This window comes from Rattus norvegicus, chromosome 16, assembly GCF_021556685.1.
Source record: "Rattus norvegicus strain SHRSP/BbbUtx chromosome 16, alternate assembly SHRSP_T2T, whole genome shotgun sequence".
NCBI lineage: Eukaryota > Metazoa > Chordata > Mammalia > Rodentia > Muridae > Rattus > Rattus norvegicus.
The window spans coordinates 7,168,935-7,241,023 of NC_141549.1; the positions used below are offsets into that span (position 1 = coordinate 7,168,935).

Sequence of the window (72,089 nt, forward strand, 5' to 3'; positions counted from 1 at the left end):
CTGGAAAAATATCCAAGGACATCAAAGGAGGAAGGGTTGGTTTGGGCCCATGGTTTCTGAGGTTTCACTTCCTAGCTGGCTGGTTCCTAGCTGGCTATGATGTTGCTGAGCATCGTGGAGGGAGACTGTGGTAGGACGGCTCGCTTCATGACGGCAATGAAGCAGAGAGGAGGGGCAGATGGGGAGGAGCCAGGGTAAGATACAGCCAGGAAGAATACACCAGAATAGCCTACGTTCTCCAGCTAGTCCGGACATCTGAAACTGCCCAGCACCTCCCAACGGTCTAGTTAAATTTTCACTCATCTGTGGAGTCATCCACCGAGGAAGCCAGAGTCGCCAGGATTCAAGTCCTTCCCTGCTGTCTGACAGCCAAGCACCCAACATATGACCCTATCAGTTTCATTTTGCCTTCTAACCATCGCAGCCCTGACTCTTCAGAGCTTACGTTCTGGTGGTCTTGATAAGATAACGCACGGCAAAAACACAATAATGACTGTTGCAAAAAATCTCAGGGGCTGAGATAGGCCTGGTTGCAGAGGGTCTCGGAAAAAAACGTCTCACAGAAGGTGTCTTGTAAGCTGAGAGGCCAATAGAATGGGAAGAAAGCCTGCTTGGAAGTGGAGAGAGTGTGCCGGCGAGGGCACGGTGTGAGCAAAGGCTCTGCAAAGACCAAGTTTGGTGTGTTGAAGGAACTAAGAGAGCCAGGATGGCTGAGGCACGGTGACACCCAGGAGGGAAGGATCTAGAACGGGGCTACAAACCAGGCAGGTAAGTCATGAAACACAGGAAGGCATTAGGTTCCATTCCAGGGGCTGTAGGACTCAGCAGGGACTCTCAGCAGGGAGTTTGACTTGCCTCAAGGCGTAGTGGAAGTTTAGAGAAGGCTCTGAAGGACCACCAGGTGGGGGGTGGTCTTTAGTCTGGCTTCCTAGACATGCTTTGGAAATTCACAACATCAGCAACATTTTCCAAGGGGCACTCTGGGCCAACAGCCTCCAGAGTCAGAGTTTTGGCTTCTCCTGTGTCCAGTGAGCTGTCTGCTGGGTATGTCCTTGGTATCTGTTGTTAAACAGTAAGTCTTGGCAAATTTTAGTGACTTCTGGAAACAGAAATTGCCCAGGAAACTGGGATTTGTCCAGAGCCCAGTGAGATGCCCTGCCCCACACCATCTCTGAGGTCTTGGCCGAAGTCACTGGGTTGGATGCCTGGACTGAAGAGCGAGGGTTGGCTGGGCCTCTCACTCTTTCCTCATGTAGACCCAGTGCTTAGCAGTGAGATTTCTCATGGTGATCTCAAGATAGCTGGTCATCCCCTCCAGCAGGTAGCTGTACCAGGAGAGCAGAGAGGGAATCCCAAGGCTGCCCTGCACTCTCTCCAGACATCACAGTTGACTTTCCTCAGTCTATTGCTCAGGGCCAGCTCTAAATCTTCTCGTGGGGGGACTGTGTACAAAGACAACTATTACCCAGAGGGGAAGGGATGCTGGGGGAAGTCCTAAAGGAACTTGATTAGCCGCTCACCACCATGGCCACGTTAAAGGGTGGGTTTCCATTGTACAGGGAGGAGGACCCATCTGATAACTCTGAGATGGGAGGAAGTACTGACTGCAACTTTGAAGACTGTTCATCTAGTGCATCTAGGCGGCTGACCACAGTGGAAGCCAAGATGCTTTGTGAAAGCTGTTAGAACAAAGTGGAGTCAAACAGAACAAGAATAAGGAAAGGCACAAAGCCAAGAGTTTGTGACAGATAGGAACTCGTATGCATCTGCCCTGCAAACTGCAACAAAAGCCTTCCAGGGCCACAGCCTTGCACAAAGACCACTACAAACAACGAGAATACCTCTGCCAGGGCACACGCCCAGTAAGTTCCCATCTGGCCTTGGCTCACAGCCACCTTGCTATTGATCTTTGAGGCCCAAGATAATTGTTTCAAAAAAAGAATCTTATGTAACGTTTTCCACTTTTACCTTTAAAAGCTTTTGTCTTCCTTCCCTTCATTGGATATACCCATGTGTATTCCCACCACAGTGTTCATTTCTGAGTAAATCCATCATCTTCGGGAAACCTCTCTCTGTTGGAGTTTGAGTCTGAAATGTCTCCCACTGGCTCGCGTTTCCCAGAGTGGGATAATATTTTAGGAGGCTATGGGATCCTTAGAAGGTGGAGTGTGTCTGTCAGAAGACCCTCACAAGGAACTGGACGAGCTCCCTCTGCTTCATGGCCCCTGCCAGATGCAGACAGACCCTCTGCCACACGCTCTTGCTGTCATGGTGTGAGAGCCACTGTGCTTGGTCTCCCCTTGCCTAAATGGGCTGGGATCATCTGACATGATAAGCCAAAATTTCCTTTCCATGCGTTTTTTTTTTTCTTTTTTTTTTCCTGTGAGATATTTTGCCGTAGCAACACTAAAAGTAGTAACTCTCCATTTCAGGCTGTCAGTCTAGGGAGGAATTTGGTAAGTTTGTTGTGTCTTCTCTGCTAAAAAAAAAAAAAAAAAAAAAATCAATAACAAAACAAAACAACAAAAAGCCATCTCCGGTAAGTGATTTCTTTTGTTAACACGTTATGAATGTTTTCTGAGGGAGGAATCTGTATCAGATGCCAAGTTTCATTTCAAGGAGGATTTGAGATACAGCCCAAGGGAACCTGCTGGCATGTAGGATACTTGAGAAATAAAGGAAAATGAAACAAATGACTAAATCCAGAAATTTCTATGATCCTTACTAGCTGATTATGATCCCAGCAAACCTGTAATTACATCCAAGCCTGTTATAGCTGAACTCTGGAACTGCTTGTCTCTGTTTCCGATTTCCTCCCATCCACCTTTCTCTCTGCCCCAGCCTCCTTTTCACACTGTGAGTTTGGAGACTTAAATGCTTTTCATAGAATAGACTCTGACTTAGGAATAACTCTTTAGAATTAAAGAATTGTTTAATTATCTGATGTGTGTTGAATACTGCATGCAATTGAAAATTCTGGGGAAAGATAGAGCTCAAAATCAGCCGAGGATGTAAGCCCAGAATATCCTGTGAGGTGGTAAGGAGTGCCTCAGACGCAGTGAGACCGAAACCCAATTGTTTGAATTCAGAGCGCGCTATTTTTACGGTGAGAACTACTCCCCATAGACTCATTTGAACACTTGATCTCCTGTTTTGGGGAAGCTGTGGAAACTTCAGAAGGCTAAACCTTACTGGAGGAAGTCTATCCCTGGGGACGGGCTTTGAGGGGTTATAGCCCGGCCCCACCTCCAGTTCTCCCTCTTTCTGCTTCCGGTGTGCAGTTACGATGTGATCACTCGGCTTCCATTTCCTGACCACGTGGCTTCTCCGCCATTACGGATATGTAGCCCTTTGGAACCATAAGCCAAAATAAGCTCTTTCTTTTGGTATGCTGTCACAGCAACTAACACGGGGTATTTGTTGGAATTGTGGGGGGCGTGGGTTGAGGAGAAATGCTTTACGGAATTGGTAGCATTAAAGGTGACATTTATAAAGATCTGACATCAAGCGTACAAACTGCGGCTCTCCCATCCTGGTATCTCCTGCACAGAGCCCAGCACAGTGCAGGTGCTTCTTCTCTCTCTCTCTCTTTTTTTTTTTTTTTCAGAGCTGGGGACCGAACCCAGGGCCTTGAGCTTGCTAGGCAAGCGCTCTACCACTGAGCTAAATCCCCAACCCCCCCCCCCACAGTGCAGGTGCTTAAAGCAAGGTATTACGTTGAGTGGGGCTCATGCCTTTAGTCCCAGCACTTGGGAGACAGAAGGCGGGCAGATCTCTACAAGTTCGAGGCCAGCCTGATCTACAGGTCGAGTTCCAGGACAGCCAAGGTTACAGAGAGACACCCAATCTTGAAAAACAAAACAAAAAAACCAACTAACCAAAACAAACAAACAAATAAACAAACAAACAAATCAAGCAAGGTACTAAACTAGCACCCTAGGGTTTAGGACAGAGATGCACAGGCTCAGTGTATCTAGAACTTTGGGATCTTGTTAGAGAGGCAAATTCTTGGGGGTTTTCCCCAGACCCGCTGAGGCAGAAATTATAGAGGTCCAGTCTGTGTTTTAGTAAGTCCCTCAGGAACTTTTGGCAAAGGTTAAAGTTTAAGAACCGTTGTTGTTGGATATTTTAGCCTAGAGAAAACTTGCTAGTGTCTTTGGGACAGCAAGGACTCAAACACTTTTTATCTTTACCTTTTATTCTTCATCCAGAGAGGGGGGGGGCGGGAAACACTGTCTATGAAAATCTATTCAATGATTTAATTTTTTTGAATTGGTTTTATTTTATGTGTATGGGTGTTTTCACCCACATGTGTGTATGTGCACCATGTGTATATCTGGTGTCCGTGGAATCCAGAAGTGGACCCTGGATCTTCTAGAACTGGAGTTACAGATAGCTTCAAGCTGTCATGTGGGTGCTGGGAGTAAAACCTGGTCTTCTGAAAGAGCAGATAGTGCTCTTAACTTCTGAGCCATTTCTCCAGCTCATATTCAATAGGTTTTGAAACAGACTTTGTATAGAATAGTTAAAAAAAAATCAAATGTCAAAAACCTGAGCTGTGGTTTTATTCGAAACCATTCTCTCCAGCCAGAACTACTCGCCCGTCCTCTTTGTCAATCTCCACCGTCACCCCTGGTGATTCCATCAGTAGCCACCTTCCTGTGGTTCAGTAGTTGCTCCGTTCTGTGGAAACGTCAGATGAGCATCCAGGCATGGGTGTGCCTTCATGGCTACCCGCCCAGTAACACACACAACAGACAAATACATGCAGAATATAGAACTTTATCTTTAGATTATGACTTTTATGATTAGAAACTATTTCACGTGTAGAACTTTATCTGATATTTATAAGAAGGTCCTGGGGCAGCCCAGGGTGATGGATACAAGGCAAATCCCTTACCTCAACAGAACACGCCTGGGATAAACCTAGAAGGAAGTCTCTCTGATTCACAGTCATTTGCTGGGTGCCTAAAGAGGTGGGTAGAGTCTCAGGAAGGCAAAACAGAATTGTAATTATAGGAAATCTGTCTGTCTGTCTGTCTGTCTGTCTGTCTGTCTGTCTGTGGGCCAGGCCGGCCTCTGAGATGATGAGTTGCTGAGAATGACCTTGAATTCTCTATCTTCCTGCCTCCCTCTACCCCCGGATGTTCTGATTCTAGGTTTGACTTCTCACACCCAGTAAGCAGTACAGCCACGGAACCCAGAGAATCCTGCATCTGAGGCAAGCAGTCTACTAAAGCATGAGAGCAGGAGGACAGTCCTCGCCCCTCACAGACTGCAGCACTTGGGAGAGTTGCACCTTTCCTGAACAGCACAGCAGAGACGACCCTGGTGGCAGGGGCGTGGGTGAGTTGGCCTCAAGGGCATGAGAGCAGGAAAGCAGGACCTGTCCCTTGCCACCTTCAACTGGGTGAGCTAGCCAGGGTAGTGCTGGAGAGCTCTCCCTGGTGGTGGGGGTGGAGGAGAGCTGGTGGGCTGACCAAATCATCTACCAACCCAGGTAGCTGATCCAGGGTTATGAGTTGACTCACCCCAACATCCACAGAATCTCCATGACACAGGGCAACAACAGGATATCCAAGAGGAGTCCTGGTGAGGATCCAGTATTGACAGTGTAGCAGGAGCCAGAGGCCTGCAAACAGACCAATGACTCATTGCAATGAATGTTTGCAAGTAAGATGTGTGGTTTACATCAGTTTCCACAGCCTCTTTCTTTCCTGAGGAGGAGATTGCAAGGGCAGAGGGCAGGTGCAAGGGCATGGGGGGATGGGTGGGATGGGGTGCATGATGGGAAATTCACGAAAAAAATCAATAAAATGCTAGGTTAAAAATACTAATAGTTGGAATAATACTTTTAGATAGATAGTTTAGAATAAAGATTTTAAGTTAAATATGGTGGACACATGCCTATAATCTCAGCACTCAGAGAGCAAAAGCAGCTTCCCGAGTTTAAGGTCTACCTGGGGCTACACAGTAGAATGCTGTGCAAAATAATTACCTAATATTTAATCGAGTGATTTGATATCATTAGAAATCGGATAAGTTCTTCTTGGATTTCATGTCATTCTTCTGGCTAGATTGATAGTGGAATTTTCTACCCTGTAGAACATCATCGTTATTAAGCACAATGTCCTGGAGCTCCTCAGAGTTAGAGAATTTTCTCCGGGTTCGGGTATCACAATGATTATTGGTGCATATTCAGTTAAAGTAATACAAAGCAGCTGGAGGGATGGTTCCGCAGTTAAGAGCACTGGCAGCTGTGTTAGAGCACCTGAGTGTCATTCCCAGCACCCGTTGGAGGTGCACAACCATCTGTAACTCCAGCTCTAAAGGATACAATGCCCTCTTCTGGGCTCCCAGGGCTTCACACACACACACACACACACACACACACATACACACACACACATACACACACACGCATGCACACACACACACACACGCATGCACACACACACATACACACACACGCATGCACACACACTCATATACACACACGCATGCACACACTCATATACACACATGCATGCACACACACTCATATACACACACATACACACACATACACACACAGGCGCACACACACACACACACACTCACATACACAGAGTACACTGGCAAAGGCTCACACATATGCATGTAAAAGAAAATAAAGAAATAAAGCCAAGAAAACAAAACAAATAACAAAAGAAAATAATGTGGCTGGGAGGTGGTGGCGCATGCCTTTAATTCCCGAATTTCGGAGGCACAGGCAGGTGGATCTCTGTGAGTTCAAGGCAGCCTGGTCTATAAAGGGAGTTCCAAGACAGCCAGGGCTACACAGAGAGAGACACTGTCTCAGAAAACAAGAACCAAAACCAAACCAAGAAACCAGAATATGTTTGATAATTATGAAACATGACTTTCATCGGAAATTGGTTCTTTAATGAGAAGTACTTTTCTCTGTTTTGCTGTCTTGTTATATTTATAGTTACTGGAATCAGAAAAATCCAGCACCAATATCCCCTTCTTTTTTTCTTTTCTTTTTGTAGATAGAAATGCTGAGATTCTCTATTCCTGTCTAAGGGGCAGGATTGGAAACTTTATTGTAGAAATGTCATTTAACTTTTTTGAATTCTCTCTGAGTTAAATAGTAAAAAGAATGTCGTGACTTTTTTTCTTAGGATTAGTCTTAAACAGAGGATACCTCTTTTTGCAAGCTTGAGAGCAGTGAATCAATGCCGTTTGATTTGTGGGAATATTTGTCACTGGTTTACAGTGTCAGCCACTTTCTCAACAATGACACCAATGTTTCAGAGTGTGACTTTATTTAAAACCTGAGTTTTTACATCCTGAGGCAAAGAGCCGGTTGCTAGATTTGGGGTGGGTGAGAGTGCCCCCTCCCTCTTTCTGTCTCTGTCTCTCTGTCTCTCTGCCCCCCACCCCCTAGGTCTTTAGGGAACAGCACAAATGAACATGGAGAATTTAGGAAATCACCCTCCTGAAACCAGCCAGGATTCTGTGTGGAAAGGTTTACTCTTGGTCCTTGCAGTAGGCTCTCTGGACAGGTGACTCTAGAAATGCAGAATTGAAGCTCCAGCCCAGACTCACTGAGGCAGAATGGGCAATGAGTGAAAGTTGAAGAAAGCCCTGGTCCAGATCCCCTCTTCCCTAGCCTTGACCATGTGCACAGGTTCCTCCCAGTGAAGCAACAGTTTGCATTTTCCCTTCCCTCCCCTTCCTCATTTCTCTGAATCTCCAGGGATTTGCCTGGTGTAGTTGCCAGCAGCCAGCGAGGCTGCCTGCAGTGGCATTTTTGTCTTGGTACAGCATTCCAAAAACTGCCTATGACAAGCCGTGGGACCCTGGGAACTGGTGGCTGATGGTATCATGTCCCTGGTATTAGTGCTTAGATTTGGGCAAGAGATCCTTATCCCTCGAATGTCACTAGAACACGGGATTGTGAATTAGTGGAGGTTAAGATTGGACAGAGCCACCTGTGTCACAGAGAGACTTCCTCTGGTCACCTTGTGAGCATTGTGACCTTATCATTAGGAGGGCTAGAAACAGAATATTCCACCCCCACCCCTACCCATACACACCAAAGAAATCCTATTCAAACAGAAGATCAGAGGTCGCTATTCCTAACAAAGAGAATGTGACTGATTATAGTCTAGAAACGCTGTTGCCTTTCTCTGTATTTCTGCTGTGCTGGCACCCGTGCTCTCCCAGCTTGGCCTAGCCTTCTGCCTACCCTCTTGGCCTTGAGTTTGCTTTTCCTGTGTGTGGGATTCCAAATCAGAAACAAGGGTGCCTGGAGCCAAAGCCTCCCTTTTGGATGTAGACACATAGGAGTGTTGGTGAAGTTTGGGTGCCCATGGGCAGTCTGTGGGAGGAGGTGTTTCTCTGACATTCTTACTTTGTCCCTACACCAAGAACAATCATACTGCATTTAACAAGGAGAGATCAGAGTTCAAACCCCGCCTCTGCACCCACTCTCCGGACTTCTATGTGTCTCTCATTGGCCTGCAACTTTGCCAAGTAGGTTAGGTTAGGTTAGCTGGCTGGCAAGCTTATTGGAATCTCCCGTCTCTGCCTCCCGTTTCTCTGTCACTGGGATTACAAACATATGCCAACTTGACCTGCTTCCTGATAGGTGTTCCTGGATTTGAATTTGTGAGACAAATGCTTTACTGACTGAGCTGTCTCTATACTCACCAGACACGTACACACATCTGCTCTTTGTAAGTACTCCTCTGCCAGAGTGGTATCACAGGTTCCGGACACCACTGGGTTTACTCTTCTTCACTTCACACTCCCATCTTCAGAAGGCCCACATTGTCTGGGTTGTGGTGACATCCATGATGATGCAGGAGAAACCTGGGCATCATCATAGTCTGATGGTTAAATCAAGGAGAGAGGCCGGTGAGATGGCTTAGTGGGTAAAGGCTCTCCGCGCCAGACTTGACAACGTGAGTTTGATACTTGGGACCCAGGTGGTTGAAAGAAAAAACAGACTCCCAGAAGTTGACCTCTGAACTCCACCGTGGCATGTGTACACCATGTGCACGTGCACAAAATAAATAAGTCAATAAATGCCATAATTTTTTTTTAAGTCAGGGAGAAAGCTAGTTGAAAATCTGGGCTCTGACCCTTGCTCATATACTCATTTTTTCTTTGTTTCTGGGTCTGTCAGTTCTCCAGACCCGGGATCCTTACACTCAAATTGTCTGTTTTCCTTAGGCAGAGGTTCGGTGCTATGGCTAGGAGCAAAGCCTGTGAGGCTGGGAGATGTGCTCACCGCCGTGGAACTCTTAAATGCACTCCTCTTCCATAGCATTTCTGTTATAAGCTAAGTGTTCCTTACGTTCTTTATTTTTATGTGACATGTTTTAGAGATTTTTATATGGGCTGTGTTTATCCCTCAAACCCTGCAGAAATCAGGCTTTGTAAAGACAGCAGGAGAGAGGGAGGGAAGGGGAGAGGAAAGAGGGGAGGGAGGGAAGGTGGGAGGGAGGGAGAGAGGGAGAGAGAGAGAGAGAGAGAGAGAGAGAGAGAGAGATTTACAGCTAACAGCTTCCTAATGAGAAAACCATGAACATTGTATTTTCAACATCCAACTCCCCCGTCTAAATAATTCATGGGGGAAAAAATCTGTTGAACTAGAAGTGACTGGGCTATTTTAATGAAAGTAGAGGTTGGGGATGTTTCAGAGCTGTAGATCAACATCACTGGTTTTCACTGGTGGCTGTGGTGGGGACTGAGACCCTGAGAGAAGTTAGGCCAGCACACAGCAGATCCAGGGACTTGGGCTCCTTGGTCTTGAGTGTTCAAGGTCACAGAGTGACCATAGACCTGACTCACACTAGAACCCAGTGCTTTGCGCTGACCCTCAGAACTTGCCACAGAGACACCAGAGGACAGTCAGACCCAATGCCCCTCTCGACTGTAGTGGCAGAACATAGAAGTCGCAGGGAGGTTATACCTTCTCCATCTCTTTTCCCAGTCTTTAGGGATGCAACCCTGTGGGTTCCTACTCCAGCATATATTGGCGTTCCACTAGCGTGCTTAAGCAAATCTGGAGTCATAGAACCCACCCATCCCAACTAAATCAGCCTCTGCTGGGGCCCAGGACCTGTCACAACACTCCCTGGGTGGTACCTACTACCCCTGCCTCCGAGTTTGAGAAACTCTGGGCCTTTGTTCCCTTCTCTCCCTTCATGCTGCCGTACTCTCTCTATCCTTCCTTTTTTAAACAGACAAACAATCTGTTTTTGCTCCCATCACTTCAGCCTCCTCTGTTTCCTTCCCGCTAACCCTTGGGTCTGAGCACTGTAGCCACACAGTTTACAGCGGGATGCTTCCTCAAGCCTTTGAAGACGTTAGCTAAACACAGCCTAGAGATTGCTCTCTCCTCTGCTTGCCACGCCTAGCCGCGCAGCTGGGCGGAGTCTCTGACGCCTCCTCCAGTGTCTTCAGGGTCTCTCCCCTGACATCCTCAGTGCCACCTCTCCCTCAGGCCGCTGTTTGCAGTCCCTCTCCTCCTGCCTTCCTCCAGCCTCCCTCACGCAGGAGACTGGACTAGAAGACCCAGGCTGATAGGGGAGCTTCCGGCGGCTGCTTCTGTGATTCATGCTCCCACAGCCTTTCTTCTTCCCTCGCTGGCTAAGTGTGTGGGTGTGCAGCAGGCTCTTCCTAGGGAAAGCTGGCAAAAAATAAAACTTCTCGAGCTCCGATTCGGTAGACAGATTGAGAGGCTGCACAGCAGTTCAGAATTGCTGCATTGGGCTCGGTCCACCCACCTACACCCATCCCCCCGGACCCCCAGAGAGTGGTGGGTCAGAATCTCAGAGTTGTGATTTGTTCCACGCTGCCTAACTTAGGAGAGTAGCGATCACAAAGGGGGCACTTTAAGATTAAACCAATGCACAACAGTCCAGTCGAGAGTAAAATTCAAACGGGAGGTCACCTCTGCTAAGGATGCATTGTGGGCAATGGAGAGAGCTGGAGAGAGCAGACAAGAAATAAAAAGCTATAAAAGGGTGTGGGGAGGGGTAGAAGAGGCAAGATGACAGCTGTGTGTTTAACTTCCCAGGATTTAAAGCTCTGAACTATTTGTCCAGCCCTCTCTGGGCCGCCCTGTTGTAGAGCCCATATTGTTTTAAGTGTGCCCTTTGACCCCCAAGGCATTTGGTCCTGGGAGCTTAGCAAACAGGATCTTCACAGCTGTAACTTCTTCCTGGGTCTGTTTCCGTGGTCCTTGTGTGTGTCCACCCCCCTCCTGCCCCATCGCTCTTAGACACATACATAACATTTTGGGGTTTTTTTTTCCCCCTCATGGCTATGTAATGAAGTAAATCCAAGTTTTCGGTCTTTTGTCAAAGTAATAATGTTACTGGTAAAAATAGCACCAAAAAAAAAAAAAAAAAAAAAAAAAGATTAACAGCAGCTAAAACTGTCTAGGGAAGAATGGTTATCGGTGGAAATTGCATGAAGAACACAAGACGTGGACAGCTGAATCCTATCAGGAAGCCTTGACTGACAAGGAAGGCCAGAGAGTCAAAGTTTTAAGAGCTGATAAAATTGGGGATGAGGGCAAGTCGAAATTTGTGGGAAAAGAATTGGTAGCGATGACAGCGACTTCTCTAAATTAATGAACAAAAATGGTGGAGCTGGCGCTGGTCCATCAACGAATCCCATTCAATCCCACGGGTTCCAGAGACTTCCGTCCTGGTAGTCTACCCTGCTGAGGTGATCACCATGCTACACTGTCAGTTTTCTGCGGGGTATATCGTGGCCCTCAAAGAGCTGCAGCACCAAGAGGTAGGGCTAGGAATCTGTGTTTCTCTTTCTCTTTAAAGTTATTTTATTTATGGGTCTGGAGGATGACACAATGGTTAAGGACCTGTGCAGCTCCTGAGGGACCTTGAGTTTTGTCCCCATCACCTGTATCAGATAGCCTGAAAATACCCCTAATTCCAGCAGTTGCCTCCATTCATATGCGCATACCCATACACAGATATACATAAAAATACATGTTACAAAGTATTGTTATTATTGTTATTATTGTGTATTAGAGGCTGTTAACATTGTGGCCGACTAGGAAATTGAGCAGTGGCCGGTTGTGGTGGCGCACCCCGGTAGGATTTGCTGAAGGAAATTGAGCAGTGGAAACCAGGGTCCTGAGATAACCTTATAGGCTTGCCTCTGTGCTTACCTGAGTAGTCTCTTCTTCCCAAGGGTTCCACAGCATCCCCAAAATAGTTGCTCCAGCTTGGAAGCAGTGCTCACACAGCCTGTAAGGGATATTTCCTACCGAAATCATAACACTAACCCTGATAGCACTTTGATCTGGATTTCTGGCTTCCAGATCTACAAGAAAAACAACCGTCTGTTGTGTAAGTCTGTGCTGTTTGTCATGAAAACACTGGCACTCTCAGTCCTTACAGTAAGGACGCCCACAGGATCACCTGTGGGTAAAACAGTGTGATCTCTAAGGCGTGCTTTAAAATACCCCAGAGGTAAAAGCTAAGAGTAGGAAATAGACAAACAGGACTGGCTTGAGACGGTGGTATAGAAGCTGGTTAGACATTACCAGAGAGCCATAGCTATTCCTTTCTGCTGTCCAGCGTTTGAATAAAATGCCAAGCCAACTCTCTTATTTATTTACTTAAAATCAAGACCTTATGGGGTGAGGCAAGTGTCCTACCACTGAGCCACATTCTCAGCCATATATATGTATATATTTGTGTGTATATATATGTATATATGTATATATGTATATATGTGTATATATATGTGTATATGTATATATGTATATATATGTGTATATGTATATATGTATATATGTGTGTATATATATAATTAGCACTACAATATAAGTTCATGTGTGTCCAACCTGCAACCCATGGGACTTGTACATCTCAGCACAGCTATAAATGCAGCCCAACACATTTATTATAGAACACAGTGCCATGTCACCATGCCAAAAGGTTGGCACTCCTGGAAGTGAGTTTGATGCACATTCAAGTCTATGATTACCACGGAAATTGTCCATAACCTTGTATTCTAACTTGTCTGGTGTGGTCTCATATATTGTTATTATTATTACCACTGATGATAAGTGTGTTTAAATATGTGTTTAGAAGTAAAAATTTATCAAAATATGGCAAGGCAGAAAAAAATCAAAACTGCAGTTAGTGGAACTCTAGACATGGTGTAGCAGACAGGGAAGGAGGAAGTGTGTCTTTGTAGCCACGGGCTTTGAATGCTCACCCAGCTCTGTGAAGTAAAACCTAACATTCTTTTTTTTTTTTTTTTTTTGGTTCTTTTTTTCGGAGCTGGGGACCGAACCCAGGGCCTTGTGCTTCCTAGGTAAGCGCTCTACCACTGAGCTAAATCCCCAGCCCCAAAACCTAACATTCTTAATTCTTTGGTATGAATGAACTCGCAAGATCACACAGTAGAACATGGAGGGACTGGGATTTGAACTTGTAGTATTTTCCTTTTTCCATCATCTCCCACCTTATACTGAACCATAAAGGGCAGAGGAACTCTGAACAGGACAAGGTTACGGAGAAGGAGGTAGGATCAGTTAACGATTGATGCATGAAGATTCACAGGTTCGTATGAGCCTGTTATCCCAGTGAACAGAAGGCTGGGGCAAAAAGGTTGTGAACTCCAGGCTAACCTGGGCTACTTAGTAAGATGGGGACTTAAGGGGGAATAACGAGACACAAGCTTGACAAATGGGCTGGGCTCGAAGGAAGACGCTGGAGGTAGAGAAAAGGTGCTGTGAGTATCCCCTGGACAGAAGATGACGAGATACAAAGTCGGTAGGAACCAGGGATCGGCACAGAACAGAATGCTGGGAGCACAGACCGGGATGTGGGCCTGAAATGAAAGGAGATGCTTTAAGACACCGGCCTGGGCCACACGGGAAAAGATGGCAAAGTGCTGCTTCCCACCCACAGGCAAGGAAGCTGAGAGAGTAGGTTCAGATGGAAGGCTGAAATACACGAACTGTTTTCAACAAGCAGAATGGGAGACCGTGGCGGAATGGCCTAGGGGAGAAGGCTGACGGGACAGAATTTTAGATTTGAAAGATGATCTTGTCTGACTTTCGAGAGCTGTAACCAGTTGGTGTCCTGAAACACAAAGAACACCGTGTCCCTTGGGTCCCACCTACACTGCAGTGGAAATCCATAGCCAGCCATCCTCTGTGAGCCGACCGGGCACCCAGCACTATCCTCATGTTGAGCACAGTGGTCCAGGGATTATTACAAAGACCTTCTCGTGGGCCTTCCTGCTTCTACCTTGGCCTCTCCTCCGTTGTTTCTCTCTAGCCATATGCTTTAAGATGGCTGCGTTCCGTGTACAGTCTGGGAGTAGGAGACCCTCCCCCTGACCGCCCACATTCCAGAACCAGGTGCTTCCCCAGCCTACCCTCAGTGACTCAGCCACCAGATGTGACACATTTCACTGTTGCCAAGAGTCTCCTATTTTCCCTACGTGCATGTACTATGTAGCCTTTATAAAGCCCAAGCCATAATGGCCTGCCCCTTTCCTTTTCCATCCCAGCTCACAGGTAGCCAGTTGGGGTTTGATCTTTGGGGCTCCAAGGCGTAGTTGCTCCCAGGAATGAGAGAATCTGCAAGCACAATGTTTCCTTGGGCTTAATCTAAAACTGTTGGTCAAGTAAAGATGCTGGCAGCCAATAGATGGGCAGAAGAGACATAGGTGAGGCTCGGGGTTCCTGGATTTGGGGGTCTGAAGAGACCACAGGAGAGAAAGGAAAATAGAGGGAGGAGAAGACACCATGGGGTAAGAGTCTAAGAATAATGGCCGTGAGGCTGGCTAATGGAGTTCAGAGCAGCCAGACGACACACAGCAAATCATTCCCCCCTCACTCTCGTAAGTCTCTCCGGTGAGGTCTGTTGAATGCTGTGGCTTCGTGGCATTCCTTGGCCCTCTGATATCACACACACATGTACATACGCACACACGCACACACGCACTAAATAAATGAGAGCGAAAAATTTGAAGTAAATACGCTAAATAAGCAAAAAGAGGATGCACTCCAGGAGACCTGTCACTCCACCTGTTTCATCCAATAAGAATAACAAGAACGTCTTCTTCCCATTGATCTCTTCTTTCCCTCAGTAGCATCCCTTCTCTTCATGTCATCTATAGATAGCTTTAGTCTAGATTCTGCTATGAGAGCAAGCATGTGACGTGTGACATTTGTCTTTTCAGGCCTGGTTCATTTCACTTTGCCGGGATGGCCTTCTTTCCTATTTCTTTAAGGTTGGGGAACCCTGAACCCACGCTTCATATAGGGACACACTTTTTACAATGAGTTCAATTGGGCCTCAGTTCAAACATAGTGAGTGATTTCTCATACATCTAACCGTTTCCTTTCAGAACCCAGAGGAAGAAGCTCCCTGGTGTGGGGTTGGGGGAGGAACTGCCTGTCCTGAGGTGGAAATCCACTCACTTGACTTCAGTGCATGGTAACTTTCTGCACACCATCAAGGCACGGGTGGGAGAGAAAGGAAAACTGTCAATTCAGTAACGCAGAGGAAGCTGCTGACTCTGGAAGGATGGTGTGTGTGGTTTCTTTCCCAATAAGAATGCTGCTACCTGGAGGATGGATCTTGTGCAAACTATGATGCGGGCAGTACCATGCTGGCAAATGTTTAATGGCGGGCTCTGGGGAGTGGGGGGCCCTTGATCTACAGAAGTTTCTCATCTGCAGAGTGTGAATCCTCTCCCATGGCCGGTTTCCCGCTGTCCGTGGCATGACTTTCCTGAGCGTGGTTCTGGGAGTCACGAACCGGTGTGCACCACTACACTGGTCCCCGATACCCGGATTTGGTATCAATAAAAGCCACATGAGACTGGTGATCATTGCTAACCTCAGTAAAATGATCAGGAATCAATAATAATCTTTCTGATGGGGGGAGGTGGTATCCCACATATTCCAGGGTGGCTTGAACTCACTTTGTAGCTAAGGGTGACCTTGAATTCCCGATCTCTGCCTTCACTTCCTCACTTCTGGATTAACAGTAAACAATGCTACATCTGGTGTACGCTGTACTGAACCCAGGGCTCGGTGTGGCCCAGGCGAGTGCTCTACCCACTGAGCTGCATCCCTGGTGCCTTTCTGTTAATTTTTAATATGATTTCTAGGTGTAAGCTAAGATCATTTGGATTTTAATTATGACTCCATTCAACAGCAAATTGGCAGAGCTCCTGGAATTTTAATTATCATGTAGTTCACTTGAGCCAAGACAAGTGGCTCCAGGCTGTCATTAACTCCCGAGGCACTTAAGAGACAAACAGCCCGCGTTTTCTCCGGCTGTAGGTGCGAAGGACGTTGAAACTTCCGTGCGGCTCAACGCACTCAACCTACCCGTTCATCTTTATTCCGGTTTTGTCTCTTTAATCAAGCACCCCTTAGGATCTGGAAACACTGAAAAGAACAGGAAACCCTGAGGCTAGACAAAGGGAACTGAAGACTGCATAGGCCCCCTGTGTCACGCCGGTGTCTGGCAAATGGAAAATAAGTAATTTTTGTTAACTATTATCAACACAATAAATACAACACAATAAAAGTAACACGACCTTTGTTTATATTGGTGTGAAGGGCATTCAGGCGCCATGGAGGGCCCGGGGAGAATAAACTGCCTGAGTCTGTTCTTTTCCACTATGTGCTCTCCTAAGTATCAAACTCAAGCCTTGGCGGCCCTCTGAGCCCACTTGCCAGCTTGCCCCACAGGTTTAACGGGTATCTATTCTCCTATGTGAGTTCTATTACTGGTTTTATGTTATTGTTTGGTTTTTTTTTTTTGTTTTTGTTTTTGTTTTTTGGTTCTCAAAGATGAATATTTTGTGCCAAGAACGCAGAGCCCATGGCTATGCTGCTCTCCAGCTTTATCGAGGCTGGGTCGAAATGTCTGCAGAAGAGCTCTTACGACTGAGACTAATTTTGTTGTTTTGTTTAGACCTCGAAGTTTGTGATTTAGCAAAATGAAAAGGAAGTCCCCCTGGCCTTTTGTCTCCTCGGCAAGCATCCATGTAATGCCCGTGTCCACCCTTACGTTCACTCTCTAAAACGGTGAGGTATGAGTTAGAGTAGGTGCGAGCTGTCTCCTTACGGTTCAGATCTGTGACTCTCGATGAGTGCATCCGGTCAGGTGCCCCACTGCAAGCCCGTGAAACTTACATTGCTCTTAAGGGACATTGGATTGCTAGGTCTGCTTGTGTTATGGGGGGAAAAAACTATGTTCCAGAGTATTCTCAGATAAATTCATGCAAAACACTTATCCGTGATGTGATAGTTAATTTTAGGTATCCATTTGATTGGACTGTGATAAAACTTTATATCCAAATATGTCTGTGAAGGTGTTTACAGACGAGATTAGCATCTGGATTGGTGGAATGCCTAGAGCAGGTGGTCTCCCTCAGGCTGGGTAAGCCTTTCTCCTTCCACCGAGGACTCAAGTACTGTGAAACCTGAATTGGGTGGGGCTTGCACTGCCTTTGGGGACTGAATAGCATCTTGCCCGTGGATAGTGGTACCCTTGGGTATCCAGCCTGTGGACAGCAGATACCTCAGCCTCTGTAATTACAGGAGCCACTTCCTACAATCTCCATCCACAGCATACATAGTCCATGTGTATTTTCTGTTGGTTCTGCCTCTCTAATGGACTCAATATCTACAGCAAACATTGATGCCAGGCACAAACTCATCCAGTGTCTTGGTGTTTCAATCAATAGGAGGTACAATTTGTGGACTAGCAAAGTCAACATTTGTTCACAATGCCTTATTAAAAATTGTTATAGGTACTTAATTTGTTGACTTTCCTTCTTAAGGAAGATAAGCATTCCTCTGCGCGCGCGCGCGCGCGCACACACACACACACACACACACACACACACACACACACACACACACAGAGCTGCCCAGTGTACATTTTCCCACTGCAAGTATGAGAGACTGGCTTGACTGGGCACCGGGGTTTCCGTGCAGTTTGGAAGAACATGCTGTGTTTTCTGGGTCACTGTGTTGTGGCTAAATTGGGCTCAGGGTTTCAATCCAGGGCGAGGAGCTCCCTGCTCATTTCCCTTTCCTTTTCCTCAGATAATGTTTCTTCACAGAGGCAGGCATCCAGTTAACAAGAACAATGGGCACAGGTTCCCTTTCGATGCCTCGCACAGTTAAAGCCGCCACTTCACGCATTCGTTCACTAACGCAGTTCACTAACGCAGTTCACTTTTTTGTACCACTTCAAAATTTTTAATTTTTAATTTTATTTATTTATTAATTAAGTGGAGCCGAGCCTTGGTGGTGTAATCTCTAACTGGCTTCTAACTTGTAATCTTTCCGCCTCAGCCTTCCGAGAGCTAGGGTTACAAGCGTGCACCCCGTGTCTGAAAATGTTATTATTGTTGTTATTCTTTTGATGCATATAATAATTACACTCAACTCTGACTGCATATAATAATTACAAAGGACCTGGGAAAAGAGAGGAACAAAAAAAAAAACACTCCAGTGTTTGTTCTAGAACATTCAGGTAAAACCACCAGAGAGAAGAATCAAACATTTAAAAAACAAAAACAAAAAAACCCTCCTAGATGTTCTAATGTCCAGATTCCAGAGCACTGCCCCGGCTGTGCATGGGAGCTCTTGCTTCATTTTGGACGTCTTTCTCCGGCACAGTGGTCAAATATGGTGAGGGGAGGATCCCCGAGCAGAAGCCTGAAGGTTTGAAGTAGTTGCGGTTCTGTCGCCAAGCAGCCACGTGAATTTGGCCTTTGTAGTTAGAATCAGAAGCAGAGCAGGGGTGAGGTTAAGGGCACAGCAGGTGATCCCAGTGCAGAATTGGAGAAGACACTGCTAAGGCAGCCCTTGCTAACCTTGTTGGGAAATCAGTGTCTCTTGAGGCTGGGAAGATGGGTCAGTGGTTATAGCACTTGTCTCGTCTGAGGACCAGAACCCACACAAATCCAGGCTATGGTGACTCTAGAGGCCCACTCTATAATCCAGCTTCAGAAGGTGGGGCAGGGATTCTGAAAGTAAAATGCATATCAACACCAACCATGTTGGGGCAATCTGGGTTCTACTGATAGACCCTGCTTCCAGTGACTGTGACTAAGAGTGGTGACATCGGCCTCCATGCCTACCACCATGGGCACGCACTACACAGGTGTGCTTACATGCAGGCAAACATGCGCGCACACACACACACACACACACAGAGAGAGAGAGAGAGAGAGAGAGAGAGAGAGAGAGAGAGAGAGAGAGAATGTCTCCTTCTATTCTGTACCCTCAATGTCTTGTTTGTCTTCTTGTGACCCCAAGTCTGTTCTCTGTGAAGCAAGACAGAAATGCCCTCTCCACAGCCTTCCCTGGTGCTGATGCTTTATGTCCCATACCTAAAGCTTAGGCCAACAGAGAGCCAAGCAAAGCAAGACTCCTAACCATCCAGGTGAATCTGGTCAGTGGCAAAGATGAACAGTTCGAATCAGAAAAAGTCCCCCTTCTTTGCAATAAAAAGGTGCTTTTTATGGTTGTTGCTGTTGTTGTTATTGGTTTTTTGTTTCCCTCTGTGATTCAGGAAAGTTGTGAAACAATGCCCAGCCACCCACACCTAACCCCGACACAGCATCCGCCCCGAAGGTTCCAGTAATTTTCTTTGACTTTTACCCCAGACAGGTTGTGATGCCATCTCTACCCTATGACGAAATTTTTCTTGTGTAATCCCAAAATTTTCAAAACGTGTGTTGATAAGGGCAGATAGTAAGGTATGCAGCTAACTAGCCCTCCCCCCTACCCCAGGGCACATTTACCTTACTTCATTTTAAACTTCAAATAACTCTGTAGACCTTGGATCGGCGGTGTGTAGACTTGATGCCTATGGGCTGGTGAGAACTGGTCCTTAAAATTCCAAAAATTGGGTCAGCTGCTTGTAAAATAAAGTATCACTAAAATTAAATTAGAGCCAGTCCTGGTGGCACATTCCTGGGGGTACTTGTGAGGTGGAAAAAGGATCAGGAGTTCAGGGTCATCTTCAGGCACATTTCGAGATGGGGACCAGCCTCCTGGGCTTGGTGACGCCCTGTCTCAAAAATTCAAAAACTTCCTCAAGGCCCAGGGAGCAGCAGAGGAGAGGGGATGAGAAGAATGTAAAAGCTCCAGGAGGATGAGATCTGCTGTGCAAGCTTGTCTTCTGGATGTGACTTGCTAAACCCTTGAACTTGCTGAAGCTATGATCGTATGAACAAGACCCACACAAGAACAAGCTAACAAGGGCATTCGACATTACATCATGCATCGCTAACTGGATTTAGTGAGGAGGGGGGGGGTCATGGGCATGAAAGTGGGAGGGCATTTGGGGAGTAAGAAGAATGGAAAGTTGAGAGTAGATATGGTCACAATACATTGTATCCATGTGTAACATTGGCAAAGAATAAACAAGATATATTGTTGCTTAAAATTTTTTCTTTATAAACTTACAAATTAAAACGTCATAAGCATTAAACTTTTTCATTTCTTAATTATACCAAAATTATCATTTTCTTGAGGCTATTACATCTAGTGCATCTGTATGATAGAAACCCTGAGTAGAACAGGCTACCCACAGCCCTCCCTATCTCTATGTTTAGTGTTAGCCTCTGACATCTGGAAATCAGCCACACTGGGAGTGCTTACACCATGGGCTTCACCAGTATTCACACAACAGAGCCTTTTCACTTGGAGATCCGGTGCCAAATATTTTCCAGTCCACCACTGGTGTGGACTAAAAGAAAAGCTAGAAATTGTGGTGGGTGTGGTTTTCCTTGCCCAGTACAAAGCAATTCCATGGGGAGAGAAGTCTTCACTGATGAGCTCAATACCAAGGCTGTCTTCCAAGTCACCTGCTTCCCAAGCAGAAAAGCATCACATATTCCTACGTAATCTTCGAAGATTGTTGTGAATATGTTACACTTTTAGTATGAAAATGCTAAATCATAATTCTGTGACTTATGGTTTATGATTTCTTTTTCTTTTCTTTTCTTTTCTTTTTTTTTTTCGGAGCTGGGGACCGAACCCAGGTCCTTGCGCTTGCTAGGCAAGCGCTCTACCACTGAGCTAAATCCCCAACCCCGGTTTATGATTTCTTTTTTTTTCCTCTTAATTGTTTTGAAATAGGGTCTCATGTAATGCAGGCTGGCCTTGAGCTTTTCCGTTTCCTGACTCTACCTCTTAGAATTATGGTCACGCACCACCATGTCTGGCAACATGGTTTATTGACAGTCCTTCAAAAAAGTAAGAGTCTGGTGGCTGGTGAGATGGCTCGCCAGGTGAAGGTGTTTGCTGCCTGATGAGGCAAATCCGGTGACCTGAGTTCAGTCCCTGGAGAGAGGGGAGACCTTGACACGGTTGCTCTCTGACATCTCTATGTGTACTGTGGCATACATGACCCTTCCCCAATAATCGTAAACCAAAGTTAAGCTTGAAAGCCTTATACCTACAAGCCATCGTTACCAAAGCTCAAACACTTTCCAGGGAACCATGAATAGACAGCAATATAGGAAGCTGGGAAATGGTGCCTGTAAGGTTTACTTTTGACCTTGTTTCTAGGTCAGGTGAGCGACAACATTCTTACACCGAGTCCTTGGAACCTGTACCATGGTACAACCAAGCAGCTGTCTGTGTGTTTTGGAGACAGTATCTCTCTATGTAGCCCAGGCTGGCCTCAAGTTCATGATCCTCCTGCTTCAACCTCCCAAGTACTGAGGTCACAGGTGTGGACCACAACAACCACCATAGCAATTTTTAAGGTGGCAGATTGTTGTCATTCTGGGTCACCTGAGCATCGGACTTAACTCCTGGCTAAAACTTGGGGTTATTATAATTCATAATTGTGTTAAAATTCTTCATTTATAGGCATTTTCACACTTACAAAACATGTGAACAAAATGTAAAGACTCATTTATCACTGAATCTTGTGACCTATTTGTTAGAGCACCATCTCCCCCAGTCCTCACACTCACTCCGAAGTGGAGAACTGTGCCTCTGGACTACCGTGGATAACATCCAACTCAGAATCTGAACCTCAAACCCAATCTGGAGTGGTCTGAGCCTGGCTGAGGACTATAGATCCTTGGGGAGGCTCTCGGTTATGGCCGGAGGTCTGAGTTCAATCCAGCCCCCAAAGTTCTGTCTATGGAATAAAGAATGAGTTTTCCCAGCTCACCCAGGCACCATTTCTTACGAATTACATTGTTTCACTTCAAAGTTGCACTGAACGTTCAATGTCTGCAGCTTACCAGGGCCACATTATGTGCCCAAGGAGACCTAGCTGAGAGGTTCATACAAAGGGTAAACCCCTAAAGCCCACTTCCACAGACTATTTGTATTATAGGAAGGTTGAACCAGCCCTGAGACGAAGCCGCGGGATCTTTTGATGGCCATCCACCTCAGAGGTGCACTGTTTCAGTGGATTCTGGATGTTCCTGACCAACAGACACTGGGAAACACCAGCCAGAGCTCAGGTACCTGGGTGATTTGTCTTTTAAAATAATATATTACTATTTTATGAGAGCGTCTCCTGCATGTGTGCCTGTGCATATCTGGTGCTGGAGGAGGCTAGAAGAGCCAGGAGAGGATTTGTATCCCCTGTAACTGGAGTTGAGAATGGTTGTGGGCCATCTTGTGGGTGATGGGAATCAAACCTGGGTCCTCTAGACAAGGAGCTCAGCTCTTAAGTGCCGAGCCACCTCTGTAGACCCCAGCTGATTTTTGTTATCAGAGAAGTTTCATGCCCAAAAGAGTAGAGAGACTGGGGCAGGTTTGATGGGTTATTTGGTGAAGGTGTTTCTTTCCAAGCACAATGACTTAAGTTAGGTTCCCAGAATCTACACGGTAGAAAGAAGAAACCAGCTTCTGCAAGTTATTTTCTTCCGGGCTCCACAAGGACACTGTGTGAGCATGAACGCATGCATATGCACACACATGCACCCATGCACACACATGCACACACATGCACCCATGCACAGTGAAAATTCTGCTAACACGATAGCTGCGAGTTCATCTACAGCTTAACAGCTGCCTTCGAGGCACAGCAAAACAATACACTCCGAACACATTTAAACCTTTATCGTTTCTCACGGTTTTGTTGGTCAGGTGGACCGACTGATTGGCGCTAGATGGAAGAGAACCACTTACATGGCTGCTTTTCGTCATCCATCAAATTAGCCTGTATTCATTTGCCCAGTGATTGCCTCAAATCTCCCAAGGGCTGCAAGATCACACGTGGAGTAAACAGTTTGACGGTCAGAGAGTGTACGTATGCGGCTTTCTCAGCATCGTGTGGCTGCTAAGTAGCTGAACAGGATGAGACCATCGTTACCGACGTGAAGATTGTACCCTTTCCTTCATTGGGTTGGCGATCTGACGGAATGGGGAGAACACGCTGGCTTCTGTTGGGAAATGATTCTAATGCTTTGTCTTAATTCAGCTCCCAAAAGCCGTGCTTCCAGACGCAGGGGGTCCCTGCCCCCAGCCGACTTTGATTGGTAATAAAGAACTGCTGTACAGCCAATGGCTGGTTAGGGAGACAGAGGCGGGACTTTTAGATTGCATGGACAAGGGATGGGGGGGGGGGGGGGAAGAAATGAGGAGCAGAGAGAATCGCCACGATGGGGAAGCAGAAAGTTCAGACTGAAAGGATCACTGAAATGTAAGAATCAGGGTAAGCAGCCACAGGGCTCTCTCCCCTGACTGGGTCTGGGACAGCAGACATAAAATATAGAGTTAGCAAATATTAAATCAGGAGCACCGGAGGGGAGTGTGTGCTAGCCACGGGGAGGTTTAGAAGTGCCCAACCATTGAGCTAGTTAGGCATATATTAAAAATTAAGCTGGTATGTGTGTATGTGTCTCTGATTTGAGAATCCAGAGAGCTCTGGCGGGTGGCCAGAGGCTGGATCACCCGTGGGAAGAGAGTTCAAAGCAAATTTAACTATCACATCCTGCTTTGAGATGGGGATCATTCCTTTTTTCTTTCTCCTTAGCTAAGCCAGATAGAGAACTCTGGCTTCCAGAACTTTCTACAATGTAGCCTTTACCAGATTCTCTGTTCCCTCCTTTCCCACTGTTCTCTGGTACTGCTGGGCTCTTTGGATTCTGGAAGGCGGAAGAGATGTATCATTCTCATGTCCTCTGCTCTTTAGGGCCCATTTATCAACTCCAAAGTAGATGGAATCCTCTTACGTTCCTGATGGGCTTGATTGCCAGAAAGGTTGTAAGGCTCTCAAGGCCAGAGCTAAACCAAGGATTTCTCTCTGCTTCCGGGTTCTTGTTAGCGGGAGCTCAGTCACTCAGTGACCCATTTGAACAGACACCAGAGGAAGGTCCAAGATGCTAAGAAGCAGCATCTAATGCCTCTGGGGACAGTGATCTTGAAAGCACCCTCTTCCTGTGGAAAGGAAGAAAGACAGCTGCTGACCATGTGACAGGGTCATCTTATGACAGTGAAGCCAGGAACACCAGTCACCCTCAATGGATGCTAGCAGAATGGGTCAGATGTACAGCTAAGGTTAAATCGATTTCAGCCCACAGCAAGGAAGGCTTTGACAGACTGCTCCCCTGGACCCTACCCCCCCCCCATTGGAAAAAATCGACTAAAACTACACTTACCAAAAACCTTGGTGACAGAATGAAAGAAGGAATTTAATGGTCGATGGTTAAAAACAGCAACTAGGGCTGGAGAGATGGCTCAGTGGTTAAAAGCACTGACTGCTCTTCCACAGGTCCTGAGTCCAAATCCCAGAAACCACATGGTGGCTCACAACCATGTGTAATGCGATCTGATGCCCTCTTCTGTTGTATCTGAAGACAGCTATAATGTACTTATATATAATAAATAAATAATTTTTTTAAAGCAACTAACTAACAGGGAGAGCTCTGTGAGTTCCAGGCTAGCCTGGTCTACAGAGTAAACTCTGGAGGCCGCCAGATACACACAAACAAAAAGCCAAATTAATGGATCTTTTCCAACATTACTCTTATTTTTCTATTCAAAGACAGTGTATTTTCCTACTTCTCTGTTCCTTGATACGGGGGGGGGGGGCGAGGGGAGGAGCAATTAAAGACTATTTCATTTCAGATAGACTCTTTTTTCAAATTTTATGTTTCCTTGTTTGAGGGGAGTTTATTCTTAAAGTTGTTTTCTCCCTCAGATGCCGCAGTAGAAGCTTTGGAGCTCCAGTTTCCCCCCTTCACTCATTCCGTGTGATGAGGTTAATGAGCATCCCATATGGACGGGGAACAATTGGCTTTGCCCAGTGACCTGGGAGCTGTGGTTGTTCTCTTGGCTCTCACTTCCTCCTGGAAATCCTTACACTTCCATAGATAAAGATCTGGCAGGCTCGGCTCTGGGATGGGTGCAGCCTTTGGGTTGTCCGAGGCTGCAGCACCCTGTTGGGCTGCCTCTGGTGGAGTAGTGTGCTCTATAATTGTGCACAGAGAAGCCTTTGGAGGGTAACCTCACGCTTACTGTCTTTTGCGTGCTTTAGACGGCTCTCTGATTTTGTTCAGAGATCTCTCCAGTCGTGTGTAAACCAGAGGTGGAGGGAGGATAGTCCTGCTTTTGGCTGTCATGTAGGTCCTATAGGTCTATGGGGGCGGTGGGCTTGGGGTGTCCAACTGCCTCACTGCAGAGAGGAGTTTAGGAACCCAGATCTTAGATAGAGAATGCATGATATTCTCCAGGTTGGTTCAGGAACAGACACGTGATCATTCTGGCCCAAACAGACGAGCCGACAAACAATCCAAGATGGAAATGTTTTATATGAACTTCAGGTGTGAAGAGTGCTCGTGTGTGTGTGTGTGTGTGTGTGTGTGTGTGTGTGTGTGTGTGTGTGTACCCAGAGTTCATCAATTCAGCTAGCTGACTGGCCAGAGAGCCCCAGGCATCCTCTTGTTTCCACCTCCTCAGTGCCCGGATTACAGGCACACCCTGCTGCCTCTGGCTTCTTTATGTAGGTGCTAGGAGATTAAACTCAGGTCCTCATGCTTTCTAATAGAGCAAAAGCAGACAGATGCCAAGACCCAAAGGTGCTCTAGTCATTTTGCTGCCTGCCTGAGACTGTGTCCAACCCACACAGAGAGAAGGGGAAAGTGCATCCTATGTAGGTAGAGTTAATGGCTCACAGGCCCGCGGCTGGCGGCTCGGTGAACGCCAATCAATATGAGGTTTCCTGTCAGTCAGGGTCCAGAGTATCATTGCCAATCGTCTTAGTTAGGGTTTTACTGTTGTGAATAGACACCATGACCAAGACAACTCTTATAAGGACAACATTTAATTGGGGCTGGCTTACAGGTTCAGAGGTTCAGTTCATTATCATCAAGGCAGGAGCATGGCAGCATCCAGGCAGGCATGGTGCAGGAGGAGCTGAGAGTTCTACATCTTCATCTGAAGGCTGCTAGGAGACTGTTCCCATGTGGCTAGGGGGAGGGTCACAAAGCCCTCCTTCAGTGACACACTTCCTCCCAAAAGGCCAAACCTACTCTGATAAAGCCATCCCTAATAGTGCCACTTCCTGGACTGAACATAATCAAACCATCACATCAGTGTAGACGGCTCTCGCCAAACAAATGCCAATGGCAAATCAAGAGCTCAGCCTTCAGAAATGCTATCAGCAGAAATGCGTGAGCACACACAGGAAAGAAATGCAAGCCCTCCCTCCTGCGTCTAAAACAAAGAATGAATCCCAGACACCTTTGAAAGAACTGAATGAGAGAAGCAAGGGCTTCCGCCAGCCTCCAAAACCCCAGCTTTAACAACAGCAAAGCCTTTGTTGTATTTTGACAAATTCCTTCTGAGAAGCTCTTTGGGCAACCTCACACAAGGCTTTACTGTCACTGGTCTCAGCAGTTAAAGCTGAGGTAGCCTCCTCGCCTCTCTTCTATTTCCTTCCCCTCCCCCTCCCCTCCTCCTTGCTTCCCTCCCTCCTCCCCTCCTCCCTCCTCCTCTTCCTCCCCTCCTCTCCCCTCCCCTCCTCCCTGCTTCCCTACCCCTGTCCTCCCCTCCCCTCCTCCCTGCTTCCCTACCCCTACCCCTCCCCTCCTCCCCCTTTCCCCTCCACTCTCCCTCCCTCTACCTCTTCTAAATGTCTTATACGACATCTGACCAGGACACACTTCTGTGTGACTTTTTTGTCTTGACAACCTTGCCATTTTTCCTGAAGCAGTTCTGCTTCTTTATAAACATATAGTTAAGAAGACAATCCATAAAAAGGAGGAAGAGGGGGAGGGGGAGGGGGAGGGGAGGAGGATGATGCACCAGCAGCAGCCAGGCTTGGTGGCTCGTCCCTTTGATCCCAGTACCTGAGAGACAGAAGCAGGAGGATGTCTGAGCTTGAAGTCAGCCTAGTCTGTACAGTGAGTTCCAGGACAGCCAGGGCTATGTAGAGAAACCCTGTCTCAAAAACAAACAAACAACAGAAGAAGTCAAGTGTATTGATTACTTCAGTGTCACTATGACTACATCACCTGACAGAGACAGAGTGAGGAGGAGAGTTATTTTGGCTCCTGGTCTCGGCTGTCCACATCAGTGTGGATTTGTAAGCAGATTGAGCAGAACCAAGAACCAAGTGCTTAGCTATAGCCATCAAGGGCTCATCCCCAGTACCTGCCTCCACTGGGTGGGTTTTCCCTCCTAACTGTTTCACAGCCTTGCAAAATAGCATCACCAGCTAGGACCAAATGTTCAAACCTTGCCTGTGGGGGACATTCCACACTAAATCATATCAACCAGCCCTCTGCCCCCGACATGCAAGCTTGGCACATTGGGTCAAATAATCAATCCACTTCTATCTGGCTTCCACTTACTAGTCCAAAGCAACTTGTCTGCGTGTTCTCCTAAATACAATGTAGTTGGAGCTCCCTAGAAGCACGGTTGCATTTTACCAGCTGCAAATGAATAATATCCCCACTGACAGATGACATCATACTTAAACCTCTAGAGCTGCTATAAAATAATTTTAGATCTGTTTATTTTATGGATATGGCTGTTCTGCCTACATGTATGTAAACATACACCCCGTGTGTGCTTAGTGCCCACAGAGATCAGAAGAAAGGATCAGATCTCCCGAAACTGGTCTTGTAGCTTTCTTCGAGCCACCATGTGGGTGTTGGAGACGGAACCCAGTTCCTCTGCAAGAGCAGCAAATGCTTTTAACCACTGAGCCATCTTCAGCCCCCATGGCTCTGGAGGACTCTGTCGTAGCCCTGTTTTGATAGCCACCGCCTGCTCTTAACAGGGCTCTCAACTTGCTACTGCTTCATTATTAGAGTGAAATATTCGAATGGCTCTTCTCCAGATTTAAGGATGGCATACTGCCGTCGTCGGTTGTCACACAGCCATCCTGCTGCACCTGGTGAGCCCCAGTGGTAGGATAGTTACATGTATGTGATCATTTAATTCTTAAGTCCATTTAAAAGGATAGATCATAAATTCACAAGGATAGTAAGTATGTAGGATTTCAGAAAATAAAACATCAAAGCCTGGAATAATTGAGATTTCAGCAGTGGAACATGAGTTAGCCTTGTGGGAGTCAGATGAGAAAAAGGGAAAGATGTCTCTGTTGCTCTGTTTTCTGTTGGAGAATTTGGATGTGAACTGTAAGCTGCCGCTCTGATGCCCTGCCTGATTGCCTGCTACCCTGATCCCCACCGTGATGGCCACGCACTCCTAATCCTCTCAAACTGTGAGTTCCAATTAAAGGCTTCCTTCTGTAAGGTGCCTTGGTCGTGGTGTTTTGTCACAGCGAGAGAAAAGCAACCAATTCGAATGAATAAAGACTTCACAATATATTCACAATAGACTTTTGTTCAGCTCTAAAGAGAAGGAAATCATGACATTTTTAGGAAAATGGCCAAAATTAAAGATTATTATGTTAAGTGAAACAAGTCTAAATCAGGGGAAAAAAAATCAATGGTCCATATGTTCTCTCATACAGAGAATTTAGGTTTAAAAACTCTCTCTCTTCCTCTCCCCCCTCCCTCTCTCTCTCACCTCCCTCTCTCTCTCTCTCTCTCTCTCTCTCTCTCTCTCTCTCTCTCTCTCTCTCTCTCTCTGTGTGTGTGTGTGTGTGTGTGTGTGAATGTTATGAACCTAAAAGAGAGATCGTGACACAGGAGAAAGAGTTTGAGAAGGAACATGGGGAGAGAGTGTAACAAGATATGCCTGACATAAAAGCAAAGAGAGCCTCTACTTTGAAGAAGGGTGGGAACTGGAAAGAGGAGGTTGAGGGACAGGTAAACAGGGCAATGGGAGAGGGTGACAAATATTAAGGCATATTAATTTATATTTGAAATGTCACAATAAAAAAAATCTGTCACTGGGCATGGTAATTAAGAGGTAATAGCATGTAAGTCAGGAACCCCATTCACCAGCAGAGCTACCTCTCCCCTGGTCTACCCTGGGTACATTTTCCAGAGAGCATGTGTCTCAAACTAAAGGTCAAAAAGGAGATCAGTTTCAGTCCTGAGCTATGAAAGGCTGTCTTTCTCTGATGTGATTTGCTTCCCGATGCTAAAATCCAGTCCCTTCTGATGAGACAGCCCTTCTCCCCCGGATGAAGTGGAGTAAGACGGGCTAAGGAGCTTTATTTATTCCCTGTGGATAGTGGCATGTCACCGGAGAGGCTGGAGTGACAGAGCTGACCCACAGCCCAGGGAGAAAATGGCCTGGATCTTTGACAGAAGTAGGCAGTGTCCAGCTCCTCTTGGGAGGAGAGGGGGAGGGAGAGGTTACAACGAGAAAGCCGTATCTATTCCATGGGGCTATTAATGCCACTAATTTTTTTTTCTTTGAAAAACATCGTCTTTCAAGCTATAGTGGCTTTAACCCCCATCTAGACAGAATGTACTAATGATGTACTAATGCCTGCTAATGGATACATTCTTTTAATAAATAAAGAGGCTCAAGAAAATTGCCAGATATTAAGCAGAGTCCCTTGTGTCCTATCTGAGTCTGTAACAGTTCTGTCAAGTGACCTTCGTGAAGGAAATATGACTCTTCAGAGGGAGAAGGAGTCTAGTTTTCTTTGGTGCCATCTAAATTAACTGCTGGGAAGAACAGTGATTCATTGGCCCATACTAAGGACATTTTGAAGGAACCATGTCCCAATTAAACTATGTATTTCCTTTTGGTTGCAAGGGAAATACGAAATTGGCACCTCTGTATTCCTTCTGGGCATTACAGCCTCAAAGCCCTGTTGCACACCGTCCTCTGGGAATGTCCACCATGAACTCAAAGAGTCTGTGTAAGTTGTGGTTAAATTTCCCATTGTTATTTTGCCCCTGTTCTCCTCCCCCTCCATCTCCTCCTCCCCCTCCCCCCCTCCTTCCCCATTCCCTCCTCTGTTGCCTCTTTATGATTTTCCATTGTCCTTGTTTTTTTGAGACAGGGCTTCCCGTGGCTCAGACCGGCCTGAGGTTTACTCTGTGCCTAATGCTCTCCTTGAACTCCTGGTTTCTCAGTCTCCGTCTCCCTAAAGCCGCAATTGCAGATGTGCACCACCACATCCCTAATTCTTCCTTTCCAGGACCTTACAAAGCATGGTTTTTACTTGTCTGTTAATCTTTAACACTATTCTTGTGAGTTTCTAGAAAATTAAGCAAGCCCAAGTATTTCACTCTACCATACAGGAAGAGATCCGATAAATTTTTGGAAAAATTTTCAAGAAAAATAGAGAAAATAACCGTAAGTTCAGAAAAGAAGACCTGTTCATTAGTTACCCAGAAAGATGGACTACAGCGTTTTCTTCAGCGTGTCGGCTGTTTGTTTTCTGTGCTGGGCATCAAACCTTGGGATTCGCCATGCTAAGCCAGCACGCCAACATCGACATGTAATATTTCATTTATTAATTTTTTGTTCATATATATACATACATGCATGTATATGTGTAATCTTGAAGCTAATACTTTCTTAGGAGAGGAAGAAATTGATACTGGGAACATGATAGATGGGGCTGTCAGTTATCTCTAAGTAGCAAGACACTCCAAAGCCAAGTGGTTTAGAACAACAACTAATGATTGACCAAGATTCTTCAGGTCAAGGCTTCAGACAGAGGAAGTGGGAAACCTGGCTGGTCCTTGCTTATGTGGAAGCATGTCTTTGCCTACAGCGTTCAGATGGGCCCTCTTCTTCTGTCTGAGTCTGTGCTGCTGCTGCTGCAGGAGGGCCGCAGACTCTGCACCTTGCTTTTCACCATCCTCCTGTGTCATTACCATCTACTGTTCCGTCTCCTCTCCCTCCCCTTCCTGTTCTTCCTCCTCCTCATTCTCTTCCTCTTTCTCTTCCTCCTTCTCCATCTCTTCCTTCTTCTTTTCCTCCAGGAAGATATTTTTGTTCTTTGTAAGTATCCAGCTTCCAAATAATATTTGTGTAGCTAAAGTTTGGCGATTGGATTGTATTAATTAACAAAGGTGTTCTCACACTGGGGAGACATTGGATTGTATTAATTAACAAAGGTGTTCTCACACTGGGGAGACACTACGTACATGTACATTCCTCTTGGAGTATTCATCGTGGGGTACAAAGCTTCGAAACTCTGAAAGCTTTGGAAGGAGCAAAGGAAAAAACTTTTATTGGTGAGAAACTGTGGAGAGATGGCACGACCTCTGCTAATGTAACTTTGATTCGCCTGAGGTAACTGCTGTCTCCGAGGCTCACGGCCTCTGTCTTAACCTAGGCTTCGTCCTGGAAGCTTCTAGCCTCTGTGTGGTCTTCTCTGAGCCTAGAATGTTTTCAGCCTCTGAGGCTTATGGGTGAATAAGCTCACCCTTCCTAGTTCTTTCAGTGCTCTGCCCATTCAACTCAGCTCTCCTGGCTCCAACTCCTCTCCAAGCTGACTGATTTAATCTGGCTTCTTTCTCTCTCAGGCTCTGAATTTTAACTCTGCTTGGCCTCAAATTAACTCTGAAAATCTGTTCTGTCTCCTTTCCATTCTCCGGCTCCTCTGTCTTCACCTGTGTCTGGCTTGTTCCCTCTGCAGCCTGCCCTGTACACCTGCCCCAGGAAAACTGCCTCCTCCCTCGTCTCTCTCTCTCTCTGTGCTGCTCTCTCTAAAGTGGCTTCCCTTTCTTCTCTTGTCTCATGAAAGTTGAGCATATCCTACTCCGTCAAGTCTCTCGTTGATTCATCATTTTGCCACTCAATTACATGTTACTTTCAAGCATGGTGCTCTTTCTGAAAACTAACTTTACCTTCGTTGTTTGGGATTAAAGGTGTGTGCTAAGGGCATGTCTGTCTTCCAGCCAGAGGGGTTAAAGGTGCTAAGGGCTGAGCCATGACACAACTAGAAACGATTTTTTTCCTTCCAGTAAACAACATAACTTCAAGTTCACAGTGTGATCAAATATCCTGCAACGAACCACCTCTTTCCTTAAGAATATAGGTAGGACGAAGTTACAGATAGCCATAAGCTTAGAATCTCCTCATCAGAACTACATTTCTGTCTCCATCAGGGTCAGGGCTTAACTACCGGTGGTTATGATTGTCAGGGCCCTACATACATGTGAGACGTGTCTAGAGAGCTGCAGGGACCGGGTCCGTATCTCTTCTCTTGGGATCAGCTTACTCAGGTTTTGCCCTCCCCACTACCCTGCCAATGACCTTGTCTGAAGTGAGTTCATCTGCTTCACTCCTGTCTCATTTGCCTTATCCTTCTGACCTTGATCCAACCATGCTGATCATGGACTTGTGAACCTTGGGCTTGCCTCTGGTGCCTGGTGGCCGTAGTCCCTTATACTTTTTTTCCTTACATTACTTTGAAGGTGCTGTGTAAGTGACAGCAAATTCAAGCGATACCCTAAAATAAAGGTCTTTGTCTATTCCAGTCCCATAACCCTGAACTGTCGGCAGCCAAGCAGTCATTGTTTTCCTCATAGATGACTTACTATGTCTCTGTAAACGTGTGTGTGTGTGTGTGTGTGTGTGTGTGTGTGTGTGTGTGTACTCAGACAAAATGGGTCTCAACATAGCCATAGTGTTCTGTAATCCTTTCCCAGTTACTCTCCTGTCACGCACCTTGGTCTGCACCATACCTATGCTCTGACATCGACAGAGGCGATGTTCCACAGTATGGCGGCTTTGTTTATCTAGTTCTTTTCCTCCTTGTCAATGTTACACCTTATTTTTCTGGCTCTTGTAAACAGTAGGGAATGAACCCTCCATGGATGGATTTGCAAGCATGTGTGCTCTTCCAGAAGCGACAGTGCTGACACGCCTGGCCTCCTGCCTCATTAACCCTCACAGCTGATGTCTCGGAGACGTATATCGTCTGCATGCCTTCCCTGTGTACTCTTCGATTTGCCCATTCTGGGGTTTCTCCTTGAAAACCCATTCTCAGGGCCTCTCTAGAGGGCTTTTTTTCTAGAGAGCTCTGCTGCTCTTCTCCACTGTTAATTCTGCCTAATTGGATAGTCTACACCCCTCGGTGTTTAGTAAATGAATGAATGGGTGGGTACCAGATGCAGATAGCAGTAGCAATAAACAACAGCCAACTTCTTGTTTTTGGAAGGAGCAGATCTGCAATCAGCAGCCAGTAATTGTAAATAATTGCTTAGATAAGCGTTACAGAGAACAACACGGTGGTTTGAATAGGAACGGTCCCCTAGCAGGTTTATTTGAATGCTTTGTCATCCGGGAGTGTCACTATCTGAAAAGCACTGGGATATGTGGCCTTGTTGGAGGACACGTGACGTTAGGGATGGGCCTTGAGGTTTCAAAAAGCGCATTCCAAGTCCAGAGTCTCTCTTCCTGCTGCTTGGAGGTAGAACTCTCAGCTACGGTTTCAGTGCCACGTCTGTCTGCACACTGCCATGCTTCCCACAATGACTAAGCCTCTGAAACTCTAAGGCAGCCCCAGGTCAATGTTTCCCTTTGTAAGAGTTGCTGAGGTCGTGGTGTCTCTTCACATCAAAGCAACAGTGACTAACGCAGACAATAAGGCAACAGACACTGCTAGCGACTTCTACTGTTCCCAGTCAGCTGGTCCTTGCACACAAACCTACACAAGAGAAGGACTGAGTTGACTAACATAGGGAGAAGAAGGCTGCTGGCACGAATTTGGAAGGCCTAAAGGGTCTGAAGCACTTGACTGAGGAGCTGGACAGGAATGCCACAGCCTGGGCTCCCCGAGAGGAGAACACCATCACTCATAAGGGTGTATAAGTCTAAGGCTAAAACTGGGATAGAGCTTATCTAGGGGAAGGGGGATAGAACTGAAGACTCTCTCTCCCTCCTCTCCCCCTCCCCTCCCCCTCCCCCTCTTCCTCCTTTCCCTCTTTGTGGTCAGAAAACAACTTTGCAGGATTTGGTTCTTTCCTTCCACAACATGGCTCTTAGGGATGAAACCAGGTTGTAAAGCTTGCAGGGCAGGTGTTCTTATCCACAAAATCATCTTGCCAGCTTCCAGTTTGTTTCCCTCGAAGGGGATTCGCTAGGAACAGCTGTTGACAGACTAACCAAGCAGGTAAAGCAGAGCCAAGGAGGAACCCAAGGAGCAGCTTGAGGAAGCAACCATCACTCCTAGGCTGGAGGAACCAGAGGAAGAAATCGAGAGCGGTAGAGCTGAGAAGCTTAGAGGAGAGCGCTGGGGTCTTCAGAGTGTGGGGCCCCTCCACTGGTGCTGATGTCTCCAGTGAGGGTCCACATGGAGCTGCTCCTCCAAGCATGAAACAAGCTGTAAAGAGCTGCAGTTGCTGAGGTGGGCGATGCTTGGAGGACCAGTTAAAGGAGAAGCAAGCAGGTCAAAGGGCTGGGGGTAGAGACCAATGGTAGAGCACTTGCTTAGCACCCACCAGGTCCTGGGTTTGATCCCCAGCACAAAAAGGAAAAGAAAGAAGGAACAGAAGCAAAGAGAAGGGAGCAGGTCTCTGCCTAAGAGCCAGGCCAGGAACCTGCTGTCAAAGCAGGTGTTTGTATCAAAATTCCATCCACTACGGTGTGAAACTGCAACATGGTGATGCCCAGCTTCCTTCACCAGTAAAGAAAGGCAGGATACAGGGATGAGAGAGCTGTTGGGGTCATTCTCAGACGGTCGATTCCAGTCGTCTGTCTTTCTTCCTGTTGCTGAGGGCTGGCTGATGCTAACCTTTTGAGACCAGCAGCAGCCATTCTGCGAGAGGAACACATTGGGGAGGTTCAGCTCTGTACTTGTTGAGTCTCCTGTTGCAATCAAATTATTCTTTATCACAACGTTACTTCATGGCTTATCTAATGATACCCGTAAGTATTATGATGTATGGCAGCCAGCACCCATGTGGCGGGAGGCTCACCGAAATGCTTATATTTAGTATTACTTCCACACAGCCAAAACCATTTAACGTTTCCTATTTGCTGTGTCTTCAGTATCCCTCCAGGCTTCACCCTTGATAGCTTTTTCTGATGCCGCCCACCTCTTGATGATCACCCCATGAGCAAACTTTGATATGTAAACTAAATTATGACGATTCCAGAATTTGGGTGCTCTGCCTTCTTTCCTGTGTTTGCATTTTCTCCCTTCCCTGAGGGAAACTAAGCAACAAGAAGCTATGAGTTGGATTTCTTATGGCAGGTGCTGGCCGAAACAGTTCAGTAATGGTCTATGTGCACCGAGAATGGTCTATGTGCACCGAGAATGGTCTATGTGCACCGAGAATGGTCTATGTGCACCGAGAATGGTCTATGTGCACCGAGAATGGTCTATGTGCACTGAGAATGGTCTATGTGCACCGAGAATGGTCTATGTGCACCGAGAATGGTCTATGTGCACTGAGAATGGTCTAGGTGCACTGAGAATGGTCTAGGTGCACTGAGAATGGTCTATGTGCATTATTAGAGCAGGCTACCCCTACCTAACTCCCCCTCACTGGCCACAGATGCCTTACGGTCATTTTTGCCGGGAATTTGGACTTTAAACTTCTAGTAACAAAGACTGAACATGTGAACGGGAGCAAGAGAATGTATTGGCATTGAAGGAGCTTCAGTGTGAGAATCTGTTGCCAGAGCCCTGCTTGTTCTGATGAAGAGTAAGAAAGGACAGAAGAGGGGTAAGGAAAGAGCAGTGGAAGCAGTGCTCGCTTGCTTCTGCCTCTGTTATCCCAACAATTGATTGATCAAGCAAGCGTTTAACTGATTGGCTGGCGTAAACTCTTGCTATATAGCCTATATAGTCCAGGTTGGCCCCCGAACTCATAATCCACCCATCTGAACCTCCCGAATGCAGGGATGCTAGGCCTGTGTTAACATACTCAGCTCTCTCCAACAATTTACAGTGCCCTGGATGGAGGTGTCGAATGTTCAAATGTCACTACCTGCTATGGAATGTGTGTGGATTCAGCATGACCCATATGTTTGACCCTAACAGGGCCTCTGGGTACCGGTTTAAATGTATACAGGTTCTTGCTGTTTGGCTAAAGCGAAAAAGAATGAGATCTGTTCCTTCGGGAACAGCTGGTGTCTTAGTCAATGTCTCTAAGGCTCTGAGAAGATGCCGTGACCCCAGCAGCACTTCTCAAGGAAAACATTTAATCGAGGCTTGCCTCAGCTCAGAGGTTTAGTTCATTTCATTGTGGCAGGAAACGCGGTGGCACATGAGACAGACACAGTGCTGGAGAGGTAGCTCAGAGTTCTACATGAGGCAATAGGAAAGAGAGAGACACTGGGTCTGGTTTGAGCATTTAAAACTCCAAAGCCCGCCCTCAGTGACAGACTTACAAGACTTAACAAGGACACCCCCCAATCCCTGTTAAGCCATGCCACTCCCTAATGTCCAAGCATTTAAACACGTGAGTTTAGGGGGCCATTCCCATTCAAACCTCTGCAGCTGGTGTCTTGCTTTTCTCCGAAAATTTCTTTGAGACAGGGGTTTCTCTGTGTAGACTTGGATGTCCTGGAACTCGCTCTGTAGACCAGGCTGGCCATGAACTCAGAGCTCCACCTGCCTCTGTCTCCTGAGTGCTGAGATTAAAGGTTACTGCCGCTACCACCACCACCCACAAAGAGCCTACTTTAGTAATTTTGTTTTTTGTTAGTAAAGCAAATGAAGTCACAAGAGATATTCAGGTTTTTATTGTCTAGGGGAAGTCCTACTGCTGGAGGAAAGCCTTGATGTCTTTGGTAGGAACGCAAATGAGTACATCCCTCACAGAGATTCCTCAAGAGATTTAAAATAGAACTTCTGTATGATCCAGCTAACTCATGTCTGGGTTATCCAAAGGGATTGAAATCAGTATGTTGAAAAACTCCTCTACTCCCATATATATTGAGCATAAATCACAGAGTCAAGAAATGGGCACACCATCAATCCTTGCCAGTTGTCGAATGGATAAAGAAACTGTGGTACATCTACCACAATAATGGAATACTATTCAGCCATAAAAAGGAACGGACTGCTGTCACCTGCAACATCATGGAGGGAATTGGAAATCACTATGCGAAGTGATACAAGCCAGACATAGAACGGTTAATATTATGTATGTGATCTTACTGGTGATACGTGGGCTCTGAAAGAATTGGTCACATAGAGGTTGAGAACAGAATGGGGGTTCCCACAGCCTGGGCATAGTATGGAAGGGAGGACTGGGACAGGATGGTCAACAAATACTAAGTTATGATTAAATAGGAGCGAGGGTGAGTATAGATGACAGAAACGAACCACACTCTTCAGAAGACAAGAAGAAAGGATTCCAAACTCCCACCATCCAGAATTGATAGCTGTGTTTTAAGAGATGGAGAGGGTTAACCCGAATTAAGAATTGCGGGGCTGGGGATTTAGCTCAGTGGTAGAGCGCTTACCTAGGAAGCCTGGGTTCGGTCCCCAGCTCCGAAAAAAAAAGAACCAAAAAAAAAAAAAAAAAAAAAAAAGAATTGCTTGGTTGAGACATTGCACGGTACCTCACTAATATAGGCAACCTATATTATTTAAAATAAATTAAATCAAAACCAAAGGAAACAGATCAGGGCCCGCAAGGTTCCCAATAAACCAGAAGTAACAAATCCTGTGAATAGCTGGTCTGTTCTTCCATTCGTTCCCTGGTTCTGTCTAATCACAGTGTTGCCTGGGACTCGGCGAAAACTGTTGTCTTTGCCAGTTGTCCAAATAGTGGAAATTTCCTGAATTCTTTGCTGCAGCTTCTCAAAGTCAGTGGACATATGTCGTCTTTTGTAAAAGCTGTCTGTTACTAGGGGAGAACAGAAATAAAAGGGAAAGAGGCTTGTGCGCAGACTTGCTGGAATGGGTAGCAAAGCTTCCTAGAGACGGGAAAGATGGTGACCACAACGATCGGGTTTGCCATAAATCTGAACCCCAAAATACAACCTGTGGGTCCCTAGGTCTCAGAGATGTTAAGACAAGGAGCAAACAAGTCACCCTCAGAGTGTTAGCACCCGGCTCAGTGCTGTGCTACTCAGTCTCTGATCAGCTACTGCCACCCCTCCCCCTTCCTTGTCTTTCCCTCTCCTCTGCAGCAGGAAGAACACTGTCTGTGTCCTCGGGCTGCTTCTTCCCTCACCCTCCCTCCCTGCCCCCGTGCCCACACCTCTCTGTCCCTCTGTTGAGTTCTTTCCCCTTTCTCTTATGTTAAACGTTAAATGTGGGAACACCACCTCCAGGCGGGTTCACCCCGGCTGTACCACACATCACGGGAGGTGTTCACCTGCTTCCCATAAAGCCCGGGGACCTCCATTGTTGTGTGACTCACTGGATACACTGTTCCTTTGGGCTCATCTTTACACATCTGAGTCAAATCCACTACTGGGTCACATGAGGCAGATGGGGCACCGAATTTTTCATGAACTCTTGAAATGTTGCCTTGGGTGTCTTCAAGAGAAGCAAAGCCACCAAGAAGTGTGACAGTGATGAGAAGGCCCCAGCACCTTATTTATCACCCCAAACATCTACCAGACAACACACATTCATCTGGGACAAGAAACTACAACAAAATGCTTTGTTTCTGCCTAGAATACTCTTTGATAGCTCCAGATATTTTATAGGGAACAGAATCTATAACTGACATTGGATAAATGTGTGCCTGCGGTTACTGTTTTTTTGTTTTGATAAGGAGTAAGTAAAATTATCAACTACATCACATGGATTAAAAAACTAAGCTTCTTTGGTGGTAAAAAAAAAAGGGAGATGCTAATTCTATGTTTTTCTTCATCTCTTTGGGTTTACTGAGCATATATATGCTAGCTAGTGTCTTCGAAGCTCCAGAAACATTAGGGAGAAAGACAGGCCAGATACCACCTTTCTCAAGACTACTTTCCATGGGGGAGAAAGAGAACGAAGCAATGAATGCATAAGAAAGCACCAGCTACTATTTTCTCCATCTCTATGCCTCAGAAATGCATTCTGAGGACTGTTCTAGATCAGCAGCTCTCAACCCGTGGGTCACAACCCCTGGTGGCGTCAAACTTTCGCAGGGGTTGCATATCAGATATCCTATATATCTGATATTTACATTATGATTCATAACGGTAGCAAAATTACAGTTATGAAGTAACAGTAAAAATAACTTTATGGATGGGGGAGATCACCACAACTTGGTATTAGGAAGATTGAGAACCAGTGCTCTCAATGGATTGCCATGAGGTCATATGCACTGACCCCAAGTGACAGAACACTCCACAGAAACAAAACCATGCGAACGGCTCCCAGTGCAGGAAGAGACGTGGCACTTGTGCTGTCTTTCAGCTCATTTTCCCATGTCTTTACTGGGTAATAGTCTCTGTGACAAGAAGAAAATGTCTCCTCTACTTACCTGACATGTGCACGGTGCCCACACACAGCACCCACATGGTGCACAGTCTATGCTCACTATGTGTTAATGAATAACAAAGTTCCCGTGACCTTCCACTCCTTCTTCCCCAAGGACAGAGCAGGTCCTCAGGTGTGAACCCTGTGCCAGCATGTGGGAGAACGGAGAGAGGAGGAAGCTGCTTTCCTCCCAGAGGCTGGCAGTGGCAGGCAGGCTCAGGGATCCAGGATTGCCTAAATGAGGTCACACCTCTGCCAACCGGTGTACAGCTTCATATAGAGACTTCTGATTTTTTGACCTGACAGGAATCTGAGGCAGACTTGGTTGAACTCACCTGCAATCTTCCAAAAGCGTGACCGGGTGCTTAGCCGCAAAGAAGGAAGCTTCTGATTAAGAGTTCAAATGTCCCTGAAGCCAAGCCACATGTGTAAGAGAAGCTCTTGGCTGCCTCCTTCGGGAAGAGGATGGGAAGAGCTAGCCCAGGTTCTGTCCTAGGGTAGCTGGATCTGTAACCAAATGAACATCATCATAATTCCATTAAAAAAAATCTAGCCACACCTTTATGACTAGCATCCAAGAGGAAGAGGCAGGGGGATCTCTATGAGCTCGAGGCTAGCTTGGTCTACATAGCAAGTCCCCAGACAACCAGAGAGCTATATAGTGAGGCCTGCCTCAAAAGAGTGCCCCACCCCCGAAAAAACTAAACACACACACACACACACACACACACACACACACACACACACACACCTGCTGGTTTTTAGGCAGGCTTGGACTATTTGAGGGGTCATTTCCCACCACGCACCTTACATGTGTTTTGTAAAGCCCTGAGATATTTAAAGTCTGAAGGCCCTGTACTGATATCTCAAGTTCTACCCATACGATTCAATGTAACACGTTTTTCTCTTTCTCTAAAGGCTTGAAGTTGCTTTGTTTCATTTATCTAATGCAATGTAACAAGTGACCGCAAAACTTTGTGGCTTAAAATAACAATGGGTTGTCTCTCACAGGGTGGATCTTCTGCGTTAAGCTAGGACAGTAAGGATCTGAAGTCTTCTGGGAAGCTCGGACAGTAAGGATCTGAAGTCTTCTGGGAGCTGAGCAGGGACTAGGCGGGGTTGGAATGGCTGGAATGCGGATGTTTTAGGACCTTGACTAGGAGTTGAATCAGGGCTGTCTGCTGTGGACCTTGGTTCTTCTCTGTGTGGTATCTGCATGCGGCTTCCTGTATCGCCTCAGAGCACGGTGGCTGGCTTCCAAGAAGGACTGTGCCAACAGTAAGCATTCCAGGATGAAGGAAGTAGAAGCTGCCAGGTCCATTAAGGGTCAGCTTGGGAGCTGGCCAAGTGTCACTTCCTCTGCATTTTATTAGTGAAAGCACTGACGAGCTGGCCTGCAGTCCACACAGGAGAGAACTGCAGAGCGGCCACTGAGGAATGTGTCCATCTGGGTCATTCAAATAGTAGTTGAGGATGTCTAAAAATAGCTGTTCTTTTGTTATCTCAGATAAATGAAACATGAAATAAATAACCACATGGTCCAGCAATCCCTCTTCTGGGTAAAGGGATGGGAAGAAAGGCCTTGAGGAGGCGTCTGCGCACTGGTGTTTACAGCCATTCACCGCAGCCAAACGGTGGGCACAGGCTTCATTTCTAAAGATGGATGCGTGGCTAAGCAAAATCTGATGCTGTCTGTTCCTTTGGCCTACTGTGAGAAAATATCAGTGGCTGGGTGGCATCTACACAAGAGAAGTCTGTTTCTTAGGGTGATGGAGACTGGGCAATCTGAGACTGTATAGGTAAAGACTAAGTCTCTAGGTACATTTAGTTTCTGGTGAGGGCTCTCTTTGACCTTTCTCGTTGAAGAACTTTTACACGGTGGAAAGTGTGAGCAATCTCTGTGCGGTATACTTCAATTCTACACCTGTCCCTTGTGTCTCCTAATATTACCATGTTGGATGCTAGGATTGCAGCATATAAATTTGTGGAGGAGACAACTGGTCAGACCATTGTAGACCTGTGTACACAGGGGCATATTGTTTATCCTTAAAACGAAATGAAATTCGGGCACAAATGTTAACGTGGATGAGACTTACGTTGGGCAAACATGAGCTAAGGGGGAAGAAAATAACATTGCGAGAATCTTCTGATGGGCAGTGCTTAGAGCAGCCAAATCCATAGAGAGGAGAACAGTGATTAAAGGCCAGAGGCGAAGGGAACGGAAGTGACCGCTTGGGGAGTTCTTTCGTTTGAGGATATAAATAAAAATATTGTGACTGATTCTGACTAATCTGCTGGACTGTACACCTAAAATACTTAAACGGTGAGTGAATTTATTATGCATTTCTTACTACAATAAAAACATTGCTCTGAACTATGTGTGAACATGAAACTTTGATGTCACCTTTTTTTCCAGTATATTATACCATGTCACTAGGTAACTGACTCCCTGGGCTATTAAAAGGCCGTGGACCCGGAGTGAGGGTACCATTTGGAAGCCTGTGATCTTGCAAACTCTCTGGCTCACTACATGCCCTGAATCAGACCCCGTAGTTCGACCAGAACCCCTGACACTAATGTACTTGCTCATGCATGAAAAACACTGAATTACTTAGGCATAGTGTTATGTTTTGTTTGTGGACACTCAACTATAAAATACATACTAATTGTATTTTCCATTTTTCATCTTGGGATCATTAAACATTATTTAAACCCTTAAATATTTCCATTGGACTTTGAGGTGTTCCTGGTCCTTGACACCGTGTCAGGAGTACCTGGGGAATGCCATTAGTAAATTCTGGACATAGTCGCATCCTCTCTGCTCCTAATGCCTGGTTTTCCCTCTGTGGCTGCATTTTTTTCCCACCAGCTCCCAGATTGCCACTGGAGCTCTTCCCTTTAAGGCTGCTGCTAAGGAAGATGGTCCACGAGCACCCCTTAAAGCAGACCTAATTTCTCCCTAGGACACCTTGACCCAGTTCACAGGGGAGGGAGGCCAGGTCAGTCTTGTTCTTCCAATCACTGAGTGATGGAGTTAACTGTTAAGCCCCCATTTCAAACCACAACAACTTCTCGGAGTTTATTATGCATGCTGGAAGTCGCACGTGTTATATAGTCTACGGTTCAGTAGATTTCTTTTCTTTTCTCTCTTCTATCTATCTATCTATCTATCTATCTATCTATCTATCTATCTATCTATGTTTTTTTTAGGACAGGGCTTCTCTCTCCTTGGCTGTCCTGGAACTCACTTTGTAGACCAGGCTAGCTTCAAACTCAGACTCCCCTGGCCTCTGCCTTCCAAGGACTGGAATTTAAGGCATGCACCACCACTGCCCTGGTGTTTTCATAGGATTCCAGATTCAAGCCCTAGATTTGGTAACTGTGTGTATAAAAACTGCTCACTCCCAGGGAACCTTCCCAGCACCACCGAGACCAGACTGCCTGGTTTCTACTTTTCTGCTTTTGTAAATAAAATGATGCAAAACTATTTTTTTAATGGCTGTGGTTTTTCAAGTCAACTTTGAATTTATGAGATTCCTTATATGTAGCTGTATGTATTCTTGGCGCTGCATAAGGTGCCATTGTGTGAATTTGTTACAATTACATACTTATTCTATTGTGTGAGCTATTGGGCAGTTTCCAGTTTAGGGCTCTTACAGACAGACAGTGCAGGTGGATATATCCTAGTGTTTCTGAGGGGGAAGAAACTCCTGCTCCATTTCTGTGTTGTTCTGGGCGTGGGATGGCTGGGTCGGAGGCCTAGGGTTAACCAAGCCATTTTCCTTACGGTCATTCCTGTTCGAATGTAAAAGTGAATGCTCCCACCTCCTTTCTCTCTTAGGAGTTAGTACAAATTTCAAACAAGACGTTGCCCACACATGGAAGATTTACAAATTTCCACCAAAACATTAGTGCCAACACTTCAAACACAAACACACTCCAAATCCTGGGGCGTGGCAGAGTGGGAAAGCGAGGGATCAGAAGACAGTTAGGGGGTAAGGTGCCGAGGGCTTCCTTTGTTGTTGAGAGGGCTGGGGAGCCTTTTGCAAAAGCTGCTGCCAGTCAGGCTTGCCCATCTTTGCAGGGCTAATTACCAAGCGTTTGGGCAAGCAAGGGGGCGGGCATTTGCAGTGATACCAACTGAGCCATCATCCCAGGCATATGACTAATTAGAAATGCAAAGTGCTTAACGGCTCGATACCACCACCCCAACAGGAAAAACAAAAACAAACCAATAAATGACGACGACAACAGCCACAAAACAAAACAAAAACAACAAAACACCCCACCTCTTCAGAATTCTAATATCAGCGTGCTTGTGATTGCAGGTTTAGGAGCAGGGATGCTTGCAAAAATCTGCCACCGCTGACTGAATCACACAGCGCCCACCCTACGTCATGCAGCCTCCCTCCCAATCAGGCACTGTGGATGAGTTTCCTTTGTGTCGCTCAGGGTTTGGGGGAAGCGTGTCAACTGCATTTCCAGGACGCCCAGGGCCGTAGCATACTAAATACGATATTCCTCTGAGCTCACTAAACCGAAAGGAGCAGACGCAAGGGTAATCCAGGCCCCATGCAGTGGTGGGTGGGGCAGAGCTGTACAAGCAAGCTTTGATCCCCTCTAGCTACAAACCACCACTTACACAGAAGGCATGCAAATTAGGTCCCAATTAATAGCACTTATTAACATCTCCTGAAACCGCTCAACAAGAAGCTGGGAGGGTTTGGCCGGGGAGAAAAGCAGGTCTTATACACCACATTGAAAAGGCCTATCTGGTCAGGAGAAAAATCCCGGGGCTGGGCTTGTCTTGCTGGGAGGGAAGAACCAAGCTGCTGCTGATTAAGTGCCCTCCGGTCATCTGGGAAAGTGTCCACATGGTTCCTGCTGGAGGCCTGATTTGATGGGAGCCTAGGATTCAGACAAGAACAAACTTCCCCACTTCCCTTTTCTCTTGGGACCCTGAGTGGTCCAAGCTCTAATGAGTTCTGAAAGTACAATCTTGAGTCTTCCCATCAGCTCCAGAGAGGAGAAGCCAGCACAGCCCCAGGCCCTGAAAAAGGGGCCTAAGCTGAGTGGGGGTTGGGAGGAGACCATTGTTTAAAGGATTGCTGAAGAATCACACTAACAGGCTTCCAGCGGTCTCTCTAGGATGGGGCTTCAGCTCTTCCTAGTGAAGTTGCCCAATAAAGATTTGAATGTCTAAAATACACTATAATATTAAGACAAACTATCAAAATATTTGAAACGCAGTATAGTAACAAATGTGCTTTGGTAGCAAGAAATAGCAAACTCCAATGGCTGTAATAATGTCAAACAATGACACCAGAGCTGCTATTCTGAGTCATTTATGGTAACTGCAACATTAGTTACACTCACAGGTGCTACCAGTGCTCTGGTGGGGGCTTGCCTAGTTTCATGTTTGAAGGAAATGCAAAATCAGCCTTGGTTAGTGGTTAGGGAGAATAAAGATGTAATTTCTTTCTTTTCAGTTTTACAAACTCCTTGTCTTTGCAGCACCCGGCTTCTACATTAAGAGTCTTGGCAGTGGTGGCACACACCTTTAAATACATCACTCAGGAGGCAGAGGCATATCTCTGTGAGTTCAAGGCCAGCCTGGTCTACAGAGCCAGTTCCAAGACAGCCAGGGCTGCACAGAGAAATCCTGTAAAAACAAACAAGCAAGCAAACAAACAAACAAACAAACAAATAACAACAACAACAAAACAAAAGAAGAATATGGTTTGCTAATAGCCAATCCCAAGGGCAGACTCTTATCTTAGAGCAGGCATGGTACGTTTACTAGTTATTTTGTGTCACTGTGAGAAAATTCCTAGTAGAAACTCCTGAGAGGAAAGAGTTATTCTGGCTCCTGACTTCAGAGGCTCTTAGTCCATGAGTTCATGGTCACAGGACCTCGGGGTGGAAGCTCACCATGTCATACAGACCGGGAAGGGCTGAAGGATATTTGATCACGCTGTGAACCCCGAGACTGTGTTATTTACAGAAAAAAACCTGTTCTCAGTTGTGTAGTGGATCAGCCTTAGCACACACTGTTTTGAAGAGCTTTCTGCTTGAATATTGTAAACAGGATTAAACAAAGACAGCCATAGGTCAAGAGGCAGAGCAAGCAGCCAGTTGGCAGGAAGTGAACATAGGGGTATTAACGAGAGAACCATAGAGAGTAAGAGGGAATCAGGAGGAAGGATAGAGAGAAGCACAGGATGTAGGAGGGAGGGGCATTCGGTTTGAAGCAGGTGTTTTGAAGGTGGCTTGAGAGAAGGCACACCGGCTAAGACGCCAGCCAAGGAGGAAGGTCAGCTGGGGGCTTCTCTGCCCCTGTGAGCTAGCAGGCTCTCACCCCAGCATCTGGCTCCTGAGTCTTCATTGGTAAAATCAAACAATTGAGGTTTTGTTAAACAACAAAGAAGTGATTAGCTGAAGCCAGGGACGGACTATAATCCTCAAGGCCCACCCCACTGACCCACTTCTGGGAGCTAGCTCCATGTCTCAAATGTTCCCCACCCCCACCTCCAAACATCATCCATCAGCCGCTCAAAATATCAGCCTGTCAGGATTTAAAAATCTGAACTACAACATTTTGCCCCTGACTCATCTCATAATGAAAAATACATTCAGTCCAACTTCATGAGTCCTTATGTCCTTTGTGTTGGTCAGCGGTGCTAGAGACAGGATCTCACCATGTAGACCAGGCTAGTCTTGAACTACCTGCTTCTGCCTCCCGAGTCCTGGGAGCGAAGGAGTACACACCACTGTGCCCAGACCACGTGTGTCCCTGTAGTCTTAACAGTCTAATTCTGTTCAAAGTCCAAAGCCTCTTGTGAGACTGACTGAAGGCAAACCCTTAGCTGTGGGCCCCTGTAAAATAAAAGAGAAAATTATGTGCTTCCAAAACCCAGTGGCAGAGTAAACATTTCCATTCCAAAAGACGGGAACAGATGCTGTCAAGGAAAGGCTGGAGTGAGCGAGACTGAAACTCGGGGAGGCACACGGTAAATCCTATAACTCTGTACTCAGAATCCTACACACAGGGCATCGTGATATGGGATGCAGCCAACAGGCTTGAGAAGCCCTGCCCCTACGGCCCTAGTGCCTGCCACACAAATGCTGGCTTCATTCAGTGCCCACAGCTTTTATCAGTAGTCATCCCATGTTCTTGGTATTTGCAGCATCCAATCGTCTGTCTCCAGGACAACCTAGACTTCACCCTCAGTTTGGTGCATGGCCTATTTAGAGGTGCCTATCTGCAGGGACTCACATCTAGCCTTATCTTCCAGGGTCCTGTCAAAAGTCTTGGTGCAAACCTTTGGGATTTGTAACTTTTTCATTTTGCATGCCTGAACACAAGTGCTCCAGGCCAATGCCAGGTTCTGTCGTTAACCTGAAGTATCCTGTTACCCTCAGACTGTACTGCAGAATCCTCTAAGTGCCTGTATGACTGAACTTAGGAAGACACTCTTTCAGTGCCTGATTGCACAGGGAATCATGGAGGATCTCTTTGGAGGGAACTCTTTCAATGCCTTTACAGTTTTACACAAAGTTTTACCTTCAATGGTGGGGACTCATCCTCAAGGAGACTTTCCTATTGTCTAGTGCAAAGTGCAAGGTTTCTTGTGTGTAAGTGAATGTTGGGTGTAGTGCATGCCTATGAGTATTCACACGTGGGTCTGTGTGTGTACAGGTGGGGACCATCAGCCGTTTTTCTCTAGACCGGATGTATCTGATTTCCTTGAGATACAAACTGAACATGAAGCTCGCTCTTTCTGCTAGTTCATGGTCTCTTAGTATCCTTAAGTGTCTGTCTCCTGATGGTGGGGTCATAGGCATGCCAGGTTTTTGACATGGGTGCTGGGGGTTTGAACTCAGATCCTTCTGCTTGCACAGCAAGTGCTATTATTCTTGTATGTATGTGTGCACACATGATGTGTGGCTAAAACTCAGGCTGTCGGGCTTGCATGATTAAGTGCTTTTCACCACTGAGCCATCTCACTGGTCCTGGAGACATTTTGTAATGGTGCTCCTAATTTCCTTAAAAACTTTGGTCCTCTTTGTTCAAATGCATAATGCATCTAATTTCTCTCTCTCTCTCTCTCTCTCTCTCTCTCTCTCTCTCTCTCTCTGTGTGTGTGTGTGTGTGTGTCTGCCTCTGTGTGTTACATGTTTCTCCAATTCTTCTGCTCTGCTTTCTGATCCTGACTTCCCTGTAAACATGGCTAAAAGTAGTCATCAATATCCATATTCTACTGTCTTCAAATTTCCTCCACCATTACTTTCTTTAAAACCCATTCTCACTCAAATTTTAGAACACAGACAAATTCTTTGCTGGAATACAACACACACAAGACTCCAGTCCAATTTCCAACAGAGTTCTTGTTCCCATGTGTTTCCTCCATTTCAATCAGCATTTTGGTCTTTTCAACTCCTACCAGAATTCTCCATCTTTTTTTTTTTTTTTTGGTTCATTTTTTCGGAGCTGGGGACCAAACCCAGGGCCTTGCACTTCCCAGAATTCCCCATCTTATAGTATCATGTAAGAATACTTGTAAGCATTACAGTATTGAAATACTTATAATATTCTATACCATAATTCTCTAATACTTGAGTATTCTTTACTATAATATTATAATATAGTATCCTAAGGCTTTGCTAGGCTAAAACCTCAAAGTTTTTCCAAGTTGTTCCTATCCACCAGTTCCAAAGTCCTAAGAACCACATAGTCAGGTTTATGATAGCAACCCCACTCCTGGCACAAATCTTCTGTATTAGCTACTTTTCTTGTCACTGAAAAAAAATATCTGGCAGAAGCAAGTTAGACTAAAGAAGATCTACTCTGGTGCCTGGCAGAGGGACTACAGTCAGTCTGTCATGGTGGGAAAAGCATGGCAGCTGAAGCAGCTTGCTCTTCCTATCTCAGTAGATCAGAACGAGAGAGAGCACAGGCTGAAGTCCTTGAGTCATCGGTGACCCACTTCCTTCAGCTCAAACAAAGAAGTGGCACCAGCTGGGAACAAGTGTCCAAGCTTAGAAGCCTGTATGGGGCATTTTACTTTCAAACCATAACAGTTACATTTCACCACCATCTTAGTTACTTGTCCTAGTGCTGTGAAGAGACACCAGGACCGAGGCAACTTCAATAAATGAAAGCATTTAACTGGGGCCTCACAGTTGTAGAGGGCTAGTGTTGTGGGTCGTCCTGATGCTGTTTGAACTCTGATGTTAATTCTTCTCCCTCAAGAGGTGCTGCCCAAGCAGTCTATCTCATATATACTCAAGGGCTCTCATATGAACCTTCTCCTTCTCAATAAAGGCTTGGGCTTGTGATTGGGCAGTGAAGGAGAAAGGTGGGACGGGAGGTCTCAGAGATGGGAGCAGGTAGAGGAGGAGAAGGAGAAGGGAAGGGAGAGGATAGAAGAAGAGGAGGAAGAAGAAGGAAGACGGACCAGAACCACACGGCCAGGGGAAACTTCGAGTAGCAGAGGGTCTCATAGCTGGGGAATAAGTTAGAATAGTGCTAGGTCTGCCCAATCTAGGCGTATAGATTATAAATATAATAACTGGATTGTGTGTTTTTTATATGGGCCTATTAGGGTTGGAAATTATCACTTCAGGTTAGTCTATGATCATCATGGTGGAAAACAGACAGGCATGGCACTGGAGCAGTAGCCAGTGACAGAGAGCATCTCATCTTATCCACAGGCAGCAGTCAGAAGGTGAGGGTGGGAAGAAAAAGGAGAGGGAGACTAAGAGACCAAAAGACTGGGGTTGGCATGGCCTTTTGGAACCTCAAAGCCTACTCCCAGTGACAAACCTCCTCCGACAAGTCCACACCTCCTTTCACGAGGCCACACCTCCTCCCTTGAGGCCACACCCAATCCTTCCCAAACAGTTCCACTGACAACTAAGCATTCAAATATATGAGTCTAAGGGGGGCCATTCTTATTCAAACCACCACAATCACTGTGATGAAATTCCTCACAGAATCAACCTTGATAAGGGAGCATTATTTTGGCTGATTGTTTCAGAAGGATCATCCCATGGTCACCTGCCTGGGCCTGTTGGAAGTCGTAACATTTATAATTGAGAATTAAGTTAAACTTATTATTTAAGTAGCATTGCACTTTTTAAAAATTTTTTTTGAGAAGTCTTAGCTTTATAGCAACATTGAACAGTAGGTATGGAAATTTCCCATAATCTGTCTACCTCCACACAAGCATAGCCTCATTATCAACACACCACCAGAGGGCAACACTTACTGTAACTATGTACCTACATTGATATCTCATTATCAAGGTAACAGTTCATTGACGTTAGGCTCTGCTCTTTGTGTTGTAGCTTCCATAGGCTTAGGAAGGCACCGTGACAGACTTGGGGAAATGGCCTAACAGGCACCCTCTATAACACTACCATGCAAAACATTCCAACTCTTTCCTTTGGACCTCTAAAAAGATTACTGCTCTGGTCAAGGTCATCTAGATTTTTTCTTACATTATCAACTCACTTGGCTGCGGGCATACCTTCCTCTGAGCTCTGATTATTTAAATCTGATTGCAGTCTCCAGGCTACAGACAGGACTTGCCGAGGCTTCGAAATAAAAGGCGCTGCTCTGTTCTACCCAGAATACTTTGCTGGCCTGGGGTAAGAGCTCGTGCACAGAGCCCAGGCTGTTGCCAGGAAGACACAGATTTCATTATCTCCACCTTAGCAGTGTATCCTCCCTGGGCTTCGTTCATCCTGTGAGTTTCTGGAGTCAGATTTGCCTGATTCTCTCCTTAGAAATGCTCTCGGTGGCAAAGTCACAAATGTTTCCAGGTGTCGTTGTAGACTGAGATGGTCATTGTCATCCCATGGTCACCTGCTGGAGACAATCTGCTGGTGTCACTTGACAGTGTGTGAAGTCAGACATGGGTGAGCACAGTGGCATTGAGTGCTCAGTGAGCGTTCAGTGCGGGTTGGGGTGGGGAGGGTCCATCTGGCTCAGCCAGCCTGGGAAGGAGACTGACACACGAGGGCAGAGGTCTGACGTTTCTGGGAGAAAATGAATCTGAAACTTCTTAGACAAAGGGGGGGCAGCCACCACCTGGGCTTTCCAGAAACCTCCTTGTGGGCTTGTTTCTCTTACTGCAGCTAATCTTTTCCCGTTTTTTCCCCCTTCTATAATAGAAGAAAACCAATGGTCACATACTGAATTCTTAGTGCGTGTTAGAAGCAGCAGGGTGCAGGAGAGAGAGCTCAGAGACATTCAAGAGAGCCAAACGCTCATTTCCAGGAAATTCTGCAAGGCCATGGTGAAACACGGCCATTATTAAAACTTAAATTATGTTAACCTAATGAAGCTATGCTAAAATAGAGGGAGTGAGTCTCCCAGCTCACACCACATTCGAAGCAATTCCGTGCTTTCGCTGTGGTGTTCTTGGAGTTGTTTTTTCCTACTGTATCTGCACTCAGAAACATCATAAAATAACTCAGCACTGAGCATCCCTTTGTCACAGTCGTGGCTTGAAATTAGCAACAGGGACAGTGTTTACCCTACAACAGCCAGGAACTTTCACAAACGGAGGCCCGATTCATTATTTTCATTATTCATTATTTTCTTTATTGTTTTGATGTAAAAGAACGACGGGGGTAAATGCTAACAATATCGACTAAATCTTAAAATGTTTTAGGTCTACAGAAGATGTATAAACAGCTTAGAAATCTGAGAAATTGTTGTTTTTCCCTGTATGTGAAACTATTACTTGATTCAGCAAAGACATCGTAGTGTTTAGTCAAGTTTGGTGTCTCCTGTCTGGAATCCCAGAGCTCAGGAGGCTGAGGCAGGAGGATCATGAATTTGAGGCTAGTCTGGACTAAATGAAATCACGTCACCACACAGGAGGGACTGGGTTTTCTAATGAGTGAGGCCCTGGCACACATTTTTTTTCCCACTTTTTTCTTGTTAATGGGAGCAAGCAAAAAATATCAAACAGCTTCTTCATGCACATGCCCCAGTTTTATTCATAGGTCAGTGGAGACTATGCAGGATACAGGAATTGAATAAAGTCAATGGTATTTTGTGAGAATTAATCAGCTAAATGGAATTTACAGCGATGAATATTTTATGTCTCATTACTTATAGATTTGTTCTAAACCCTTTTAGAATACTATATAGAATATGAAGGCTTCCCCCACACACCTCTTATCACCTGCAGCACTCAGGGGAGCAGGCCCTGCACCTTGCCTGGGCAGCAGGGTAGAGCTGGCTCTGAGAGTTTGAGCTAACCCTGCCCATCCACTGGCTGTAGCATGGGAGAGCAGGCCCTGAACCTCACCTGGACAACACAGTGGGACTGTCCCTGATGGTGAAGGAACTGGCGAGCTAACCCCAAGGGTGTGAGGGCAGGAAAGCTGGCCCTTCACAAACTGCAGTACTTGGGACAGTGGGCCCCACCCCTTGGCTGGGCAGCACTTCGAACTTGCTTTGGAGGTGTGTGTGGGTGAGCTGACCCCAAGGACATGGGAGCAGGAGAGCCGACCCTGCCTCCTGCTGATGGCAGCACTGGGTGGTGTTGGTGGCGTTCAGTCTAAGCTCCACCCCCACAGTTACCTGGCAACAGCCAGGTATGCCTGACTGTAAAAGGGGTTGCTTGCCCTCTCCTCACTCTCTTGCTCTTTCTTCTCTTGCTCCCTGCTCTTCCCCACCCCCCCCTTTGTCCCTTCTCTCCCCATTCCCCTCCCCCTTTCCCTCCACGTGCTCATGGCCAGCCTCTATTCCTCTCTCTTCTACTCTTCTTCTCTCATTAAACCTTTCCATGTGGAACCATGTTGGCCTGTTGTGGTCTGTCTGGATTCGAGCCGAGATTTCTACCCCAACAGGTGGCCTCATCAGAGCCATGCTGGAGAGCTCGCCCTGGTGGTGCAGATAAGGCAGAGCCAGTGGGACGACTAGCTAGCCGCCATCCAGGCCCAGATACAGGTCTCTGAGTTGACCCACCCCCAAATCTATATCATCTGCCTATGGTTTGGGTACATCAAAGGCTGGCCCTGTTGATCCAAAGATGCGGTACTCCGTCACACAAAGCAGCAGCGGGATAACCGGGAGGAGTCCCGATAAGGATCCAAAGTCGATGATGTGGCAGAAGCAGACCAATGACTCATTGTGGTGAACAGCTGTGTGAACTGGGGTACACTGTGGGACACTGTGACACACTACAGCTTCCACAGTGATGTTTTCTATGCTCTGGATTGTTTGTGTGTGTGTGCGTGTGTGTGCGTGTGTGTGTGTGTGTGTGTGTGTGTGCGTGTGTTTTATTTTAGCAGGGAGGTTGCAAAGTCAAAGGGTGGATATGAAGGGATGGAGAGATGAGTGGGACTGGGGTGCATGATGTGAAACTCATAAAGAATAAATAAGTTAAGAAAGAATACGCATACTTATATTTTTATATGAATACTTATATACTTAATATAACTTACATATAGGTTATGTTAAAATAAACATAGTAAATAGTCTACTTAAAATTTTCAGATCTTACTTTTGACGGTTCTTAAACACTTTTAACCTCCCTTTTAGCACAACACCCACCAGAGGTAGTGGGAAAGAAAGGAAGGATACAGGGGAAGTGAACCTGTTTAGAAAGGTTCTTTGGGGGGGCTGGGGATTTAGCACAGTGGTAGAGCGCTTACCTAGGAAGCGCAAGGCCCTGGGTTCGGTCCCCAGCTCCGAAAAAAAGAACCAAAAAAAAAAAAAAAAAAAGAAAGGTTCTTTGGAGCAACTCCAGTCTGTGTTGTCTGGAAATTGGCAGTTCAGCTCAAGGATCAGCAGCAGCAGCTCGATTCACTTGCAAACATCTCACGGATATGTCGGCAGTCAGGTTAGCAGCAGTGGTGACAGGACCTAGCAGAGATAGCCAGGCCTCAGCCTCAGCACATCAGCAGGAGGGACCAGAAGGAAAACCAGGACAAGCTCTTGGCCGTGCTTCTCTCAGTGAATCATCAAAGAGGAGACTTGAGACGCACAGGCACTGCACGGCTAGCTGTACCAGGAAGTCAAGCTCAGCAGCAGCCACTGTCCCTCGAGTCCTGTTTAGACCCTCCAAACATCACGTGCCCTCCACAGACCTTGACTCAGCATGTGCGTCTGTCTCAGCTGATGTCACTCTGCCAACCATCCTGAGGTCGAAGAGTCAGCAAGAAACCGCAGTGCACCAGCAGAAGCTTTTCCGAGCGTTTCTCCCTGCGGAGTCCCGACAAATGCAGCTCAACTAGGCAATGTAAGGTGGACGATACATGCGAGTTGTTAGTGAGAATCCTTTCATCACGTGTCCTTTCACGTGCTTGCTTTAGTAGAACCTCCTCTGTGTCTGCTTCAGCGAAATGTTCCTTCACGAGTCTGCCTTAGCCTTCCACACCTGTGTCCGCTTTAACAAAACGCTCCTTCACGTGTTTCCCCCAGCAAAACACCGTCTAACTGACTTTCCAAAGAACCCTTAAAGTTCCCACTTCAACTCAAAACTTATATTTTCGTGGGCTGAGGCCACTGTATCATTTTCTTTGCTATAATATATCCCCCTCTTTATCCTTTCTTAAAACATTCAGTTCGGTCCTATCTTACAGCCCTTGTGAACAATGCCTTGGCTTCTGCGTTGTTCTCTGTTCCCGTAGAATAAAGCTGAAGGGTAAGGAAGGACCTTGAAAACTCAGCTCTGAACATCTATTCAGGAGTTCCGTGCTCGGTACAAATGAGATAACCAAAAGATGTTGACTGAATGCTCTGGAGATAGAAGAGGGAGAGAAAGAAAACAGTGAGGCCTTGTGTATAGAATGAGGACAGGACTCTAAGCACTTTTTAACTTTTGATTCCTCAGGCCCAAAGTGATGGAAGATTATTGCATGGAGGTCAGCCTGGTCTATACAGCAAGTTATATAGAGAGACTATCTCGAGAAACAAAACCAAAGATAACAACAAGAGGTAAGAAACAAACAGATTCTACATCTTCTTGGGCTTCCTCAAGGTCTGAACACACAGCAGTTGTTTCACTGACTGACTACACCATCATCACTAGAACCCTTGACGAAGCCCGTTTGTTGGGGAGTCATGGCTGCTTTAATTCCAGTTGGCTTTGATCCCGTCTCGAGGAACCAGCCCCAAGTGCTCCTTAGTTACCTGGTGATTATATCATTCCAGGTACCTGACACAGGCGAACTTGTCTCAGTAGCTAATTCCTCAAACAGCTTGTTTTGTGTTGGTTTGGTTTTTGAGATACAGTCTCATTATATAGTCCAGACTGGACAAGAAACTCGTGATTCTCTTACCTCAGCCTCCTGAGTGCAGGGATTATGTGTTTGCACAACCACACCTCACCTCTTAATTTAATTTTATTTCTTCTTCTTCTTCTTCTTCTTCTTCTTCTTCTTCTTCTTCTTCTTCTTCTTCTTCTTCTTCTTCTTCTTCTTCTTTTCTTCTTCTTCTTCTTCTTCTTCTTCTTCTCCTTCCTCTTCTTCTTCCTCTTCTTCCTCTTCCTCTTCCTCCTCCTCCTCCTCGTCTTCTTCTTCTTCTTCTTCTTCTTCTTCTTCTTCTTCTTCTTCTTCTTCTTCTTCTTCTTCTTCTTCTTCTTCTTTTTTTTGCATTCACTGACAACCACACTGCCACTGGCAGGTCATGCATCTCTCCATGTCACTTGGAAAGAGAGTGACAATGGAATGTCGAAAGCCTTTGTGAACAATGCCTTGGCTTCTGCGTTGTTCTCTGTTCTCTCTCCTCCCCATCCATTACTTCCGAGCACATTCTGGCCACAAGCGCCTCCTCACACACCCTGCAGGGAGCAGGTTAGCAGCTTGTCTTGCCTCTAAGGCAGTCATTATTGATTGACTGTCTGAGTTTCCTCTTCAGAATATCTGATCGCCCACCTCTTTAAAGTAGCCACTGCCAGGTCATACCTGCAAGATGAGCTCTACCAACAGGCCTAAAGGGAAACACGTCCATCATGCTAGTGGTGATACCTGGGGCAAGTCAGTGGACCTGTCCAGTGTCTGATAGCTCAGTGGGGCATGGAGATGTTAGAGGGACTAGAGCATCTCATCTACTTCTTTCTCTCTCATAAACCTTCCCATCTCTTCCAAGTCTACTATAGAAAATAAAATGGGGAGCAGATCCTTACTCTCTCCTGCACTTCCTGCACTTGTCCTTGTTTCCTGCAAGTCTCCCTCAGTGTAGAGTCCAAAGAAGTAGAGTGTTTGCCTATTACAAATGAAGTATCCAATTGGATACTTAGCACCCCATAAAAGATCGGTTAATTCTTTGGTAATCCTAGTCTTGGAAGGTAGAATAAGTAGGATCAAAAGTTCAAGACCATCCTTGTAAAGTTAGGGGCTAGCCTGGGCAACATTAGGTAGGGTCTCAAAACAACGATAACAAAAACACATTGGGGTACACCAATGCTTGGCTCAGAACTCTCCAGTGGCTCCTATACAGAGGTAAAACTTTACAATGGCTGAGGGTCTGCAGGATCTGCCCTGATCGACCGAAGCCTTTACAGATTTGAGTCCTTACTATAGTCACTCTCTCTCTTCCCACCCAGAACAATCTTGTTGCTCTTTATATGCACAGACAACCCCTCCCCCTACTTCAGGATCTTTGTCCACCCAAGCCACTCTTCCCCGAGAGATCCACTCAGCCCACCCCTCCCTTGAGGGTTTTCCTGTAAACCCCAGCTTCTCTGAATCACCCGGAATGACATGTAACTTACCTCTGTTCTCTAATGATTAGCCATGTAATCTCTAAGAAGACATAGATGTTTGTCCTTTGTCTAGTTTGCTGGCTGATGCACCTCAGATGTCTACAACGAGCAACAAGCTTTCCTCTGAGATGAGGGAAGCAAGGCCTACTCTAAGGCAGAAGCAATGAGGCATCCGGTAGCAGAGATCAGTCCCTCTCTCTTCTGGAGCCTGTATCCCCCACTCTTCATTTGCTCTCCATCCACAACTGGTTTTAAGGGAAAGTTCCAGGGGTTTCCCCATAGTCCGCAGTGAGCAGATGCTCTTAGGATTTCAATGCTTACTTGTTCACCAAGGTTAAGAAGATGGTTAAGTTATGTGACAATATTTTTATTCCTGATAAAAGCATTTTCTTAAAAATCCCCTTTTACTTGGATGACTTTATGTTCCTACATCAGCCCTTACAGCATCCAACTTTAGTAAGGGGTCCTTGTGGGCTTTAGATCCGGGGGATAGGGAGAGGGGACCATGGCTGAGGAAGAACATGAGGTAAATCATGCAACAGCCATATTAATAAAACCAGGGCCTTCTTTGGGATAGGGAGCTCAAGGCCACCTAATAGAAAACTGCTATAATAGAAAATATAAAGGAGCAGACATACTAAGTCATCTTCCTTAAGGCCTTCCCTGCTGATTCTCACTGGATTGCCAGTGACTTCATTTCTGATTTATCTGAGGGGCTTATGACTCGGCCTCAAGATTTACTCCCGTGAGCTCCTTCTCAGTAAACACTGAGGTCATCTGTTACAGCTATCAGATGCATAACCAATCACCTCAGAACTGAATGGCTTAGAACGACTGCTGAATGGGGGAGACAGTTTGGTTGCTAACGTCTTTGCCTTGCAAGCACAAGGACTTGCATTTGATCCCCAGAACCCACATTAAAAAGAAAGAAAGAGGGGCTGGGGATTTAGCTCAGTGGTAGAGCGCTTGCCTAGGAAGCTCAAGGCCCTGGGTTCGGTCCCCAGCTCCGAAAAAAAGAACCAAAAAAAAAAAAAAAAAAAGAAAGAAAAAAAGAAAGAAAGAAAGGAAGGAAGGAAGGAAGGAAGGAAGGAAGAAAGCCCACACACTTGAAATTTGGGCTCTCCATTTGGGCTCTCCTCCTCTGGAGACTTGGGCCACTCCAAAGCATGGCAGTCTTAAGGTATAGGAAGGAAACTAGACAGGAATGACAATTGCTCCAGATTTGACTAGAACACACAGAATACGAATTCAGGCTGCGTTCAAGCGGATGGGACCCCATCTTCCATTGCCAGGGTGTGACTATTTTGAGTCTGAGACACAATGTGATGCTTCAAAAGAGGTGTAAACAACAGATACAAGATGTCACCAAGGAGCCTTGAACATCCACATGCATTCCTGAGTTCGTCCTCCATTGCTCTCACTAGGGTTAACTTTCACTTCATGAATTCTTCAGCTCAGCCTGAATGCATGTTGCTTCTGCCTGCAACCGGCCTTTCTTGACCCAGAAGTTCCTCTCCAAATCCTCGGTCTCCATCATCATCAATTCCCTACCACCACATTTCTGCCTCCTCATAGCTTTATGCTTTGGGGACCTTGAAGACTTGAGGCTTTTTCTTTTGTTTTTATCAACATATGGAATTTTTTTTTCCGGAGCTGGGGATTGAACCCAGGGCCTTATGCTTGCTAGGCAAGCGCTCTACCACTGAACCAAATCCCCAACCCCCATATGGAATTTTTTTTAAGTTCTAAAATGATCCTAAACCCTGAGAAGGAGTATGTCTAGATCCAGTTTCTAACTCCCATTCCCTCCTGACTTTGATGTTGAAACTTTCCCACAGAAAGCTATCAGATCTGCTAAATCATAAATCTGGGTGGGCAGCAATCTTTTGGAAGATGAAGCTGGGACACCTAGTATAGGCCCCTGTAAGACTAGTGACTTTGTGGACAGACCAAACAAGCAGGAACCCAGGTCCCCACGGTGCCCACCACAGTTACACCAGCTCCCCCCACTCCCCAGCACACATCTAGGGTTGTTTGCTGGGCTCTGTAAGGACACGAGAAGGAAAAGAAAGTAAGTCCTGGCTGTTTTCCTTGGGGATAGCTCAGCACATGTCACAGGCCAGTGATGAGTAGTCCCTTTGTAAGAAACACACCCAGAAGCAGCTTACAGAAAACAGAAACTGGCATAACCACAACACTCAGGGAGCAAAAGCAGGATGAGCAAATTTGAGCCTGGGCTACTTAATCAAGGTCATCCTGAGGTGCACAGTGATACCTGCTTACCGATGATATAGCTCAGCGACAGAGTACTTGCTTAGGATGCTGGAGGGGCTGGGCTCAATCTCAGCGTTCCCTTTTTCCATCAAGAAATAATATTGGGGGTTGGGGATTTAGCTCAGTGGTAGAGCGCTTGCCTAGCAAGCGCAAGGCCCTGGGTTTGGACCCCAGCTCCTAAAAAAAAAAGAAGAAAGAAATAATATTACAAATAAATATTACAAATGGAGAGTGAAACGGTGGTGAAGATCTTCTAAGGTCACCGGGATCTTTTCTTTATGCACACCAGCCCTGCCACTGCTCTCCTGTCACTCCGTGCTGGCACAGAACACTCAGAAATTCTTTCTCCCAAAGGCCTCCAAGGGACAGCCAGAGATTTCTCAAACCTCTCTCACTCCCTGCATCTAGTGTCAGAACAGGATGAGGAACAGAGGACCTGCAAACACATATACACACAAGCACACAGAAACAGACACACTCACATGCCCACACGATCACACATGACACATACATGTACACACACTTATACACATACATGTATACACATATGTACACACACGATCATACATGACACACCTACATGTATATATGCACACACACACCACACACACATCCACACACACTTGCACACACACACCACACGCATGTCTTCCCATGATGGTGGAGGGGTCATGAGGACTAATGGGAAAATAATTTCCATATCTGAAGAGATGAGGAAAGGCAGACAGGACGGGACAAGAACTGGAATGAGGAAGAACAGGGAAGAGGTGAGAATGAGCGTTACAGACAATGTCTTGTGAGGTTAAAGCAGGGTCAGCGGAGACGAGGGCACATCTGTCTCTTCTTATAAATCTGTCTTGCTTTGTGTATCCACAACGATGCAATGATTGAACGTGCGAGACTAAAACAGTAAAAAAGCAAATGGGGGAGGGATGGACCTGCACGTTTGATGGTTTCTTTCATCTCAGCACCCAAGAGGCTGAGGCAGGAGCATTATGAGTTCCAAGCCAGCTGGATTATAGAGCAAAACCCTGTCAAAAGAAAAAATAAAAACTTTTTAAATTAAGGTAAATGGGATGGGGACCCCAAAGGTGTGTTGATCATTCAAATTAACAATGAAAGTGAGTGACAGCATGTGAGAGGGTCAAGTGGACCAGCGAGATGATTATCATTCAATGCTTAAAATGCCGGCCAACTCAATTCTATCAAACAGAAGATGAAAAAGAGGAGAGCGACTACAAAGGAGTACAAATTTATTAAAATATTATCATTCTCCAGTGTGAACCATTTCCACAAGCTCAGACAGCTCTGTGGTAACTCCGTAGTCACTCTTGCACAAGCTGAGTGCGTCCTGGCTGCCGAGACGCTGCTAAGTGCTTCGTTGGCGTCGCTCCAGTCAAACCCCAAGCCCCTGGTAAGGTGCATCTATCACTGTCTCTGTTTATCAGATGAGGAAACTGTGTTCCAGTTCCAAGAAGCTTAAGCAGACAGAGCTGGGTGAGGTAGAAGAGTTGGAGCCCCTGAGCCGTTCGTTCTGTAGCCTCCCGGACAAACGAGCTCTCCCCACAAGACTCCAACCTATGGTGCACATACATTTAAACACGAGAGTGTTTGTGTAGAACATCAGCAGCCAGTTTGAAAATATGAGGAGAAAGCACACTCTAGTCACCATGGCAACCGGAATTATACATTAGTAAACAGTATACTTGAAAACAGTACCAGGAAAACACAAAATCTTTATTGAGAGGCAAAAAGAAAGAATGCACGCTCGATGACGGCTTGAAAGAGTTATTGTCCTAACGTTACAAATACCCTAGGGTTTGCTGTGTAGCCCAGGCTGGACTTCACACTCGGGATCTTCTTGCTTTAGCATCCTGAGTAATGGGGGTACAAGCTGTGCTATTATGTACACCTATTCTTGTCAATACAACCACATGGTTAGTATTTATGTTTCGTAGCACTGGGATTTGAACTCGGGATCTCATCTTATGAAGGTGCTTTATCATCTGAACCGTTACCCAGTCCTTGAAATTATTCTCTTTAGAAAATTGCTTAACTTCAGAATTTTACTATATTCGATAAATCAGAGTGTCACATAAAACATTTTATTTGGAGTTAAATATGTTATTTGCTTGCTCTCTCTCTCTCTCTCTCTCTCTCTCCCCCTTCCTCCCTTTTGTTCTTTTAGCATACTATAAGTAAACGCCATGTGTTGAACTGGCTTCTGTTGGATCACAGAAACATATTAGTAAAACTTTTAGGAATTTTGTATGCTAGTTCACGTAGCTATTATTAAACACTATATGACATAAACCTGGCTCAGTGTGTAAAGGTAGTGACTGGCAAGCCTGACGACCCAAGTTCAATCCCCAGGCATTCCCTGGTGAAAGGAGAGAATGGGTTCCTGCAGGTTGTCCTCTGAGTCCACAAGTGTGGTGTGTGATGTGTGTACGCAGAATAAAATAAACAAGTGTAAAAACTATCCCCAAACACCAACCAGTATTTGTGCTATTTAAAAATTGACGGTAATAAAGCCATAAAGTTTGTTTCCTTCTACTTTACTGCATTTTGCAAACCGTATGCTTTCACATTCATGCACATAGAGTGGGTATGCGGGAAGGGCACATTTTACAATGGCACGTCACTGCGTGTCTCTTCCCGCCATAACTCTGTGGTCCTTAGCATCCTGTCATTAGCTGGCAATTTTCTGCGGTGGGGAGACTTAAGCCGTAAGATATTTATGTTCTGCAGTTGTACAGACACCAGAGAGGATCAACTTAGCACGACGAAGGTTTACGTTAGGATGGTTCCAGCTGTGATTAGCTGGCCTCTTGGGCCTATAGCAGCACAGCATGCGGAGGGGGTGGGTTGTGTGTTGGAAGAAAAGCAGTTGTCTCTGCATTGCTGGCAAAGCAGAGAAAGAGGATGAGATCAGGGTCCCACAGTCCCCAGTGAGGGCCTGTCTCCAGGGACCTAAACGCCTCTCACTGGGCCCCACCATTTAAGTGTCTAACATCTCCCAATGGGCCCAGCTGCAGAACCAAGCTGGTAACGCATGGGCCTTTGTGGGACATTCAAGATCCAAACACCAGCTCTGGTAGGGGCCCCTGCAGGTAAGATCTGCTTGCTTGTTTCTTTGTTTTGTTTTTCTCTTTAAAATTGACTTGTATGTTTGTGTGCACATGTGTGTGTGCACACCACATGTCTGCTTGGTGCCCAACTGGGCCAGAAGAAGGCATCAGATCCCATGTAACTGGAGTTACAAGTGGTTATGAGCTGTCCTGAAGATGCTGGGAATTGAACCCATGACCTTTGCAATGCTCCTAACCACTGAACCATCTCTCCAGTCTCAGGTTCTGTCCTGTTTAGAGAGCTGGTTGCTAAGCATTGAGCATCAAGCTGCTGGCTTAGGAGCATGTGAGTAGGCCTCATGTCTCTTTCTCCATCTCTCTTATTTCCTGAGTGTGTGTGTGTGTGCGTGTGTGTGTTTCCACAAAAGAGGAAGAAAAAGGAAATCATACAGCAGTTTCCTATAAACAAGTAGGAGAAGTAAACCAGCTGTAAGGTGTGGGCTTGCAACCCCTACTCAAGAGAGTTCAAGGCCAGCCAAAGCAGTTTCCCAGACCCTGACTCAAAATGAAAAGAAGTGAGCTGGCGGTGTGGCTCAGTGGTGCATGTTCAGGACCCCACGCTCAATCTTGGAAGAAAAATAAAAAAGAAGAGTACATGGTGTCTCGCAATCATTGTTAACAGAGGTGAAAGGATTTTCTTGTGGTAAACACAAGGGTTTGAACTTTCCCTTTATAAATAGACAGTATTTCAAGTTTGTTGACCTTTTTCCTGATAAGAGTGAGGTCAGTAAAATGCACCTAAAAGACAAAGGCTTGTCCTTTCAAAGAAAGGCTACATTGCAACAGAGTGAAAAGACTGAGAGCCTTTAAATAAACTCACACTTTGGGGAGAGGATGAGGGATGACTGCCATCGGATTGGCCCATGATGCGTTTTCTTAATTGCTAATTGGTGTAGGAGGGCGTGGCCCATGGTACCATCGCTGGGTGGGCCTGGCTCCATGATAAAGCTAGCCAATCACCAACTAGGGCAAGCCAACGTTTATCCCTTCACGGTCTCTGCTTCGAGGTCCTTAATGGGCTGTAATCTATGAGCCAAATAAACCCCCTTTCTCCCTGAGTTGGTTTTGCTCAGTGTTTTATCAAAACTTGCAAACCAAAGTAGGACACCTTACAAGAATCTAAAATAAACCAACTTGTTTCCAGTATGAAAAGATAAGGCCTTCGAACTGTTTTACAGAACCAGCCAGTAGGCATCAGGAACCATGGGGGCTGTTAGCTGACTCCCAAGTAAGGCGGCCGCTTGTGGGTGAGTAACACAAGTCCGGAACTTGTAGTCCTTTCCCAAGGGCTGAGACGATAAGTGTTGCCAGGAAGGGTCTGGTGTAAGCGTGTCCTCCAGAGGTCCAGCTGCTGGAAGTTCGCACTCAGGGTCAGCTGATAAAGGTGCCTGATGTCCAGCCTGTGGGGTGTGGAGAGAGAACTACTCATGAAACTATCTTCTGAGCTACACACACACACACGCACACACACACACACACTCACACACACACACACCACACACACATACAAACATACACACACACTCACACACACTATACATATATCCACATACACTCACACACACACTACACATACACACACACTCACACACACTCACACACACTACACACACATACAAACATACACACACACTCACACACACTATACATATATCCACATACACTCACACACACACACTACACACACACACACACACTCACACACACTATACATATATCCACATACACTCACACACACACTACACACACATACACACACACTCACACACACTATACATATATCCACATACACCCACACACACACACTACACACACACATACACACACACTCACACACACTACACACACTCACACACTACACATATATCCACATACACTCACACACACATGTACAAACACACACACACTCACACACACATATTCAAACACTCACTCACACACACAAACACACTCACACACTACACAATCTACACACATACATATACAAACACACACTACACAAACACACACTACACACACATGCACACACACTGTACATATCCACATACATGTGTGCGCAAGCATGTGCGCGCGTGTGCGCAAACACACACACACACACACAAAGATACACATACATACCACAGGCACACAAAATATATAAAAAAAAGTATAAGTAAACATTAAGGATAGACCCCTAGATATTTTTGTTGATGAGAACATGCTTTAAAAAGTGGTAATATGGCTGGGGATTTAGCTCAGTGGTAGAGTGCTTACCTAGGAAGCGCAAGGCCCTGGGTTCGGTCCCCAGCTCCGAAAAAAAGAACCAAAAAAAAAAAAAGTGGTAATATTAGCTTAGGGACAATCTGAAATGCAGCTGTGACACAAAATCTTTTTGTTATCAGATCCAAGCACATTTGGATCTTAGCTTCCTCCCTCCTCCTCCCACCTCGAGTCCACTGCAATGACTGTGCATGCTGACAGGCCCTGAGTTCCTAACCTCTGCCACCCACCCCTAGTCCAACCTGCCCTTCAGAGCTCAGTTTGGGGCCTTTCTCCTGATGAGAACAGTCAGACACTGGGCTGTGTGTATTTTCTGCATACACCTGTAAGACATTGGTCCCTTGCTTTTGTAATCATCTACCATTTAATTATCTACGACCCTTGAGGGTCCTGCTCTATCTTATGGCTTTATTTTAAAAATAATTCTGTTTTTAATTTGACACGCGTGTCATTATGTGACCCAGGCTGGCCAGCCATCCCAGTCTGCCTCACATCCTGGCACAGAGAGCAGCATTCTGACTTTGCCCTAGGACTCTGTGATGTGTTATTTGTGCAATGGCCACCAGAGGGCAACAGAAGCACAGAGTCTAGTTAATTCTATCCATCTAGAAGAACTGTGGGTGGTGGATTATAAGATTATTTTAGTGCTGGAAGGGAAGTCTAGTGGTCACACAAGGCTCAGAAAGATGAACGCGTCTAAAAATGTTCTTGTTCCCTGTGAAGCAAACTGAGCGTGCCCAGATCCTCCTCCTTGACGTGGAGCTGAACCTGTCTTTAAAAACATGTCTACCATCTTTTCTTCTTGAACTGGGGATGTTCAGGGGTGTGCCCACCTAGTGAGCTTTTATACATGGCTCTGTGCACCCTCCCTTCAGGAAAGGAAGCAACTCCTGTGTACCCTTATCCACTGAGGGAAAAAAATCTTTCTCCATTCTTATTCCTTGGCTTTCGTTCAACAAGATGTGAGACCATTTCGCTAGGTTACAGCAGCGGGGGGGGGGGGGGGGGGTGTCAGGCACTGGATCGTTGAGGGAAGGAAGAGCTACAAGAAGGAAATATACCTCTGCTTAGGCATGAGTGGAAACCACGCCTAACCAGTAACACACACTGAAGGTGAGCAAATGTCCTTCTGTTTGTCTTTACTTGAGGTAAAAGGGAGCTTAAGTCCTTTTTCAAGGAGCTCAAGAGTTCATCCGTGTAGGATGATGTCATTATGCAGGTAAAGGCAGGTACAAGATAGAATGAGGCCTGTCATTGGACGAGAAGGAAGGATGGATGGGTGGGAGAAAAGTTTTAGAGAGGAGGAAGAGACCAGAGTGAGAGGGGAGAGCAGCCGAGAGAACATGGCGGCGGACGTTAAGATTCCTCTTTGCACATTTACAGGTCATTATGACTATTCTTAAGGGATGGGTGTGTACAGGGCTTTGTATGTCTAGATGAGCAATTATATCTTATAAGTTTGACCAGAGGTTACTGTGTTGTGTGTTCTTTCGTGTGGTGATTTAATTGAATTCAAGAGAGTATGTGGTGTCTGGACACACCGGGCTGCCACAGAATTGGGATGCATATGTCTGGCATGGTAGCAACCTGCCTTGGGAACTAGATGGGTAGAGAGATTGTTGCCAGGCTCAGAGAGTAGCTGTCGGCAGTGTGATATGGGATGGAGCAGAGCAGGTGAGACTGAGGTGAAATATCCTACAGTTGCCATGCGGGGTAAAAGAAATTATTTTAATTTTACAGCAACACATCAGTACTGGTACACACCCACCAATGCACACACTTTGTGCATGTGCACACGGAGTGCAGAAGTAAATGGCAGGTGTCTTTGTCTTTCAGGCTCCACTTTAATTTTGGAGACAGAGCTCCTGTTGAACCTTCTACTCATCAACTGGTTAGGCTTGTCAGCCATCAGATCCTCAGGGCATTCCTCCCACACCCTCCCAGCCTTGGCCTTACAGGTCTCTGTCCATGCGTGGTTTAGATGGGCTCCGAAGCATGTCAAGTTCTTCACCCACTGAGCCATCAATCATCTCGACTCCCGCCTCCATTAAAGAACGTCTATTTATGCATAGTGTATGTGCCTGTGTGTTCCACATGTGTGTGGATGCCCAGAGAGGTCAGACAGAGGGAACCAGGCCCTCTGGAGTTGGAGTTACGGATGTCTGTGAGGTACAAGATATGGGTGCTGGGAACTGAACTCAGGTCCTCTGGCAGAGCAGGAAGTACTCTTTTTTTTTTTTCTTTTCCTGGAGCTGAGGACCTAACCCAGGGCCTTGTGCTTGCTAGACAAGTGCTCTACCACTGAGCTAAATTCCCAACCCTTAGGAAGTACTCTTACCGATCTTTTCAGCTTAATATTAAATTTCACTTTGTGTGTATGGGTGTTTTCCTGCATGTTTGTCTGTGCTCCAGAAGAGTGTCGAATCCCCTGGGACAGAGTTGTTACAGGTGGTTGCGAGACAACACTGAGTCCTGGGTATCGAACCTAGATCCTCTGGAAGTACAGCCAGTGCTCTTAACCACCAAGCCACCTCTCCAGCCACAACCACACCTTCATTTTTTAAAAGATTTATTTATTTATCATTTATAAGCACACTGTGGCTGTCTTCAGGCACACCAGAAGAGGGCGCCTGATCTCATTACAGATGGTTGTGAGCCACCATGTGGTTGCTGGGATTTGAATTCAGGACCTCTGGAGGAGCAGTCAATGAATTAACCACTGAGCCATCTCCCCAGCTCCTGCACCTTCATTTTTAAGAGAAGAAACCACAAAGCTGTCCAAGCCTGTGACTGAACTCCACCATGAAATTTAGATTTGGTCTTTACCCAAAGTCAGCCTTTTAGGAGAAGTTTACATTAGGCTATTTGTGCAAACTTGGGTTTCAAGTATGAAAACATCCCACAGTTTTCCTGTTAAGAAGAAATAAAACCCTGTGTATTGTGTACCAAAAAGCTGTCAAATGTCGGAGATTGTGAGCTTCAAAGTTGGCTGGATAAAATGCTCACCAAAGAGGAAATGTGGGTCAGAGGTAAATAAAGAAGCCGGGGTAGTGCTGTGTTCAACGCACACAGGCCTAGCGCGCAGAGGGCATTGCTGGTGACACTGTGTACCTTACCTGAGCGGACTCTGAGCAAAGGCATCCAGCGGTAGAGAGTTCATGCTTCGAGAGACCCCTATCTCTTTGCTGGGTGGCTATAGTGGCCTGTCACTGGCTTCCCTAATTCAAGCCTGTAGCCTTTAAGTCCCAGATATGAGCAGGTCATTTTTCTTATTGGTAAACCTTCTGTGTAACCACATTGACCTCAGGATAAACCAACACCTCAAGAAGCCTTAAGAGTCAGCAATAGGCTTGATTGGCTCCCACTTACTCCCTGGCTCCCTCTGTCATCACGCCTAGACTCCCACCCTCTTCCCCAGTCTCTCTGGCTCCATAGTGTTGCAAGCGGTGTTCACTCTTTCCAGCCCAAGTTCTCGTACATGTTGTTATTTCTGTTTGGAATCACCTCCTAGCCCCAGCTCTTGCTTTTGCACTGAGAACTATCTCATATGTCACCTCTGACAGAGGTCGCCTCCTCTGGAGCAACCTGGGAGCCTGTCATGTTGTGGAATCATCATCAGGCATCACGCCTGTCTCCTACTCGACAGTGAAGTCCCTAATGCTGCCTTCAGTTCTGTTTTTCTAACCCCTAACAAAGAGTACTTGACTTATAATTGATGTTCAATAAATCATTATAAATTAGAAAAAGAAAACTGGACTGGGAATGTAGATTAGCGGGTAGAGTGCTTGACTGGTACACATGAAGCTCTGAGTTCAGTCCTCAGCATTATGTAAGCTGGGCTTCCTGGTACACGTAGAAGGCAGAGTTGGTCATTGTTCTTGGCCACATAACAAGTTCAAAGCCAACCTGGGACCCTGTCTGAAACAAAACAAAACCCTGATTCTCCTTAAACTCATTTATATTTCAGACCAAAGGAAGAAGTCAGAGGTCATTGGGTTTCAGAAGGGCCAGTGTGGTTGAGAGCCTAGGACATGGAGATGATTTTGTGTCCTAAGATGGGGTCCCAAGACAATCTAGATCCACAGGAAACAAACATGTTGTTGTTTCTACTGTTTTTTAGAAGTGTTGCTACCATGAACTCTGTCACAGAGTTTGGAACTCACTTATTTAATTAACAAGAATGTTTTAAGTTCCAACTGGGCCGGGTCTTTAAACATGAAGACATAGCTTGTTTCCCCATGGGGCTGGTAGTGGCATGGGGAATGGTAATGGGGTTTGGTTTTGATTTGATGCTGTTGTTGACTTAAGCCCTCTGGAAGTAAAGGGTTCTTTGGAGAGTGTTGCAGGGAAGCTCAGCCAACCAATGTCAAGTCTGTTCCAAGAAATTTTTAGATTTTTTTTTTCCTGAAGAAAAACAATGCCCAAAGCTCACCCAAGAGATTAAATATAGATGACTTCCTCCTACTATGGGAACAAAACATGTTTTTAAACAAATGGCACATTAACTTAACGGAGAAATAAGAATATCCAGAAGCCAGATACTTACAGAATTTAAACCATGGACTTCTGATATACCTCAGTCACCAGGAGTTAGTGTGATTTTTCTCTTTAGAGGTGCAATCTGTCCCTGGAGTCCATAAAAATCATGGACCAGACTTTTTGTATGGAGATAAAATGAGAGAGATGTTTGCTTAGTAATGGAAGATGGAGGGGACCCAGGATGGGCACACTGCCCGAGAGGTCAGGCTTTAGGTAATGCAAACTTGTGTTCAAGGTGCAAATGACACAGGTCTGTGTACCTGATCAGGTTCTGGAAAGGATTGCAACATGTAGACAATGCCAGCAAGTGAACCTGGGTCGGTAGTCAAAGGAATTTAGGATGGATACTATAGACAGAACTGCCTTAGAAGCAAAAAGCAAAGAGCAGATGAGATTGCCCAAAACTCTCTTCCGGGTGCCATCCACATGGCTCGGTGATGTGAGCAGCTACTCTCCTCTATGTTCGCTCTAAGACCCAGGAATAAATGAAAAGGAGAATCTGAGAATGGCCATTTTCTTTTTAATAATCAAAGCATTGTGAATTATTGACCCCACATCTTTCCTCCCTGTGTCCACATCCTCTGCTGTCTACATTTCCTGGATGTATTTATTTGTGTGTTCTAATCTAGACTTGTTCTTTGGCCGGTGGAAAACAGGAACAATTGCTGGCATGGCTGAGGGGAGCCTAGATCTCACAGGGATAAAGCCTTGCCACTCTTGTATGTCCCCCATCATAAGAAGAGCTTAATCTAGATAGCTGCTGCCCTCTACCTACGAGAAACATACATGATTGACACCATGTATGTGAAGAGCTGAGCTGGATTCTTAGCTGACAGCAGTTGATGTCAACTATACTCACAGAGTCAAAGCTCAAACAAAAATGAGTGATTGTAGTTTAAGTCACTGTTTGATTCCCTACACAGCAATGGCCAACTGATACAAAACCACCCTATTGGTATACCACAGCATCTTGACCCGTATCTCTTTTCTTCTTTCCTATTTGCTCATGTAGCTTCTCTGGGTCCTGATTGGGTATCTGTGTAGCAGTGATGAAAAAGTCCAATTTGCTGGTCACCCATGTGGTGGACATTGAAATGAAGGGAGACAGATTAGAGTTGCACTTGGTATTCGTGTGTTTTAGTTGGTTTTGTGAATTCACATCTTCATAGGTTATTACTTTCCTTGTTCTTCCCTCCTTGATGCCCAGCACCGATGCTTCTAAACACAGAGGTGACAGTCTTGGACACACAGCTTCACCAGCTTCCTTTATTTCTCAGTAAATTCATTTTTCTGAATTGTTCATTACAGAAATGCTTCCCTGACCAAACCCTGTCTGATAGCTAGCTATCTCTTTGAGACGTCCCTGAAGGTATGTTTACTGTTGTTTAACAAGGCAGTGAAACCATTCAAAGTGCAGAATCCTCTGTCAAACTTCATAGTCACTACAGCTGTGAGCATTGTGACTCTGAGCCACCACCCTTCCCCACCCCCACTATCTTCTCAGAACGTCTTTGTGGGAGGGTCCTGGCCAAGAGAGAATGAGTATTGAATGATGAAATCATCACAGGGAAAAAAAAATCAATTCTGGGCTTTGGAACACAGATGGGTGGGGTTAACCACAGATTTGTCATCTGATTTTAAATTCAAAGCAGCAGGAGTTCCCTGAAAGGAAAAGAGAAAAATAACTTTATTTACTGCAATATTGCTATTTTCCTAGTTTCTCAGAACAGGTTGTACAGACCAATACAAATGTTATGAAGGTGGAGTCAGATGGAAACAGAATCATAACAAGAGGATGTTATGCTCGAAGCTCAGCGCCAAGGGGGCCCAGCCCCCTGTGAGGTGGTCTCGGAGCAGCGAAAACAAACTCCATGTGCACACAGGACAAACAATCTCAGACTCAGACCTGGGAGCTGAGGAAGTGACTCATTTTCAGGAATGAGCCCCTTTGGAGGCTGACAGACATTCCTTTTATTTTCCCCTTGTGACTTGGCCACTGGGAGATGCTGCTGCAGCCAGCCCAGCCGCGTCCGCTGGCACTCCGGCATTTACTGGGAAGACACTGGCCTCTCTTCCCCCATGTTGTCTGATCTTTTCGCTCTAGGCATCCCACTTGTCCTTAATGGTAGCCATGCTCTAAAATCAACGAACTTCTTGATGTGTGGAAGAAACTACGAGGGGGCATCCTCTTGTGAGAAGGAGCCATTTTGAGAGACTTTGGGGTTGAAATGCTGTGCCTGAGTTCCTCCACAGAGGCACTGAACAGAGCATCCTCAAACACAGTCGAGTTCCCAGGTAGAGGCGGGGGCAGGTCGGTAGGAAATGTCTGTAACCTAGAAGCAATGGCTAAGGCCAGGATCACAGCTGGGGAGGGCTGGAGGTTTCCAGGGGAACCAAGGCAGGAGACGTTGGGAGCAGAGCTGACAGGTCTGAAGGAGCACCACCAGAGATTCTGACTGGTGCAACATCACCTTCTCCTCCTACTAAGTGTGTCTCATCACCAGGGCTCTTGAGATGTGTCACCAGGGAAAGCAGGTCCCCGGGTACATGATACAGAGAGAACAGTGTTCATAGTTGCGGTGTTCCTAATAGTTCTAATCATGACAGTAAGCTAACAATTTCAACTGCAGAATGGATCAGAAAGTGCTGGTGCATTATTTATAAGCCAACTGAGGCTGAATTCTACAGTGCGATATACGCTTTCTAGGTTCACCAACCAGGCAACTTAAACCAAAAGACTTTACAGACATGGGGGTTCTCTGTGTGGCCCTGACTGTCCTGGAACTCACTCTGTAGACCAGGCTGGACTTGAACTCAGAGATCCACCTGCCTCCATCTCCTGAGTTTTGGGATTTAAGGCGTGCACCGCCACTGCCTGACACAACCAAAAGAAAATTTTAAATTAAAAAAAATCTTTTCCAAAACACCCTCTCTAGCCCATGTTGGTTCCAACTCTCTATGACGAACAGGATGACATTGAACTTCTGGTCTTCTGGTCCCCACTTTCCAAGTTCTGGAATTGTAGGCAAGGGCCACCATTCCTCATTCACGTGGCGCTAGGGATCAAACCCATGACTTTGCACACGCTAGATACTGTACCAGAAGAGTTACATCCCCAGCCTAGAAATCACTCTATCAGTTTTGTGAGCTAGAAGATTGAAATGAAGGATCAGCAGAGGTGGTTCCCACTGGAGCCTCTAGGAAAGTGTCTGTTCCCTCCCTTCCCCCTTCCGGCAGCAGGTGGCAACCACTGTGTTGGCATTCTGTCTGGTAGCTCTGTGGTAGTTCTCCCCTCACCTGGTCCACGGGGTCTTCTCCCTCCTGTTTATGTTCATACAGTCTTTCCATCAGGAAAGGAGTAGTGTCTGTTCCTGGTT

General features: G+C 46.0%; 2 long non-coding RNA genes across 2 annotated transcripts; one reads left to right on the forward strand and one right to left on the reverse strand.

The window, feature by feature from the left end:
- The first annotated feature begins 338 nt into the window (after positions 1-338).
- Positions 339-25,135, forward strand: LOC120097394 (uncharacterized). The gene is made up of 4 exons (XR_015640203.1): positions 339-768; positions 5,160-5,346; positions 22,392-22,521; positions 23,153-25,135. It is a non-coding gene; the product is annotated as an uncharacterized LOC120097394 (long non-coding RNA).
- A 5,745-nt stretch (positions 25,136-30,880) lies between these two features.
- LOC148000367 (uncharacterized) lies at positions 30,881-44,150 on the reverse strand. The gene is made up of 3 exons (XR_015639632.1): positions 44,069-44,150; positions 40,115-40,286; positions 30,881-35,159 (listed from the first exon to the last, which is right to left on the reverse strand). It is a non-coding gene; the product is annotated as an uncharacterized LOC148000367 (long non-coding RNA).
- Positions 44,151-72,089: the final 27,939 nt, after the last annotated feature.